Genomic DNA, 60,948 nt, shown 5'->3' with positions numbered 1-60,948 from the left:
AGTTACTTTTACCTCCAATATTCATTGTGACACCATGAAATTTTGCAAATATAAACATTAAATCCCAGACTTTCTCTGTGTCTTGAGGTATAAAAAATAGTTGACTCCGCATACCCTCCTTGCTTGCTTATAATTTGAGGGAAAATTTTATTATTTGAGTAGACTTATATTGAATACATGTCAGGTAAAATGAGGGCTAAGAACTGATTACTTCCTTTGGCAAAAGAAAAGTTTCCCACTAAGAGAAATTATTTACCACAAAGTAAATTTCCTTCATTTTTCTTGACCCTTCAGCAGAAAATGTACTAGAAGAGTCACATTTTCCTTGAGTTAAATACTTGAATAGATACAGAGATGGGGTGTTTTTAAAAAATATGAATACTGGTCTCTTATGTGCACATGTGATGCATCAGGTTTTGGTAAAATAAGAGAACTAAGATGGTACGAAGATATTCTTAACACAGTAAAATAAACTTTTGTAGCACCAGATATAGACTGAGCTTAACAGTTCATCTGTGATAAACCAATTAATAAAGATTTATTAAGGGCCAATTGTAATTTAGGTATTATTTAAAGTATACACTGGAAGAGAGGTTACAAAAATAAATATCTAACCATCTTCTATGAAAACACTATATTTTAAATTTGTTGAATATTGATAAAGTCTAGGATACTCTTTTTCTAATTTTTTTTTTCAGTCCAAAACTGGAAAATTTACTTTTGGCTTTTTCTTGTCTGTAGCAGTATCTCAGCAGAGTCAAAAGCTTGTGTTAAAGTTAGCAGAGAAATTGTTTTCATTTCCATCCTTGTTTCTTTCCAGTTTCTTCCTGCCTCCCTGTTCTCGATATTAATTCATTGTTATAATAGTACTGTTAAGTTAAGCCAAAGGTAGACTTTGAACATTGCTTTTCAGTAATAAGTGATAAGCTCAGAAAAATAAAATAATTTAGAAAAGATAAAATACCCTTGGATTAAATTCTCACTCATAAACATAAATCCAATAAATTTATCAATTAGTCTGTGATCTGTAAGCACCCCCTTCATTCTTTGATGATCTTTTACTGAAAAGACTCTGTGTGTTTTTTTTTGTTTTTTATTTTATTTTCTTGAGCTCACATGAAGTCTTGTTCAATTTAGTCTATTTTTCTCCTCCTCATTAACCCTGACTTTCTCTCTCTCTTTCTGTGGATGGTGGGTCTTTCCATGTATTCTGTATATCATAATGCCTAAACACTTGAATTCAGAATTTATAACAATAAAGCTAATTATTTGCTATTGAATGAAGTTCTGTGTTTTCTAGGATGAAAATTATGAGCTACTGGAAGAAAAGAAAGTCATAGACTCAAATGCAAAATCACAGCATTTAATGGATAATAAAGAAAATCTGAGAAGAAGTCATAGCAGGTTGTAGCCTCTGCATGGTTTTCTTTCAGGTTTGATTCAGAAGAATAAGTTTCTTCAAAGCAAATACCTTTCCACCTAGGATTTAAAACATTCTTTAAACAATAAATAAAAGTGGGAATGGATATATACATAAATATATAGCTATACAAACATATCTATATACACACATATTTAACATGTACATGAATATGTAGAAATATATGCACATACATGTATAATTACCTATCTACCAACTTATGAAACAAAAATGAGAGATTTTTAAAATGAGAGATTTGTAAAAGGAACTAAGTATCTGCACATTCTTTCATGCTATTTTAAAGAAATTAATAAAATCTTAATGACTATCAGAATGCTCATCCAGTGCACGTAGCTATACAAACCTCCTTACGTACCACGGACTTCTCTTCGTTGTATTCAATATTTCATCTTTAGGTTTTAATTACCAGATATGTTTTCAGTGGTCTAGGATGTATACAATTTCCTTACCTTTTTCTGTGTTTTGTTTTGTCTCACAGGGGAACTGAAACACTGCTGATATTATAAGAAATAATGGCATACTCCTCTGGAAAATAAAGAGAAAATTAATCTGATTAGAGCTCCAACTTTCTATAGTCAGATTATGTTGGACAGTTGTAGATACGTTAAGCCTATTCTTTTCAGTAATTTTGCAAGACAATCACTTCTGTTTTCTAAATCCAAAAATATGTTATTAAAATTTAAGGCACTTGATAAGGTAAATATATTCTCTTAGTAAATGACGGAGCCAGAATTCAAACACCTCTTGACAAACTTTGTAGAGCATTCAATAAGGAACTAATAGCATGAATAAGCCAGGGAAAATTTTTGTGGTCTCTATAATATCTTAGTAATTGGTCTGGAACCTAATCTGTTAACATTTCCTGTAACACTTCCGAATAACCCTTTGCAAATTGAAGTTCATAAAGGTAGCATGAAATGGTAAGTCTTGCCATCAACAACAACAAAAAGGACCTGGCACTCAGCATAGTTTGTATTTCAAGTTAAAGGGGAGCTCTTGCACGTTATATCAGAAGGATTCCAGGTGTTGAGAAACTCTGGTAACTGGAAACTGGCCCAGTCAGAAGATACATCATGAAGGAACAAACTCAATGTAGAAAGTAGAACCATTTTTTGTGTAGTCTTTGCAGACTGAAGGCGATTTTGGAAAATTTTGTAGCTCACGGAATCTTAGATATAGATAATCCTGTTCAACAGCTTTAGGGCGTGTTTGTGGCTTGCTTACCTTTTTCGTAATAATCGTACACCATGACTGGGGCGGGCTGAATGTTGGACACAAGGTTGCTTTGCTCAACAGAGAAAGTGAAACTGTTTGCTGTACCAGAAACCTATAAAGACACAAATTACTAATATGTCAGAGAAGATCTGGGGAAAAATCTCTGAGAAAATTACTTCCAGAAGTTCATGATCTGTCCAATTAAATAGACTGAAAGTATCAATATTGTACATCTTACATAAGGACTTAATCTTAAATAATTAGGTAAAATGAAATTGTACAAAAATTTAAGTTCTATTGCTTATATTGAGGTGCAAGAAATTTACCTGAAAGCAGTAATGTAGGCACTTATGTGAGTGGCAATAGCATACACATAGAAAGGATGAGTAGGAGGTGGGGATGCGTGGGGTGGGGGAAAGCGATGGGGGGAAAATGGAGTCAACTGTACTTGAACAACAATAAATGAATGAATGAATAAAAAGGATGACTAAAACTCATGCCACCTTCGTCAGAGTGCAAGTCAAACTATAAAAGATTTATAGAGCTACTCTGTGACCAAACTGTGTGAGAAGCAATGAGGAATGAAAAACAGGGAAATTATGTTTCTAAACTTAAGAATTATCTAGTGAGATAGTCAAGGCATGCATGAAATAACATTAGAGTCAGCCAGGAGAAGATAATCACTAGGATAGAAGACCACCGATAATCTTTATTGCCCAATATTGTTTGAGAAACCATGTCATGTATATCTATAAGGAATAGACTCATTCAATTATCCCCAGAAGAAATAAAGAAAACCATGGAAGAAAAGAATTTTTTGCTCAACTTACATTTTCCAAGTAGAAAAGAACATGGTCATTCTCGACTTTAGCCTTCATCACTTGGCCGTTGTTTTCAAGCTTGGAAGGAATTGACAGGGAAGGATAGGCAATTATATTAAAGAGTACTATTCCAGTACTGAATACTTCATAATTTTCATTTAACCAATTGTTGAGAATGTATTTTATGGAATGTTTCCTTGTGCCATGATGTTTTCATAAGCACAAAGAGGAACTTAAGAAACAGACTACAGACTATGAAAAATAATGCCTGCTAATTGCTATAAGTTAAGAACACCCTCCTTCAATGTTACAGCAAAAATAAAAATGTGAACTCTTGAATAAGTTGGTTTAAATGAAGAATTCCATAGCTTGGGTTTGCTAGCCAGTTATTGCATCTATACACTATTGCTTTTTCTGTGCTGAAAGATTGGGTTTCTATTATTTACCTCCTCAATGGATGACATGACTGGAGCAAATCCTGATAGCATTTTTACATCAACAAGGGCCATATTGGAGTTATTGTGCATTCCAATGTATCTGAAATTTATAAACGAAGCACTAGTTTAGACATCATTTTAGAAAAGTGACTTATGGCAAGGGTGGTGGGTACATACATACTAATTAGCTATACATCTGGAGAAAAGGCATAGCTGAAGAGAAAACACCTGAAAAAAGCCATTCTCAAACATCTCAGAATAGGCACAAATGGAATGATAGAAGATAAGATGAAATAAAGTAACATAAGTTGGAGTAAATAATGAATTATCTGAACTTAATAATTTACCCAAAACTTGCTTTTAAGATTACCTGAAGTCTCAAAGTCAGAACTTACAAACAAAGCTTGTACATCAGTATTACACATATCTATGGTAGGTAGATTAAGATGTACTCAAAATCTAAAGGAAATCTTTGTTTAAAGAGTCAGATGTTGGTAGAGTCATAGAGGAGACATGTCCCTAAGAGATATTCTAGGTTGTGTCCCTAACACTGGGTAGGATTGTGGGGATGTGAAGTTAATTTAGTTCTTATTTTAGTTCTGGTGTTCATGAGACTATCATTGGGAAATCCTAAGAAAATCCTTCATACTAATTTTTCTTAGTGTTTCTTCACATATTAAGTAAGGTTAAAACCCTTTGGCATGTATAGTTTATATTTTAATTTAAAAGAATTATTTTGCTTTTCTATCTGAAAAATAAAAATTTGAATTTTACTCTGTATCATTATGGAATAAGTATTTGCAGATATTTTCCTCTAGGCCCACCTGTGCATGTTTTTAGGTGGAAAAATAGCATCTCCACTAACACTACTTCCATAAAAAAATGGAAGCATTGCTGGGGTTTCAGTGTGGCAGAAGCTTGCGAGTTATATTCGCATGCAGTACGAATTACACTTGTATAATTCTACCTCTGATTTAGTTTAGGTACTAAATTGTGGTGTCTGTACAGAAAGCTATAAAGTGACTGTGTGCTATAGAAATTACACACTAACAAGTAAACTTACATCATAGTTACCATCATTCATATTTTGTTATTTTGCTATGGTTTAAAATAATCCTTTTTTGATATATGACCCTCTCTCTAATGAGAAAGTTGATATTAAAATGGGATACTTACTTGATGGTTACTGTCAGGTCAAAATTACTCTGAAATATATCCGAAGAGTTTTTCTTTACCATTTCCAAGGAAAGGAAAAATCCACATTCCTTCTTAGGCAGTAGCACATTATACCTAAGGGTAGCCTAGAAAAGATAGCAAATCATTTTTAAAAATCCATCCATTTATTTCTGTTGTAAAACCTAAAGGACTTGTTTCTCTTATCTTCATTATTAATGCACAGTATCTTATATTTCTCCTCATCAAGAAATAAGGCTAAATGTAATTATTTAGTTTTCAAAATACACAATCTTTAATAACATAATTTAATAAAAATATCAGAATACTTTCTAACAGTGACATTCCTCAATAAACTTCTCAGTTACCTAGTTATTCTTAAGAGTAAATCCTTCTTCATAAAATAACTTGCATTTTCAGCCAATGAGTAGAACATATCAATGGGAGAAAGAGCACAAATAGTCGTGGAATTATGAAAAACGGTAGAGTAACACTTTACATATAACTGAACAGATAGTCTGACCTTTTTACTGCAAATATTCATCTCCCTCTCAGGTAGGTATTTATTACCTGGACAAATGCACAGCCATGTCCTTCCACATCTACTGTGTATTGTCCATAGGCTTTTGTTAGCTCTGAACGTTGGACCAGTAGGCGGTTGTCCTCATTAACCTGGAAAATCTCACTGGATTCTTCACCGCTGAAGGTGACCGTGTTTTGACCATTAGAGAATGTTAACTTCCTGTAGCGGGTTAAGGCAAGAAGACAGACAGCAGTATCCTGCACAGAATGGTAGAAGCAACGATATGAGCTCTGTTAGGCTGCAATATTTAAATCAGTCCACAGAAACATTCCTAACCAGGTCAATAGAACACCAAGAAGCAATATCCTAAAAATGGGAAAATATATGATTGTGATAGTTGTTGCCATTTAAATTTATTTTCTTTTACTGATCTTGATCAGATTTTATTGTTCTAAAGGACTATATAAAGTATAATCTGCTGTTGAAAATAGTGCCAACTATTTTCTGACTTGATGTTATATGATTAAGCTGCCTTGGACAATGCTTATAGCCAACTGTCTTTGAAGATGGGAAGTCAGACTCTGAAAAGGCTGTTGGGAGAGTCACTAAGAAGGTTTTACTCTGAAACGAAGACAGAAAAAAGAAAGCAAATAAGGAAGTGAAGATTTCCCCCATGGGAGTAAAACTGCATTTCCTTGCATTTAAATGTATTTTTTCTGGTTAAGGAAAGACATAAATCATTGTTTCTCATACCTATTTCTTCTGTTACACATTCATTTCATTTGCTTTTCCTAATGGTCAATACTTCTTTTTGACCATAATATCCAACTTATAATCAAGATTCTGGTGTTTATGACAACAATCTCTTCTAGACTTACATTCTATTTTTACTGTGTAAATGGAGATACAAATCAGGCATAAATTCCTTGAAAAGGGTCCTCATTTTATTTATCTGTAAATAGAGAATTCCAAGTAGAATTCCTGATACACAGAAACTGACCAGTAAATAGTAAGTAAATTGGATTTATAACAGCAAATATCCTTTATCTCCGCAGGCATTTTCTACGATTGTCTTTGCTCTCTAGAGTATTGTAGAGTAGTGCCTTTCGCATTAAACATATTGTTATTAATATCAGACCCACACCAATCACCTGGGTGGAAGAGAAGCCTCCATGGGAATTCATCTGTTGGGCAAGCCACTGCACAATCTTACTAGCGTAGGTGAGGTCAGGAGTGTTTTGGGAAATGATGGCCAATAGTACATAGCAAGTCTCCTCAGCCTCAGCAGAAGGTGCCCAAGGAATAAAGGATGGGGATGCTTCTGTCTGGGGTTTCTTAGCTCTTTCCCAATATATCACATTATCTGAGAATAAGAAAACAAAATTCACACAGTCCTTAAGAAGAGAACTGATTACATGTAAGAATGATGCAAATTTCATTCTTGACCTCTGTTATGGTCTGAAGGGTGTCCGTCAAAATTCATATGTTCAAGCTCTACTGTCCAAAATACAGAATTGACAGTATTTGCAGATAGGGCTTTTGAAAAGGGGATTAAGTTAAAACGAGGCATTAGGAGCCTAACACATTATGATTGGCCTCCTTATTAGAAGAAGAAATTTGGACACACGTAAGAGACACCAGGGATGCACACACACACACACACACACTGTGAATATGGAGGGAGTAGATGGCCATCTACCAAGCAAGAATAAGGCCTCAGAAGAAGCCCCGCCTGCTGACACCTTGACCTTGGAATTCTGTCTTCAAGGACCATGAAAAAATAAAAACAAACTTTGCTGTTTAAGCCATCTAGTCTGTGGTATTTTGTACAGCAACCTTAAGAAACAAATATAGCTTTAAATAGCAACTTCCTAAAGTCAAAGTTGTATGTGATTAAGTTTTACAAGCAGTTTTTATTTTCTATAGTATGGTCACTAAGCCTGATTTCCTTTATTTTGCTCATTTAAGGAGAAACTACAGAAAGGAGAAAGTAGAAGGCAGAAAATAGATAATGTTCTTTCAGGATAAAGGGCCAGTCAGAAATTCCATCAGAGAAATAGAAATATACCAGTGAAGAGAGAGTTCCTCTATGATCGCTAAGTTTCATCACTTTATTCTCAAGGTCATCTCTGTTAGCAAAAGTAAATAAGAATGCTTACTCATTTTTGTAGCAGATTGATCCAGAATCTGGAGTAAGGATTTCACTTGCTTCTCTTTTCCAGCTAATGCAAAAGCATAAGCTAGCACTGCATGATCATAGCCGTTGCTAACACCATTTTCCAAGGCATCCTCCAGGCACAAGAGCCCATGCCGTAGGGCAGGAAACTTGTCATGCAGAAAAATAGCATATTGTAAAATGATACCTGAACGCTTTATAAGCTCACTGAATATTTAGACTAATCATTCTTTGTACCATATATAATGTATCCTTGATGTATACTTTACATACACACCCACTCATATATATAAACATATGTATTATGCTTTATAAATATCAATAAAATTAAATTTAAATGAATTACTAGTATTTGAGAAATAAAATTTAAATAGTCTGAAAATGCCAGTTTCTATGTCTGATCAGTCATATTTTAGTTAGAATAAAATTTCGTAATATGTGGCAAAGAATACAAACTTATTTTTAGACTTAAGATACTTTATTCTAATAATAAAATAGAAGCTTTCTAAAGATGATCTTTGAGATTTTTCTGAAGATGAGTTTTGAGATATGCAATGATTGTGAAATTTCCTAGTATCTTCTTTCAGGAATAGATTATGTAAGCAGATAATTTGACCTCTGGATTGGAAGGCAGCCAAGAAGAATAACACATAGGCGGAAATGTTTACACATTGAATTGGTTAGCAAAACATAATACTAGGTTATGGTTAAACTCAGAGATCGGGTTCTTAATCTGAAATTCAGAGCTGAACTTCAGAAGATCTGTAAATACCTGAAACGGGATAAAAAACTTCTGTGTGTGAGTGCATGTGTGTATATTCTCCCTAGGGACAAACCCAATAGTGTTCATCAAAGGTTTCTATGAAGGAAAAATAGCTTGAGTAACATCAGCTTAAAGAGAGGTAATACATGAAATGTTCTTTAGATGTTTCCCCCAGTGTTAGAATTTCAAATAGTTCCTATTTCACAGTCTATTTAATATGCATTCGAGTGACTGAAATGAAAAGTTGATGGGAATCCTTACGGTAAAACTGAGCCCAGCTTCCAGGAACGCTCCCACAACATATGCAGTGAGTGTAACGTCCTCTCCATCTTCTCCCTGACACACACAAACACAATGAGTCACACAGGAGAGTGGTGTGCAAGAGAATAGCTGTTCTTCTCCAGTGAAATGAGTACAAAAAGAAACACGGAAACAATTACCATTATTCCTTAAAAACCACCTGAGAGCGTGTGATTTTCAAATTAATTGTTAATAACCATACTATCTGAGCAAAAATCCATCAGGATTCAATGTAATAATGAAAAATAGCATAAAATCAGTCTCAGGTATACTTAATGACATATAATTGTATTTATGTTGCCTGATATTAAGTATGAATTCCAAGCAATTCATACAAAGAGTCGTAGTTTACTTTATTTGGTATTAATTTGAAAAAAGCAAACAAAGAATTTCTCATGGGATGGACGAGAAAGTTGTGAATATTCCTCAACACCCCGGGGAAATTATCCTGGGAAGTAACGATGATCAAGGGTCTTGGATTCTCGTGGTGTAGGATTAGAAAAGCATAAGTTATGTGGTTTGCAAACCGTGCATAGAAATATCATGGGGAACTTAAACATGAAATGAACCAGTAGGCACACAAGAGATTCTGATTCAAAAAGTCAGGAATAAGATATAAGGAAATGAATTTTAATGACTCTAGTGATACCGATGCAAATAACGTTCCGATGGCATTTGGGGTCTGCTGCCCTAGCACAAGCTTCTTCAGAAAAAAATATTCCTGAGGAGCTCAGCTTCAAGGTGTAAATAACTGCAGATTTGGGTACTAAAACAAGATGTGGGACCAGTGCAAGTTTTTACTTTTTTCTTGCTTCTTTCTCCCACTCAATTTAAAACGTGCACACGCATGCAGTTGTGGAAAAAGACTGGGTAAGATCAGACAAACTGACATAGTGACCAGTAATGAATCCAATAAAAAGAAATGTGGATGTGTTTTAGGAGAGAACATGAAAAATTCTGATTCTTCACATAACAACAGATGCTATTCTCCATCACGGGCCTCCTGCTGTGAGAAATAATTTTGAAATAATTTAAACACGTTTTTCCACACTAGTAATGATGGAATGCAGGTGAGCAGCAGTCTACAAAAAAAGTAAAACAGGAGGGAGGATGCCTAGTAATTTAGCTACATGTGGACAGGAAAAAGGAAGGAGTGATTATTTCACCTGACCTGTAAGGTCTTCCTACTTTGACTTGGGAAGGTATTGGGAGAGTGCTTCATGGAAACAATGTAAATTACTAGATACTCTCCTTGAACTTTCTTGTCAGCCATGAATAGGAATAATTATGTACTCGAGGCCCCCTCCATTCACATATCTTTTGGCTCCAAACTTATGAATATTCTCTCTCAAGTCCCTTTTCTCTCCCCATCTCCTATTGCTAGTTTATATCCTGAAATAGATTGATTCTATGGAAGGGCTAAAGACAGTAAGGCAAATAATAGATTCATGAGGAGTTATTTTTATCTAGCCGTGTTGCTGTTGATCAACACACCATAGGCCTATAACTGCAACAGACTCAGAAGGGGTAATATACACACAAAATTTTTTTTTCAAGTTCCAGATTAGTTAGGCCGGAAGTAGGGAGGGTAGACAATACAAAAGAGCAAGGAAAGGCTACTTCTGTTAATCTCTCACCTCCCAGGTATTGTTGAAAAGCTTGCCATCATTTCTAAAGCAGCCATTGCTTTCCTGTTTGCTTGAGAGCCAGATCAAGGTCTGTTGCTGAACTTGTTCATCAATGAAAACATATTTCTTCATTGCTTCGAATGTCTTAAAAGTAAGGGCACTGAGCCTGTAATGCGTTCCACCAGTTAGGCGAATGTTGGAGAAGAAAGAAATGATAATGTCAGCTACTCAAAAGATCCATCATTATTGTTTTAATTTGGCTAATGTTGACTGTAGTTAGTATTGATAGTGGCTCTTTCCTCTGGGTCAATAAAAGGTTTTGAACAGCAATATGTGAAAATAAGAGTAGGCAATTTCTAGCCTGTTTATACACAAAAGTCGAGCTATGTAGTTCATTAGATTATCCACATGTGGCCAGAGACTGGGTGTAATTAGATGCTTTGGGTACATCTAGTTTTACTCCCAGAATCTGAATGGGACTCTAAGAAATGCAGATTAAGTTGTGGCATTTTCCATAGAGTCAACAAGCTGTGGGAGTAGAGAGGGTGTCATTTAATTTGCCTTGAGACTCTAGGTATATTGTATTAGAACTGGAATAATCAAATATGTTAGTATTATCTGGTTCGCCTCTGTCAATTCACTTTGAAACCCACTTTACTTTAAAATACCCACTGAACTCAACTTCTTTCATTCTCCCATAAGCCCTCCTCGCATCATCTCTACATTATTTCAAATAAAATGTTCATGTCTTACCGTATGCTTCCTTCCTGATTCCTCTGCCAAAACACACTATATGAGCCATCAGAGTGTTTGAAAGACAGCTGTTTTTGATAGCCTAAAATACAACATTGTAGAAAATTGTTTTTTTAATCAAAGAAATTTAGAAGAACAAATGGTGTAGCACAAGCCTTGTGTTAGACAGATATGAATCACTAGATGATTATTTCAATTTATTTCTGAACCTGAGGTTCTCTATCCACACTGAGAAAAAATAACTACTACCTCATAGAGTTTTAATGACAAATAAGATATTACATGTGGATGAGCCTAGTTTAATAACTGTCATTTACAATATTTCATTAAGGTTCTTTTGTTTCAGTGTTATCTTTCTGAAAAGAAAACCTAAAGAAATCATACCCCTGGACTACTCCTTAACATCATATTTTTACAAGGTTTATATATCTTTTCCTACATACAAATCCAATCACTTCATTGCAATGAAACACAATTGAAAGATAAATACAGAAGTTGATAAATAAACCATTTCTAGCTACTATTAATAGCAACAACAAATAAGGTAGCTTGGCAAAATATTAGGTACTAAAAAGTCTGAATTCATAATTTGAAAGGTCACAGTTTTATATTGTGGCACTAAATGACACACAGGTATTGAAGTCTAAAAAATTCTGAAAATACCAAAACCAAAAACCAAACACATAGTTCAAACTCAGAGCACCTCGGGGAAGATCCACTTTTTGCCCATTGAGACTGCTTCATAGTATCAGGTTTTTGACATCTTGGGATTAGTAACAATTGATTGCACCTACTACAGGCAGAAATTACTTAAACCTTCTCACCGTTTGATAAGAAAAGGAGAGCCTTAGCTTTAACTTCCTCTGTCAATTGTTTAGTAGATTTCAGGTAGTCAAGGACATAGGTATCAGACGCTAGTAGGGCAATATTCTGCTCTCCACATCCAAAGGGCATCTGGAGAAGATTCTCCAGATTCTGCATTGCAAGTCCTAGAATATCGCCTAAAAATAGGAAAAGCAGAAAGCTACCGTTACTTAAAGTTGGTATCTGAGCATTAATAGCTATAGTCTAAAGAGGCATAGTAGAAGTAGAAAATATTTAAAATTGAGTCTAAAAGGTGGAAACAAGGAAAATTTTCTTGAAGTAATTCTAAAGAGGAGACAGACATGAAGGGTGGAGTTAAAAGAGTTTCTGGTATGAAAAGTATTTTTGAAAAAATCTCATTACCAGAGAAAAGAAAGTTTAAAAAAATGTGTTTGTTTCCTTTTTTGTTGTTTGAGAACCTGACCCTATGAATTGTAAACTGTATTCTATCCCTTTCCCCAAAAGTGTTGATGTTAATGATAAAGAAATTTAAATTTTGAAAAACAAGTTTCTCCTATTACTGAGGAAATTTCCAGCATTTGTAACAAGCAAAGATTATTCTGACTCTCCAAAGGGGAATTTAATATTTTATATTAATAAACTATAATAGAACTCTTTGTTTTCTAAACACCAGTTATCATCCACTAGAACAAATGTTCCCTAGGGACACAGATTTGAAAATGGTGCTGTAATTCTTTAGATTCCTACATGGAAACAAGTTTAGAGGGTAATCCTCAACAACAATTATCTTCAACTGATAGTAAGTATAGAAAAATTTCTCCGTCATGTTATTTTAACGTATTTTTAAAGAGAACCTCAATCAAGATTTTCAAATCAACATGAAACACAAAGTTTATCCTACTTACCCACAACAGTGAAAAAGGCCTTGGCTGATCCTTCCACCATGTTGTTTGGCAAATCCAAAACCACAGGCACGGAGGCTTTGGTGTCTGGAAAGAAAATATCAACAAAATAAATAATGTGGTGGCTTCTTTTTATAAGCAATAGCAGAAGACTTGTGGAACAAATGTAGTACATAATTTATTCCATTATTTTATTTTACAAGTTGCTTGTTAGAAGAGGTAAATTGTGGTTTTGATTAGTTTAGAATAGCAATACATTCGGAAATGATATATGTATTTTTATGTTAGATAATGGCTCCTATTCCCCATTAGTTTAGTGCTTATGCTACTTGATGTATAAAAATGTCAAAAACTATTGGCTGTGATGTATAAAATAGCACACACAATACATAAATCTTGGAGAGGCCTTTTAGGCATTAAAATCATATTATCAACCAGATAAAACAACACTGTGATGGACATTTAGCAGGCAACTGAAGGGCAGTGATTATTTCATCCCAAAGTACAAAAGCAAAGTTTACATCATGTGTAATTTGGGCATAATCCCAATTTCCCACTGTCCAACAGCGTATCACAATCATGTGACCAAAGAATCCTAAAAGAGACAAGATAGGAAAAACAGGTTGAGGCAGACCAATGAGATGGGTGAACTAAAAAAAAATACTGCTTATATTTTAGTAGTATTTCATAGTAGTATTTAGTATTTTTAACTATTTAGTAGTTAAAACACTTAACTACTATTTTAACTTAGTAGTTAAAAGCCTGTAACTGCTATAGTTTTTCTTGACTAAAATTATACCATAAAAATAGGACATGAAATAAAATAATCCTCCATGAGGTATTTTGAATAAATATCTGAGGTACTCAGTGTGGCAAGCATTGATACATTTTCTTTAGGACTAAGCTGACCACCTAAAAGATCCTCTTACCTTTTGTACAGATAAGAAAACTTTGAGTCATTTCTTTTTCAATACCTTCAGGCTGTCAAAGAGTAAACAAAAACAAATACAAAAATAATGAGTCTGGATCATCTTTCCATGAAAGAAAGGTAACAAGCTTCATCTTACATAGTATGACTGGACATGTTTGTCTTTGGGAGAAGATCCATTCATTGTCCCCTTCTTTTTATATCGGGAAGTTACTGTACATTAACAACGTCCACTGAAGGCCCCGTGCTCCCATTGTTTGGGCAGAGATAACTTCAATGTCATTTTGGGACACTTTCAACTCCTCCGGTACTGCCTAGCATCTCCAGTACACAAAGTGTTCTGCAGAGTGGGAACATGCCGACAGGTGAGGGTAATGGAAGCCACATAGGACTGTAGGACAAGTCGGTTTGTCTTGGATTTGAGTCAGTTAAAAAGGTGAAGGGAAAAAGAAGAAGCATACATAAAACATCATGAGTCAGAAGCAAACAAAAAGTCATCAAGCCTGTTTTAAATGATACAACAGGCTTGATTCATTTTTACTATTCATTTTTACTATTCTGGGTCAAGTATTAGTTAAGAAAAGGATGAATTTTATAGCTGTTTGAAATAATTTCAGATGACATGTCTTATATCAAAAGTAACTGTGGGCAATTAAGTACTTCAAAGAGAATGTCTTTTAATATCTAACCCAGTAGATGCTGTCTCTTTCTTGTCTGGAAGAGCTTGGTAGTTGTGCATGTACATACCTCCACCAACAAACTTCTGACCGCAGCATCTTTCCAGTTTAGATTCTGCTGCTCAGTTGCTCCTTTCGGGCAAGCACTAGTCTGTTTGGACTCAGCAACTACAGTGATATTCACTTTACCTGGAAAACATTTCCAAACATAAGTTAAAGTGACTATTGGCTGCTTCTGTAATGGGAAATAATAAATAGCCTGTAAACCACATTTTGAATTGGATGCATTGAATTTTATCATATTTATGCTTAGACCAAAATATCTCCCTCTTTCACCTGACAGGAAATAATTTGCTATATTCTGTTTTCACCTGTTTCAAGATTCCTCATGTTAAATAAATGATTCATTTACCTAATTAGGACATAAGAAATTTTAAAGAAAAATAATAGTTCTGTAAAGCCAACTGAGAAGATTACTTGATTGAGCTTACAAGGTATATATGACAATATAGGGATGCAATATCAGATAACCAGGGCTTCTAACTTATCCCAAGATCAAATAAACAAAAATAGTAAAATGTGACATTGTGGAAAGGGTACTGGATTTAAATCAAGTGCTAAAAAGAAATCTATTGTTTTATTCCCTGTGATATCACCGTTCATGAAATAAAACTAATCTTTCAATACTGTGTTGAATAGAAATAGACACTTCTACAAGGAGAACATACAGATGGCCCAGAGACATATGAAAAGATACTCAGCATCACTAGCCATCAGAGAGATGCAAATTAAAACCACAATGAGATACAATTTTGCACCGGTCAGAATGGCCAACATAAACAAATCAACAAACAGCAAGTGCTGGCAAGGTTGTGGAGAAAAGGGAACCTAGGTACACTGTTGGTGGGAATGCAGACTGGTGCAACCACTGTGGGAAACAGTATGGAATTTCCTCAGAAAACTAAAAATGGAACTGCCTTTTGACCCAGTGATTCCACTGCTGAGATTATACCTTAAGAATCCTGAAACACCAATTCAAAGAACCTATGCATCCCAATGTTCATATCAGCACAATTTATAATAGCCAAGTGCTGGAAGCAACCTAAGTGCCAAGTAGTGAAGGAGTGGATTAAAAAACTGTGGTACATTTACACAATGAAATACTATGCAGCAGAAAGAAAGAAGGAACTCCTATCCTTCGCCACAGCATGGATGGAACTGGAGAGCATTATGCTAAGTGAGATAAGGCAGGTGGTGAAAGACAAATACCATATGATCTCACCTGTAAGTAGAGTGTAATCAACAAAACAAAAAAGCAAGCAAAATATAACCAGAGATACTGAAATAAAGAACAAATGGACAGTGACTGGGGTAGGGGAAGGAGATAATGGGGGAAGAAAGGGAAGGGTCATCAGGGAACATGTGTAAAGGACCCATGGACAAAGCCAAAGAGGGGAAAGATTGAGGGTGGGAGAGGCAGGGGATTTACCTTCATGTCTTGGTGATTGTAAATAATGCTGCAATGAACATAGGGGTGCTTATGTTCTTTTGAATTAGTGTTTTGGGTTCCTTCGGATATACTCCCGGAAGTGGGATTGCTGGGTCAAAAGGCAGATTCATTTTTAATTTTTTGAGGTATCTCCATACTGCTTTCCACAGTGGTGCACCAATCTGCATTCCCACCAACAGTACAAAAAGGTTCCCCTTTCTCCACATCCTCTCCAGCACTTGTTATTTGTTGATTTATTGATTGCCATTGTGGCAGGTGTGAAATAATATATCATTGTGGTTTTAATTTGCATTTTCCTGATGATTAGTGATGTTGAGCATCTTTTTGTATCTCTATTGGCCATCTGTATGTCCTCTTTGGAGAGGTGTCTATTCAGGTTCTTTGTCCATTTTTTAGTTGGATTGTTTGCTTTTGTGGTTTTGATTTTGTAAGTTCTTTATAAATTTTGGATAGTAACCCCTTGTCAGATGTATTGACGAATATGTTCCTCCATCCCATGGGTTGTCTTTTATTTTATTGATGGTTTCTTTCGGTGTGCAAACACTTTTCAGTTTGACATAGCCCCACTTGTTTTTGTTTTTTTTCCTTTTGTTTCCCTTGCCTGGGGAGATATATCAGATAAAATATTGCTATGAGCAATGTCCTAGAGTTTGCTGCCTATGTTTTCTTCTAGGATTTTTATGGTTTGGGGTCTAACATTGAAGTCTTTGATCCATTTTGAATTTATTCTTGTGTGTGGTGTACGAAGGTGGTCTAGTTTCATCTATCTGCACATATCTGTCCAATTTTCCTATCATTATTTATTGATTAAACTGTTTTTAGCCCATTGTATGTGGTTACTTCCTCTGTCAAATATTGACTATAAAGGTGTGGGTTTACTTCTGGGCTCTCTATTCTGTTCCATTGATCTATATGTCTGTTTTTACACCAGTACCATGCTGTTTTGATTACTATGGCCTTATTGTATAGTTTGATATTAGGTAGCGTGATTCCTCCAACTTTGTTGTTTCTCAGGAACACTATTGCTATATGGGAACTTATGTTGTTCCAAAGAAATTTTTGAAATATTTGTTCTAGTTAGATGAAATACATCATTAGAATCTTGAAATGCTTTTCCTGCATCTATTGATATGATCATGTGATTTTTATCTTTTATTCCCGGAACAAATCTTACTTGATCATGGTGTATGTTTTCTTTTTGATGTATTGCTATATTCAGCATGCTACTATTTTGTTGAGGATTTTAACATCTATGTTCATCAGAGATACTGGCCAATAATTTTCTTTTGATTTTAAAGTGTCTTTATCTGGTTTTTGAATTAGGATAACGCTGGCCTTATAAAATGAGCTTGGGACCCTTCCCTCCTTTTGAATTTTTTTGAAATAGTGTGAGAAGGAGAGGTGTGTGTCTTTGTCAGACTGTTTGGTAAAATTCACCTGTGAAGCCATCAGGTCCAGGACTTTTGTATGTTGGGAGTATTTTGATTACTGCTTCAATTTCACTAGGTGTAATCTGTCTATTCAGATTCTCTGATTCTTCCTGATTAAGTTTTGGAAGATTGTATGTTTCTAGGAATTTATCCATTTTTTCGAGGTTGTCAGTTTTTTGTCATATAGTTGTTCATTATATATATTTTCACAATCCTTTGTATTTCTTTGGTATAAGTTGTTATTTCTCTTCTTTCATTTCTGATTTTATTTATTTGGATCCTCTCTCTTTTTTTCTTGATGAGTCTGGTTAAAGGTTCATCAATCATATTTATCTTTTCAAAGAACAAGCTCTTGGATTCCTTGATCTTTTCTATCATTTTTAAAGATTCTATTTGATTTATTTTTGCTCTGATCTTTATTATTTCCTTACTTCTGCTCACTTTGGGCTTCGTTTGTTGTTCTTTTTCAAGTTCCTTTAAGTGTAAAGTTAGATTGTTTATTTGAGCAGCTGCTGCTTCTTCTTCTTCTTCTTCTTCTTCTTCTTCTTCTTCTTCTTCTTCTTTTGAGAATGGCCTATAATGCTATGAATTTCCCTCTTCAGATTGCTTTCACTATGTCTCATAAAGTTTGGGTTGTTGTACCCTTATTTTTATGTGTTTCAAGGTATCTTTTGATTTTTTCCCTTGATTCTCATTGTTAACTCATTCATTGCTTAGTAATTGATTTTTGAAGACCTTGTGTAGTTAGAATAATAAGAAATTAAAATCTAATAGGAAAAGTAGTCTTAGACAGATAAATATCATGGGTGAACTAAAATGATCTCATGAAAATTCTCTTTGTTGGTGATGGAAGGAAATTTGACTTTAGTGGTGAACACACAATACAATATATAGATGATATATTATAGACTTGTATATCTGAAACCTATACACTTTAACCAATGTCACCCAATAAATTAAAAAAACAAAAATACAATAAATATGGGGTATGAAATAAAGAAAATTTTAATGACACTTAACTTTTTAATTTAGTGATAGTGAGCATCATGCATGGAGCTCATCTATCTTCTTCATTTTCTAGACTTTTTAAAACTTTTTGCTTTCCTTATATTTTTAAGAAGTATGTACAAATATATATATTTATATTGCAGGTAATACACACACTGAGATATGCTTCTCAGTGTTTGATCTCCATCTCAGTGTTTTTTTGGTATCTCATGATAAATTTAATAAATTTGCAAATCCTGGCAAATTTATTGTGATTAAGGAGTGATTTTTGTGTGGGTGAAATGGGTTCATGAATGATAGGTGAAGGAACAAGTGAGAATTAAATTGGTCAGCGTTAATGAAAATAGGGCCTTCATTTGGGGTAATATATATAGACTTGATAGTTCATACAAATTAGCATTTATACTGTATTTTGATCACATTATGTTTTTCTATAAATGAAGGGTGGTTTTGCTTTACATAAGCATTACCAACCAGAAATTAGATTGTAATAATAATATTTTTATGAGAATTTTTAAAAAAGTAGAATTAAACATGTGACAAGGAAAATTGCACAGAGAATTTAAGGAAAATGAATAGAGGCAATAAAAATGGGCTGGTTTTCTATGAGAGATTGGCATAGATAGCTGCTTACCTAATTTCTTAGGTGTAAGAGTCCAGACATATGTTTTCCTTTCTCCAGCTTGAATAATATCACTGCCATTGTTTTTAGGGGTGCGGATATTTGCCTCAAAATTCTGAGATTCCTCCAATTGAACAGAAATCTAAAAAGAAACTCATGGTAACGAGGGCAGCACTGCAAACACTTTGCTGTTACTATTCCTCCTCCAATCTTGAGAAGATTCTGCTCTACCTAATTTAAGGTAGCTGAGATAAAAGGTACCAAATGACTCCTCTCATGCAAAGATAAATATGGTAGAACGCATGTTATGAATTGACATTCTCAAAGCGGCATTTAAATCATTGCTGTGAATTAAAGCAATTGCTTTTGTTTGAGGATTATGGCAACAAGTCTTATTACTTCATAGTACAATTTTGCATTTGAGAATGAAAATAATATGTCGATCTTCAAGGAAAATATTAAGGACGTTTTTTGTCCTTATTAGATTTTGTCTCCAAAGGCAACAACTTACCTCTGCGCATGTATTCAGGTAGCTGAAGACATTGACAATCACATCAGATTGTTCATTTTGGACAACTGAAAAGGGGAGGGTCATTTCAACAAAGAAAGACTGTGAGACTTCCAGAGCAGTTGTTGATGAAATGCCAAATCCAGAATCACCATTCACACAGAAGCCATTTGCCTCCCACTGAGTTATAGTGTCAGGGATAGTGAATGAAAGTTTTGCTGAGCCTGAGGAACTACAAGGACAGATTATTGGTAAAATCAGGGTTATTTTTGTTTAAACCAGGATACTAAATTCAATCCAGAGCAAGCAAAATAAAGTATTAACTGAAAGTTAAAAATGAGTTATATTGTTTAGATAGGCAATAGATAAAAGCCTTGAAATTTAACCTTAAAAAGACCACATTCTTTTACACACATTATTTTTTAAAAAGTAAGGTGTGTTACATCTGTCTGCATGAAATTAATGAGAAACAATGCTGTAGAAAAATTAAAATAAAATCTGTGGTCAGCACACATAAATGAGTGTTATATTACATATTTTTACAAATATGGTACTGCTTTATATACCCAGAAATAAAGTTTAAATAAATAATAACAAAAATAAAATAGAAATAAAGACACATTGGATAGAAAACTGTTGAACGCTCACTCGACACTGACGAGGTCCCATATCCATGTCTCTGGAAAGTTTGTTCTTACTGTTTCTGTTACAGCCCATTCTACAGAGTAAAACTTCTCCATGACTTCACCAGGTAAAAGAAAAGAGAGATGGAAGAATAAAAATACATGTTTCAATGACACGGACCTGTAAGCTATGCCTTTAAACATATATGCTTAGTGTGAAGCACTATAAGAAATTGCTCCTAGTGCTCATTGCCAATACACGTACATCTCAATGTAGGCATCAGCATTTTGATGCTCAAATCTCTCCCAGACAAATAGTCAGCCTGCATTGTTCCCCCACACCTACGTTTAGAAAAAGTGATGTCTGTTCACTGAATTGAGTTTCTCATCTAACATCCTGGTGTCAGCCAGAAACCAGTTTGGTGCCTGCTGATTCCACTACGCTAACGTGACTTTTACTAAAGCTTCTAATGACATTAATATTGCTAATTCTAAAGAACTCCTTTTTCTTGCTTGGCCTCCAGGTTATTTGACATTCTTAATCACTGTGTCTTTTTCAAGAGTCGCTCTTGTTAACTTCTATAATACCAGCTCTTCCTAGTTGTCTTCTCACCTCTTTGCTATTCTCTTTTGAGGACATAATCTCCTCATCTTTGACTTGTTCCTAAGAGCTCTGTTTCAGGCCCTCTTTCTCTTACTGTGCTGTCTCTGCCTTGATATCCTTAGACTTGGCTTTATTATAATATATATGCTGAGGTTTCCTAGTCTGTGTCTCCCACCTGGACCTCTCTTCTGAGCTCCATGCTGTACATACAGCACCCTTGTGCAATTTTCTTTTTGGATGCTTTACAGGCAAAAAGTTAACTAATTATATCTTCCCCTGCTAGTCTGCAGTATTTTCTACCTCCATGACAGGTGCCAGAATCTACCCACTTACCCAAAGTGGAACTTTAACAACTGTTCTTGACTTCCTCACCCACATTCTGCATTTCTTATCATAACCAACCAAACGAAAGCAGCATTTTTATTACTAGTCCAAGCACCATTGTTTCTCAACTCAATTAGTAGCTTCATAACATTTCGTACAGTCTTAGACAGTACAAGTCCCAAACCCTTTTCCTAAAGAGCATAGCTATCTTTTGAAAACATATATTAGATTGTCTACTTAAAACTTGTCAGCAGTGAATTACTGCATTAGAATGAATTATGAATTCTCTAAATATCCTACAAGTCTTCATGAGCTGTCTGTTTATCCCTTTTGCTTTAGTTATCTTTACACTTGCCTTTGAACCATACTGTCTGCCATTCTGAAGTACTTTAACTTCTTGCCTTATTTTTCATAAAACTTTTCCCTCTTGAAATTCCCTTCTAACTCGTTTTGTTGTGTATTACCATTCACATTTCAGGTCTAAGTATAAATGTAAGAAGAACATAATACGCCATTGAGAAATTTAGGCCATTTCTATTGATCTTATTTCCATTTAATGCACTCTTTCCAGGTTTTTGAAATTATGTTTCACTGTAAAGCTTCCCTGATAAACTAAACATTCCAGGAGAGCAGAAATTAAGCCATTGCATTTACAATACATAACTAAATCCCTGACCTCAATAAATGTTTGTTGAGTGAATAAATAAATGAATAACTGAAGAAAGAGATCAAATGAATGGCTTTGGGTTTCAGTACATCTTAGTTAAAGATATTAAAAAGTTTAGATGTGTCTGACAAACTCAAAATAGGATTTGATCTAGTAGCAGAAAAGTTGATAGCTTCAACGTCTTCAGCAGGACTTCAAAGTGGTTTCAAATTCTGGACTCTTGAACTCATGGAATCTGCCCTTGCAGAAGGTTGTGAGGCCTTTCCTTTTTCTCAAGTGGTGTTTCTGGTACCCATCTTCAGGATCAGCCCCACTTAAGTTACTAGACTCATCTCAATGGTAGGTCAGAAGGACTTAAGGGGTGTTATTCAAGCATTCTTAGATCTGAAATATAGCTTTGATTTGGATTATATTCTGGTGACTTGTTTCATTTTGTTTCCGTGATGAAATTTCTGTATTGGAAATCTACCTAATTACCTAGCTTATCTAAGACTGTGACTGAGCTTTGTGCTTACAGTGGGAAATGGACTAGTATTTGAATGCACTGCTCTGATGCCAGCTGTGTGGCTGCCTGGGAATCAACATATCCTCTGCCTTGAACTCTGTGAATTATGGTCTATACATAATAAGGGGATAATGATCCCCTGAAGACACCTTATTCTCCTGTATTATACTCCCTTATAATGACTGTCCTTCCATATCATAATATATAACCTGCTCATATACACTTCTGATATTGTGTTCTACAAATCGAAATAAACTTCCTTTCATATCTGAAGACAATTCTTCCTTTTAGCCCAAACCATTCTCATTCTGCTTTATTCTGCTTTATTTTGCAGGATGGCTAGTTGCAACTAAAAACATGGCATAATTTACATGTAAAATTCCTATTTTTTTATAGTTTCATCTCAAGTACACCTTTGGCCATTGCCCAGACTCAAGCTTCTAGATTACTCACATGCCCTTTCATATGGAGCACTGTACATTGGTGAGTACCCTCTCTCTAGATACAGTGGCGAAGGGAATGGCTCCCACTCCATTGCACATATTTCTGGTTTCCGATAATGGAGATTGGTAAAGACTTTCAGACCCATGGCCTTCAAAGAAACAAACAACAAAAGAAAAGTTGCGCATTCCTTTCATGCAAGACCTCAAGAGGGTCTATTATCTACATTATAATGATAAATGTACATGTTTCCTCTGCTAACAAAGGTCTGGGATTTTAGAAGTCAAATCACCTGTGTCTGATGTATTGAAAATTTTTAATTTGGAGGAAAAATAATAATCAGTCTGATGTATCTAGCACTCATTATGTGCTAGCATTTTGTTAAATGTATTACATCATTTTCCATTTAAGTCTAAGGAAAAATACTATTTAAATAGGCACTATCACTATCCTAATTTACATCAAGCACACATATAGTCTCTCACACACATCCACAATGCACAGTCTGCAGTTTGGAGAGCTAGAACTTAAACAAAAGTCTATGTAATTCCATGCTCCTTTTCTTCTATACCCATGACTTCGACTGTAAAGAACTTCCATGGAGGTCTCAGCATATCTAATTGATAGCCCTGGTTTGGATAGAGCCCTGACTATATTACAGCTTCTTGATTCAACTATTTCTGTATGAGATTTATTACAATAAATTGAAGGCTGTCTCATTACTTCAAACATGAGGTTTTTATAATTTCAGCCACCACTTAATTTATTTTCAACCAAAGAATCAACACAAATTAATATCTCCTAAGACAGTTTCTGAGTGCTCTTTAAGCAAATTACTGACACCTATCTCAAATAATAGGGAAAAACTGCATAAATAATAAAACAGATATACATTATGAGTACTAAAGTTAAAATTGAACTAAGATAAATTTTAAAAAATTTAATTGCTCTTACCTTGACAATATCATAGGTGTCTCCATCCCCATCGATGCTCACAGGTATATAATACAAACCATTGTAAAACATATCCTTCTGAGGAATGCAAGGGTCTGGCTTGCCGTCGTCAAGGTTGAGACCGTGATAGAAATAACCATGAAGTTCTATATTTGGAAGCAGGTTGTACACCTGTGAGAAAATCACATGGCTCTCGATGTTAAGCACTCCCTTTACTTTTACAAAATTGGTGAATTTGTGCCATAATCATTTATTGTTTTTTTTTTAAGTAAAGCTATAATACTGGATCCAACATTTTTGTGTCAACTCATTCTTCCAGAAGAGGAAAACTTCGTTTTAGGTGGTCAATAATATGTTTTCATTTTCAACTAAATTTTTCAGCTTTGATGCAGGATTCAGATATCACGTAAGAAAAAGAAGCCTGAAGATCCATGGCTTAGGACAAGGCCTAGTGTACAGAGAATTCATTGCAATTATGATGCCAGAACTCCCAAATCAGGAGAAAAATTGTAGCTGCCTGGTTCTAAATCTGCTTGCACATCATTTAAAAGAAAACATGATAACAAAGGGAAGAAGTAATAAAATCCAGGACTTGTGTTTTTAACATTACTAGGGTACAGATAATACTGTGACCTTCTAATTACTTGATTGTACAGAAATAACACCAAATTCTAACAGAGCTTCTACTGCTGCTAAAGAGTCTAAGGTATGGAAAGCTGGAGAGGAAGACTTAAGAGACTACCTGAAGAAGAGTAGCCTAGAGAAATTAGAAGAAACACACACCAAATCAACTCCAGATAAGAGAATGTACAACATTAAGTGTGAAAAAATGAGTCATAGTCCTCAGACTCCACAGGAAACAGGAAATTGGCTTGAAATGAATGGGCCCGAAAGTGGCAAATTCCAAAGGCTGATGGGAAATCATCAGAGCATTCAAGAAGGTGTGGTGTCTCTTGGGAACAGGGCGCTTTTTCTACAACACACAGGTGCTATAGACGTAATGTTGTCTTCTCAAAATTCCTATGTTGAAATCCTAATGCCCAGCGTGATGGTATTAGGAGGTGGGACCTTTAGGAGGTAATAAGGTCATGAAGGCAGAACCCTCAAGAATGAGATTAATACCCTTATAAAAGATGCTTGAGAAAGTTCCCTGTTCCTTCCACCAGGGCAGAAGAAGTCTGCAATCGGCGAGACACTGTACCTGATTGTGTAGGCATGCTGATCTCAGGCTTCTGGCCTCCAGAATCGGGAGAAATAAATTTCTGTTATTTATAAGCTACCTAGTCTCTGGTAGCCCAAATGTTACAGAAGGCCAAATGGATTAAGACAATAGGTATAACTTTAATAATAAAAATTAAAAAAATATTAGATTAAGAAAATATTAGATTTTAAACATTTTTAGTTTAATAAATTTTAAACTAAAAATTAAAAAATTTATTAGTTTTGAATATAATCATAAATTTCAAAAACAAACAAAATTGAAACAGACTGATAGATACAGAGAAGAGATTTGCCAGAGGGGAGGGGCGTTGGGGGACTGGGTGGAAAAGGTGAAGGGATTAAGAAGTACAGATTGGTAGTTGTAAAATGGTCATTGGGATGTAAAGTACAGCTTAGGAAACACAGTCAATAATATTGTAATAACTATGCGTGGTGCCAGGTGGGTACTGGGAATGAGAGGGGCCCACTTGGTAAAGCATGTGGTCGTTTGAGCACCTGACACTAAACCCAAATAATATGAAATGTAGAGTGCAATTGGAAAATCAAATTTTAAAAAATTTCCATATTTATGTGTGCTTGTGTTAAAAGAAAGGGAAATATTCAAGTTATTAACTGAAGAAACTTGGTGTGAAATTCCAGGATTGCTAGTTTGAAGATGAGTTCATAGATAATAACTTTAGACTATGTCCAAGCATATCTTTCAACACAGAGATTTGACTCTAGATTTCCACACACACAAGATTATATCTATGATTGTTTTTCAAAATCACATTGTTGTATGATCCCTAACCTGTTATAATTATCCACAGAATTCTGTATTGTTGTGAGTACGGGGTCAGCCAAGAGAAGTAAGTATATAATACACGAAGGAACAAAGGAAGAGGATATTCGATATTTTCAACATGTTCCATCTCAGAAATGTGACCTAAAGTGTTTGATTTATAAAAGTCCAAATAAAAATGGGAAAAATGTGGAAATCAGAGAGCTTACACTTTCAGCTGAGAGCTCTTGCTCTGGTTTCAGTAACAGAACGCTTTTATCCACAGCCCGGAGTGCGCAGAAGGAGTCAGGGGCAGCTCGAAGATATAGGCTAGTCCTGGAGCCAGGGCGTCCCTGCTCCTTAGAGAACTTTATGGCAACCTGAAGGAGAGGAAGAAAGGAATGAGAGTAGGATAACTTCATGTAAATGCTCAATCTTTTCCAAATACATATGTGTAGATTTCTGTGCCTATATTTCTCTCCTGCTTACCGTCACCCTCACCTCTCTTCACAGGGCCATTCCCCCATCATCTCAGGATTGGCACTGCGGTCAAAAATTATTCATTCTGTTTGCTGGCTCTCTCATCCCCCTAAAGATTAGTTCTCACAAACATTTGTTGTGAGAATACTGTGTAAAGTTTATAGTACTGAGATGACAGGGAGAAAACTGCTCACCCCTTTCACTCAGGACCAGCAAGAAACATAAGAAAAAAGCACCTTATTTTTAAAGCACTTGTCAACCTGGAATTTGACAGTGTCAGCCACAATTTCCCCGCTGGGGTGGAGGGTGTAGACAAGCATGACAGCCATGGGAGCCAGATCAGCACTGACGTTGATAGGCAATGAGAAGTTTCCATTCCAGGCTGTGTAAACAGGAGATGTCGTCAACAGATACAATGCCACAAGTTTCCTGGCTCATTGGGTACACTTAGATAAAAGAGAATGGCTAATGGATAGAAAAAGCAAATAGGGCTTCATTATAAATGCAAATGAATTAACTAATGGTAATTATATATACAAATATGAATATCGCATAATTTAGGCAACAACGATATTTGGGTTTTGGGCATCATTTTTCCGTAATGGATTGACAAGCTGGCAATGATAGAAACAGGTTGAAATATCCTTCATCAAAATATTCAGTAAGTTACCTTGGGCCACGCTAAATATTGCCTTCCATTCGCAAGTCATAATGTTAAGTGCTCTTCTAACCTAACCTCTTGACTCTATTACTATAACATTTTCTTAAAAATAAGGAAAAATGAAGGTAGAATACATATTAAAAAATAAATGCATTGTATAAACCTTTGTTTCTGATTTCCTTTTGTCCACTGAGGAAGATAGCACCTTTTGCCATCATCTGTGCAGAAAAAAGGAAACACAAATGTGAAATCACATTATTTAAAATATCATATCATTATTAAATAATTAATAATCTAGTGATAATTCTACTCTGCCAGATAGGGTATTTTCCATGAACACATATGAAAAATGGACTCTGCACAACTTGGAAAAGAACAGAGAAAGTTGCTACAATTGATTGCGACTCTATCATGTGCTGGAAACTTGTTGAAAAGTAGTATGCGATGCCTTGTGTAAGGGGGCGCATGAAACTCTGAAATCGGTTAGGCTGCCTGGCTTTGAGTTAAGCCAAGTCAATCTCACTCCTTTGCCTCTGTTCTCTTATTTGTAAAATGGAACTATCCGGAAGGTGGAATAATGGGTTAACTCATGTAAAGCCCTCATAACACTGCCTGACACATAATACTTACCTTTGGAGATGTCTTATTATTTTTAATTACAAATATACAGCGCAGGAAACTAAGGCTTAGAGAGTTTAAACAATCTGTCCAGTAGCTTGCTTGAAGGCAAGGAGAGGGTGGAGGATTTTAATTACAAGTCTCAATTTCCAAGTCTGTAGCTTTTCACCTTTCAATATGCCTTTTAGAGACAAAGTGAATAAATATGGGGCAGAACCAAAAGGGTTAATTTCTTTTATTATTTATCAGAATCAGCCTTCTACTTTAGTCTCTGGTATCTGTGTAATGTGACTCTCATGAAGGAATGTAATTATTTACTTTATGTGAGTTATAATTAAATACTTAAATTGGCAGACTCTGAAGAGTAAGTTTTCCAGCCTCAGGGAAACTGAAATTGCCTTGGACCTTTTATGTGTTTGTTTGTTTATTTGTTTCTGTGTTTGTTTTCAATGGTTCCAATAGCATTCACCAGCAAAGCGCGATTGGCCCACCTGGACTGGCACGCATGACTGATGTACAAGCTCTAAACTACTGTGCTTAGCAGACAGACAAGATCCAAGGATCCACCAGCTGAGACTTACCAAATAAAAGAAGTTTATGTTTGAATTGCCCCTATATGCATCACTGTTCAGGGAGTAATGCACACTAACAATCTTTTGTTGATTGCATCTAAGTGGCTTTGGTTCAGGAACAATCTTCAGGAAGCTGTTGGTTCGGGAGTAAAAGCGTGGGACTGAGATATGGGCACCCATGTACTCAGGTGTCAACCAGCCCGGTCCATGGCAGCTCTTGGGGTGAATGTATGTGGCCTGATAAGATAAAAGAAAACAAAGGATCTTAGAGATAAAAAGACGTTTCAAGGACAGTAATTATTACAGAATGAAAGGCTTCTTATCCTTTCAAAGGAGGGAGAAAACTTAGCTTCTGGCTGACTTGAAACATTATTGGAAATTAAAATAATAAAAGCACTCTCCTCTTTTTGTGTACAAAACATCACCATAATTGTATGTCTAATTCATTAGGCCTACAATGAATTGTTTATTTTTACTTTGTAATTGAACTCACAGAATAGCTTTAGGCCCTGTTGCCTTTCAGCTACATTTAAACACCGATAAATTATTTAATTGTAAAATTCTGTCTAAGAAGCAGAAAAAGAGAAATGATAGTATCAAAACTCCTAATCTATGCATAAAATGAGCAAGGAAGTCAAAACATTTTGATGAGCTATTTCTAGTTTCACAGAGGAAAGTAGGTTGTTAGAGAATTTATAACAATTATAATAGGCTATTGTTACCTTATCTTCTTAAGTATTCTCATATATTATCGAATGAACAAGCAATTATACAAAATACTCTAATTTTAAAACTTTGTTGAAATACATTCTCAATACAAGTTATCTTGGAAGACATTCCTAATGTTCAACATTCCTAACATTTGAACCCTCTGTGGGACTGCATCCCTTTGATGGCTTACTTTCAGGCGGAACTCCGGATCAAATACACCTGAGGTGTCGATGGATAACTGAGCTTCCCCATTCTCGTCTGTGGTGTAATCTCCTATGAGTTTGTCGTTGAGCTCCAACTGCAATAACTTGTTCACCATCGGGACATTATTAGGACCAGAAAATTTAAGCTGTGTAAAAAAAAAGAAGCATTAAATTTTAAAATTCAGAATGTCACATTTCTACTGAGAAGGAATTATTTGTTCATAAATGTAATCATTTATTTGTAAGGTTCTTAAATTCTAACACACAGGTCTTCTACTAAATAAACAGATACTATGGAAACAGCTATAATTTTATGTATCACTTTCTTTTAGCCTAGGACTTTTTCTAGTGTATCAGATGCAGTAATGTCACAAATGTGTTATGACAGTGGGAAAAATGTCCAGAGAATTTTGAAGGGCAATCCATTATCCAAGAAAATGAAATGAGGACGTGTATTTTTCTACTGAAACCTACTGTGCCAAAGTAAGGGATTCCTCTTCTGTAGAAAGGGTCCATGTGCTCAAAGTTCACACTCCCAAGAAACTGAGTGATAGGAATAGAAGCCTTTTCACTGATCTGCATACCTGTAAGAAATGCAAAACGGTGTCAGAGAAGATGAATCATTTGATGTGCAATCTTGTAAATTTCTCACCGTAACTTTGGCACTTGGAAATGCTCCCAGCTGTATTAAATCATAAGCTGACAAAGCTCGGATAGTAAAGGGTCTGATAGTTATTACTTGAAGCTTTTGGACCACATGGTCTCTGTCACAACTTCTCAACTTTGTTGTTTTTTTAAGCAAGGTAAACAAATGTGGTCCTGTTCCAAGTTGAGTGCAGCATTTACATAACAACTTTATTTTAAATATTATTAGGAAAATCTTATGCAAAAGCAATCCTCAAACTGACCTATTAGCAAATGTACTCCACTTTACTATACTGAGCAACGATTGACCTGTAGTTGGTGAGTATCGCCAAACTACAAATTTCTTCCCACTAGGCTGCATCTGTCCTCGGGTTGCCCATAAAACACGACCATTACCTGTCCCAATTTCTGTAGCAGTTACAGTGATATGAAATAACATGAAAAATCCAGTACGGTAGAGTTGAAAGACTCTTGTATTTACAACTTGAGAAACACAACCATTTCTCAACTGAAAAATAAAGAGAAGGTACAATGAAAAAGTTAGGGATTCAAAAGTCTTTAAAGATTATGGCATTTTAGCACAGGTATATTTCTCCCTTCACACCCCGTGGCTCTGTCTCACGTACTTGGTGAAACGACCACAGAATTACAAAAGACTGAGGGAGGAGAGTTCTCATCAGCAAATAAAGTAAAGAGATATTGTATATTTTACAGATTGCAGGGTTATTCTCCTAGAAACATTGTAGATGGAAACAAATTAAAATATAAAAACAGAACTGAATGATATTTTAAAGATAAATTAAAATCACCCCGAGAGGCACTAATAACAGATGGAGTAGAATCAATCCTCAAATGTATAACACGAAAACATGATTGAATGTCAACTAGTCATTAAAAATAAGGAAAAAATCTATGGTTAATCTTTCATTGGTGGCATCAGTAATTAGAGAAATACAGACTTAGTGATATTTGAAATAAAAATATTTATTAATTTCAAATTTAAACTGTTAGAAGAATATAGCAATTCATTTGATCCTGAAAACTTCCATATGAACTAGATGCTGTGGTCACTTGCAGGATATGGGTGAAAAAACTGAACCACGGGGAGGTTATACAATCTATCCAAAGTTAGACAGTTAGAAGGTTTTAGAACTAATCAATCATTCCAATTTCAGAGTACGTCCTCCTCTGAGCCATCAACTATAATATCAACAGCAACAGAAAAGGCAATTTTACTACTTATCTAATGACAATTATCTGATATTACAATCAAATTAAAAAGAAATGATAAAAATACTCAAAAGAATCTTAACTGCTTTGAAATTAAGAAAAAAATATTTTCCAGTAATACTGAGTCAGACAGAAGATGTAAGCTAAATCAACACGAATCTAGTGTCAAGGAAAAATTGCTTTGTATCAAAATCTATGGTGTTTACTTATGGATGAGGAAAATGTAGAACAATGTGTTTTTAACAAAAAGAAGCAACTCAGATTTTTAAAACCCAGCAAGATAAACTAAACTTTTATGGAAAAGAATTAATAAAAAAATTAAAATATATTATTTCAGGACACAAAAGTAATGTTAGAAAGAAAATAATAAAAGGTCAGAGTAAGACCAATAAAATAAACTTTTTAGGAGCATGATTTAAAATAAAGAGAACAACGTTGTATAAGATTAGGTGCTAACACAAATAAATATTCATCTGGAAGAAAGCTAAATTTCTTATTTCAGAACACAATCAAAAACTGCTTTATGTTGATTAGAGAAAATTTTAAAATCCTAAGAATATACTTAGCTATATGTATAGCACGGTGATAGGTGAAACCATTTTCTGAAGCTGAGAATCCAGAAACATTAAGAACTTTGTATTTCAAATACACCATAATCAAAGTCAATATTTAAAGAACGGACTTGAAAAACAGTGTTTGCTTAGGGGCTAAAGGACAATATTTAAAATGAAAGTTTATTTTTCACAGAAATAAGAAAAGCAAGAATAATTAAGAGTTCTCAAAAACAAATACAAACTGATAACAAAAAATATAAAAAGATGCTCAAATTCACTAGTAATGCATATTTAAAAAAATAAATGTGTCTATCAAAATGCAAAAAATTTAAAGCAATATATATTATATATATATAAGCAATATATATATAAATGGAAACACTTTTAATTGGACAAACAATCCAATTTAAAAATGGGGAGGGTCTATTTTTGTCTTCCTCGTGTTGAGTCATTTGAGTTCTTTATACATTTTGGAAATGAAACCCTCGTCTGAGTTATCATTGGCAAATATGTTTTCCCATATGGTTGGTTCCCTTTCCATTTTGCTGATGTCCTCCCTAGCCGTGCAGAAGCTTTTTAATTTGATGGAGTCCCATTGTTCATTCCTTCCTCTATATCCCCTGCCCTAGGACATATATTGGTGAAAATGTTGCTACTTCAAGGAGGACATACAGAGGGCCCAGAGACATGTGAAAGAATGTTCAACATCACTAGCCATCAGAGAGATGAACAGTGGAACCACAATGAGATACCACTTCATACAAGTCAGAATGGCCATTGTGAACAGATCAGCAAACAACAAGTGCTGGTGAGGAGGAGGAGAAAAGGGAACCTTAGTGCACTGTTGGTGGGAATGCAGACTGCTGTGGCCACTGTGGAAAGCAGTATGGAATTTCCTTAGAGAACTAGAGATGGAACTGCCTTTTGATCCAGTGGCCCCACTCCTGGGTGTATAACCTAAGAACCCTGAAACACCAATTCAAAAGAACCTCTGCACCCCAATGTTCGTGGAAGTGCTGTTTGTAGTGGCCAGGTGCTGGACGCAGTCTAAGTGCCCATCAGTACATGAGTGGATTAAAAAACTGTGATACATTCACACAATGGAATTCTAGGCAGCAGAAAGGAAGAAGGGGCTCCTACCCTTTGTGACAGCACAGGTGGAACTGGAGAGCATTATGCTAAGTGAAATAAGCCAGGTGGCAAAAGATAAATACCATATGATCTCACCTATAGTGGAAACTAATCAACAAAACAAACCAGCAAGCAAGATATAACCAGAGACAGTGAAATTAGTAACAAACTGACAGTGACCAGAGGGGACAGAGGGTGAGGGAGGGGGATAACAGGGGGAAAGAAGGGGAAGGTTCTAGTCAAGAAACATGTGTAAAGTGCCCGTGGACATGGACAACAGGGTAGGGATTGACTGTGGGAGCAGGGGAGGGAGTGGGGCAGGGGTAGAGCAATGGGGGGAAAATTGGGACAGCGGACTTGAACAACAATAAAAAAGATAAGTTTTTGTCCACCTTTACCAAATATTGATATTTACTTAAAGGTTGTGCATCAAATTTGATGAGTAACTTCAGGACAATCAGATTTATAATATAAACTGTGCAGTGTATAAAAACTCCACTTTTGGAGTCCGAAGATGATCTTCAGAGAGATGGGCAGGGTTTTTCACCGATGGTTAGAATGCTACAGACTGAGAAATCAAATGGTGGCTCAGAGGTGAACTTTATCAAATTGACTCAGACAATGATTTGTCAACTTTTGGAAAGTAAAACAGAAAAATGAGTTAATTTCCTATGAGTGAGTTAAACTTCACAATAATAGATTTTTTCTTACTTGTGTTAATAATAAATGTAGTAGTCCAAAGAAAAAGTCAACTTTAAATCTAAAGTAGTAAACATAGATACCCTGGATGGCAGAGAAGTTTGCAAATGACCTTTTTTTCATAAGGATAATTCTAGGTTCCGTGGGGAATATGATAACAGATTCATTTATGTAAAGGGTAACTAATGATTCCCCAAAGAAAGATCAGGCAGGTCACCTAGACAGAATATAAAACAAGAAAGCCAATAAGATCTTTCAATTCTAAAAATGTATTGATCTATAGGTGGGCAACAAATTACACAGCCTAGAGATAAGAGACTATTGTTAAACATTGTATTTTCTTCCTCATTCTTTACCTTATCTAACCGCAACCTTCATTATAGACAAAATTAAAATAGTGTTGTATCCCCTTTATAAATGAAATCAAAGGAAGAATAATAATGAAAATGAACAAGACCTTTTTTAGAATAAAGATTATGATCTGTACCTGTACAGTAAATTGTTCGCATATTTCATTGTTGTCTTTCTCACAATTCCCAGAGGAAAAATATTTTCTGCACGCCCGGATTTGGGCTTTCCCTTGCACGGGCTGGCCAAAGGTGTATCTGGTAAGAGAAGGTGTGTTGGTAATTATACATGAACAAAATCAGGGTAATATTTTACAGCCTTCTTCAGAATTTGTATATGAAATCTCTAACCTCTGAGTACCCCAATGACCCAATTCCATTAGGAATCTTCACGTATTGGTGATATCATCCCCACAGAATGAGTAAATTCGGCATTTGATCAGTTAGCAGAATTCAATTGCTTTTTAAAAATCAAATTCAAGGTAATATAGACTCTAAAATTTCAGTGACTATGATTTAATGATTGAATTGAGCTTTTAAAATTGTATTTTAATCTTATAAAAAATAAAAATTGTTTGCAACATGTTTTTCTTTAGCAGAAAATATATGTAAAATAAATATGCTTTGATCAAAAGTACAGTGTCTTTATGAGGTGGGGTTAAATGAATATTTCATGTTTTTTCTAAAACATAAAAAATGTGAGTTTTTTAAAAGTTTAATCAAAGACTAATACAATTGATTTGAGGGATTTTTTTTTTTGTTAGTTGAAGATTTGGTCTACTAAGATTCAGGAAAACAGATAACAAATGTGAAATTAGTATGTAGAAAAACTCGATATAATTAAATTATCAGTTATAATACTTTTCTCTAATTGTTGGACACTGGTATATATCTGGTGTTCATGTACATTATCTTATTTATTTTTTCTGGTAACTGGGAGATGTAGGTATATTATCCCATTTTACAGGTTAGTAAACTGAGGTCAAGTAACTCACTTCTCCACACTGTAATTGATGGAATTAGAATTTAAACTTAGATCTTCCCCAGTCCAAGTCCATGTTCTTTCTATTCCACTAATTCATTTCTCTCTATATATAAAAATTCGTAATATTTCTGAGATTTTGATTCAACCCAAATCATTAAACTCCTCTGTCAGCTCTAAACACCAATTAGGTATGAAAGAGATGTAAGACTAGGTTATACCTGAAATATCTTATTTCTTCTTACGGTCTTTTATTCATAAAATAAAACTTTTATTGTAGTATTATCTATAGGTTAACACATGCCTGTGAAATATGTAGCTTAAATTTTCACATAGTTCAAAATAAACATTCTCTCTTTGTTTTTGACTTAAAAACTTTTGTTAAGCTTTAATTCAGTTTATTAATATGTCTGCCTGTCAGCAAGTTTTCTTCTTTCTTAAAAGTGTAAGTCATCTCTGAAGTCGTTTGCTAAAATAATCTAATTTGCCATTGTTTTCTCTAGCTGCTCCAAGCTAAGTCCCGGGGAATACTAAACAAGCAATGCACAGGCACAGTGTCGTACAACTTGAAGTAGGCAACTGATTGACTCACTGATGTGACTTCTAGACATACCGCTTCTGTTCATCATATTCTCATAGCCTGCCCAGAAATAACCTTGTAGCACACACAGCCCCTGTCTCAATTGCCTGGTCCTATTGCAGGGTATTATTAATGCTGTATGGAAATACTATTTAATATCAAATTGAAGTAGAATATAACATTAAAGAAGTTTCAAAAAGTCCCAACTCCATATCAGTATTTAGCTTAGCAAGTCTTTTATGAAGGTGATGCTTCCTAAACATTTTGGTTCCTCTGGTATGTGTTTTTAGTATAGTGTTGAGCAGATAAATTATAGACGTTAATTCCATTGACAATCCTGGCTTTGTGTATGGTTTTCAAGTGAAGCCAGCTTAGGATCTTGGATTTCTTCAAACTTATATTGATTATCCTATTATTTTTTAACACAGATAATCTACAATCTCTCAAATATTACATTTATTAAATTCTGACATATATGTTCAGCTACTCTTCTTGAAACTCAAAAAAAAATTATGATTATTTTCCTAGAGTCCAAAGAACATTTTAAATACTGTAAAAAAGCTAGAAAGTGTTTTTCAAGATTCTCTGTGGCATCTGTGAGCACTACCCCATCTGTTCATTAGACAGCCCTTTACCCAGTGTATCTCTGATATACTACTGAAAATACCGAAGGCAAATAATTTGTATTCATCAATTAAACAGTGTTTTAAAATGTGGCAAATATTAATATTTTTAATTGCTTACATAAGTTACAACAGAGGTTTTGATTAAGAGAGTAGTTCTGGAGTCAAATAGCATAGATCTAAATCCAAATTCCGTCATCAAAAAGCTCCATTAATGTTAAGTTATTTTAATTTTCTGTGTCTTACTATCTTTCTATATAAAATGAAAGTGATAATAGCTCCTATCTAATAGCATTGTGGTATAGAATATAATAAATAGAATAAATAGAATATAATAAATGCATACTTAGCACAGTATTTGACACTCAATAAATATTAGCTATTTTAAATTATTTTTTAGAAATTTGAGAAAAGGGGTAACACTTTTTAAGAAGGTAAATTGCATTAGAAATAATTTCCCAAAAAGAAAATAAAAATTTCTCGACTCATATAAGAATTTTTTTTTACATTAAGAGGATTCAAATGAACTCAGCTAAGCTGATAAAATGCCTTTTTTTTACCAAGACATTTGCAAAAGTTTCTTTTCTCTTCTGTTTTGGTAATGAAAACATCTAAGGCAATGATGCTTGGTGAGCAACGTGATAATCGAAGGACTAAAAGAATGTTACGCATTTTGTTTTGGTAATTCCAATTCTGGAAATCTTTCTTAAGTAATTTTTAAATAAAAAACTACTTCTTATACACTTATACACAAAGACATATACTATATTATTATTTATTACTAGAAAAACAAAATGGAACAGCTTACATGTTATAGAATAAAAGAATGGTTAAGTAAATTTGGAACGGCCATACAGACACATTTGTGTAGGAAGGAACTGGAATTCATGAAAAGACTGGCATACTATAGGACATGTTTGCTTAATTATAGCAGGTAGAAAATTATGAATGCAATTGTGGAAACTTCATAAAAGACTAGAGGAAAATAAATCCCAGTACCAATTGTGTGAGTAGAATTAATATATAGGCAATTTCTTATGTTTTTCTTTGTATTTTGAAAATATCTTACAATGACAATCCATTTCTTATCTGATGATTTTAACATAAGCATATAAATAATTAAAGTTACATTGTTAACTTCATTTCACATTCTCTCTGAGCCTTGTATTGATTGACCTGTGGAGTCAAATCTCCCACATAAATACGTACTTAGCACAGGCATCCACTGGGAATTCTTCATCGGAAATAGCTACTGTTTGTGGTACATTGACCTTTACTTCAAATTTAGGCAACACTGGAAGCAAAGGGAAATGCAGTTCAGCCCCCACAATCGCTGGAGAGCAAAACATCACAATTGTGAAACTAAGTACGCTTCTGTGCACAATATTTTTCTCTGTATACATCTGTATAGACCATTCTTCAATTGCCTCAAATTGTGTGTGGCACTAGTAAGTGATGGTGTCTCATTAATAATAAATTATTCCCCTTTCCTTTCTCTTCTTTATTCTCATAACTTTACATTTTATTTGTTGTAATCCTTTAGATTTTTCCTGGAAGATTGTGTGGATTCTATCAAATGAGATATTTTTTAGGAAGAAAAAGCAGGGGCCAGAAACAGGATACTGGAAAGAAGTGAGCAACAAGAAAGATGACAAAGCAGGAAAGGCCAAGAAAGGAAGAAGGCAGAACACCAAATCCAGCTCCTCCTGCAATTCCTAATTCTAACCTAAACGTTACTTTGTTGTTACTTCGTTTATGCAGAGCAACTATAAGTATCAGATACCATATCTATTCACAGTAAATTGGTGCATCAGCGTCTTTCCTGATGTCTTTTCCACAACAATGGAGTAATCGCCGAACATTGGTTCTGAAATCAGTTGGAATGAGAGTTGGGTAATATTTTGAAAAGAAGTCACATTTTTCCATTGAAAAATCCCATTGTTTTGAGGATCCTAGAAAATAAAGAAGATATTAAAACAGAAGCCATACGAGAGTATTATCCTTTCCTTCATGTGGGTACTTTGTGGGGTTAAGGAAAGTAAAGAAAGTTCTAACCTTCTATGGAACTGATAACTCAGATTGTAAAAATAACATAATTTCCTTAGATGTTCAGGGTCAATCTTATAGTCTATCTCTCTTAAGTCCAAAAAAGAGAAAAAGCATAATTCTAATTCTAAAACTTAAGTTACTGCATTTGCCACAAAGCTTTTACTAGAAGTGGCAGCCCTCTAGTTAGATCTTCATCTAATGTGTTACATTGTGTACATAAAGATTTATCTGAATTTATAACTATGCAAATGAAAATTGGACACAAATCACTATTTATCTGAATATTTAAACTGATGGGAATGAAAAACTGATCTCTTACCTGAAGTGTGATTAAAGGATACTGAAAGAGGGAAAAAAAATGCAAGTTAATATTATAATAGTGCATTGCTTTTGGGCCACATATTTGCATTTATAAAGGCTATTTGAAGTAATTTAAGTATTGAGACTTAGCCCTCATGTTCCCAGAGGGCAAAGTTTCTACTGCTATAGGTAAACCCATGTTTTACTGTTAACATGCAACCCATGCTTTCCCTCCGTAATGAAAAGTCTTAAAAAAGTATAAATTAAGTCATGATGAAGAAAAATTTTATGTTTAAATGTCAGGTCTACCAATGAAACTACACCTATATAGTTCTCCATGTTATATCTATTTTCATACTTATGAAAAGCTTCCTGACAACACTTTACATAGCAATAAATTTGTTTAATTTGATTACATTTTAATTGTACTGTTAGAAATTATTGAACTCACCAAATCCTCAACAGGTTTGAAGTTGGTATTCAGTGTCACAATGCGAACTTGAACTAAAAGCAAACAGAGAGAGGGACAATTTTTTTCTTATTACTTCTCTCCCAAGTATGCTTGCTTACAAATAGACATGGAAATTAATTGCTTTGCTATGATAGAATGCTGTCCTCCCCTCTCCCCTAGCTCTGATTTGATCCTTTGAGATTTCAATTTCATTTAGAAAGATGTCTTATTGCACATTTGTAATTTCTCACATTGAGGATGCTGGTTGTTACCAAAGCTGGTACTAGCTGCTGCTGCCACCACTGGAATTGGTGGCAGAGTTAGTCATAGAAGGACAAAGGTAAAATATTTATGGTAGGAGTTAGACATAATTTTTCTGGAAGTATGTGTTGATGCTAGTAAACATTACAGTATATAAATTTTAGCAGAATTCTAGAAAACCATTCTAGCTTCTTTTGTACACATACCTGTCATCATAGCACTTTAATAAGTCCAGAGAAAGAATGTAATACAGCAAAAAATCTTGCTACATAATTCTGTTTTAATTAACTTCTTTCCAATAAAGCATAAACTTATATAATATTTAAAACACAATGTATAGATGCTTTCATTTAACCCTCCACTTTACAAATGAGAAAACTAAAAATCTCTAATATCAGAATTTGATTGACAGAAGCCAATAATTTATTAAAAGAGTCAAGACAAAAAAACATATCTTTCTGAACCCTTGTTTGGTGTTTGTTTCTGCTACATTCTATCTAAAAAATAAAGAAAATTGTAAGGTTCTGCTTTGGTTTTCAGGTTTATGATTACTTCTACTGATATGACGATAATAATAGTAATAAAATGTCATTTATGGAGCCTTTATTATGTGCTAGGTACTGTTCTACACTGACTATTCTCACAATATTTGTATAAGGGAGATACTTTAATTATCTTTATTCTACAGATAAAAACTTTGAGTGTAAATAGAGATTTAATTAGCTTACCCAACTAGTAAATCATGGAGCAATAATTCAAGCCAAATAATTTTGCTCCATATCCCGTGGGATGTAAACCTGTCACTAAAGTTTGTACAAAGTAATAGCGGCCCGCAAAATTTTAAGAAGCAAAACATTCAATTACTGGATTTGGAGGGAATTATTTTATAATTGACTCAGTCAACCAGTAAAAAATCTAGAAATACATGATCCCATAACATTAAGAATAAATTTAAGACTAAAATTCCTGTGTTTGGATTGCTCTAAATTTGAAGATTGGGTTCCCAAGTCAATGATACAAAGGAAACATGAATATTGACTCACCCTTCTCTCCAGGTTTGTAGATGGGTTTATCTGTCTGCACAAAGGTTACTGTCTCCTCCGAAGTGAGTGCTACAGACCTCCTCTCAAAGATGTTAACAGTGTCTCCCTTAGCCACCAATGTCACAAAGGCTAACTGTTTAGAGGACTTTTGAGAAACCTGTTTATGTTAGAGAACAGAGATTGGGACAATTATTTTTAGGTATTAAGAATGTGAACAGCATCTTTATTTAGTTTCTCAGCCTGGGAGAGCCTTAAAAACCCCTAAGGCCTATTTCTCAAGGAGAGCCATGGTGATTACTTGTTACAGTTTCTTTATCTAGCATGACAATAGTTTCTAATAAACTTTTTATGTCTCCTTTCTATTTTTCTGTTGACCTAAGTTCCAATTATGCTGCCCTACATTCTGTTTTCTCATATTTTTGAACAGTTCTCTAAAAAAAAGCAGTAATTATGTCCTATAATCACCTTCTATAATAGAAAAATGGTAATATTTCACACTTTTTTTTTTGCCTACGTTAATTTTCATTTTACTTTTTGCCTCTCAGAAATTCTCTAGTTTTATTCTCTAACTTCCATAATTCATCTGAAATCAATGTTTGCTATTTTAATAATTTTAAATAATAATTTCATCTTTGCACCTAAAGTTCTGAAATAGTAAATTCAGTACCTCACCTTGAAATCTGCACAAGCGTAGAAGCTCCTCTCATCCACATACTGGTCAAAAATAGTGGTATTGACTTCATTGTACTCTAGGACAATACTCAAGGATACAGACTCATTAAGATTTAAAAGGTGGACACAGGCCTTTTCTGTAGAGTGACTCTGAATCACAGAGGGGACCCATAGAACATATTGCCTATGCAAAGAAAGTAACCAACAGTCTCAACAAGTACAAGAGAAATCCAAAACATGCATAAAAAACAATGTTAGCTTATTAAAATAGTCCTGAAACATATACATTTTTCATTATGTTAAACTCTGAGTATGCAGAGAGAAATATCTTAAGAAAAATATGTCAATTCCCTTCATACACTTGTTTAAAATTTATAAAGCAAACCAGCATTCAGTCTCAGAAGTGGTAAAATACCAAATTTTATGCAGAACATATTGTATAGAGTCACTTTGCTAGTACTTTAATATGAATAAAGAGCATAATATTCCCTTACAGTTCTGAAGCCACAACAACAGTAAAATGAAGCCAAAAGGTGCTCAGAAAAATGATGGGCAACATTTTATCCCAATGCCTGAACAATAAAGAACTCAAAATAAATATTCTTTCCGTCTCTTTGTCTCTTTTTCTCTTATTAGAAGTCAGCTGCCTCAACTCTCCACTGTCCTTCCACCCTTCTCCTCCGCGTCTGTCTGTGTGGTGTTGCTTTTATAGCCACACAATGAGAGATCAATTACTTTCTTGGGGCAATTATGAGAACCATCAGTCACCCTTAAGTCACCTTTCCCATTATTGCTCAAGGGTTGTTACTTGATACAGGACTTCCTTCTTAAATTCACTGATGCTGCTCTGTTTTTGGAATTAGCAGCACAGGTGGACAGGAAGACAGAGAAACAAAGAAAATAGTTGTGCGACGCTTAGGAGTTCATTAATTTAATTTAGTATCCCACTCACAGGGCTGATGGCAGTATCAATAGCATCCTTTTTTTTTTTATTAATCAGCACTTGAAAGAAAACTGCCCCTCTGATGAGCTGTGGCTATTCCAGTGCCCGAAAGGTCAATTTTCCAGAAGATAAGTGGTGTATCTGATGTTGCCAAAATCCAGAGGCAAACAGGTATCTCAATACTGGCTCATTTTACAAATAATTGAAACTCGTAAGTTATTTTTCGTAATTTCATAATACAGAATACAACATTTAAAATGTTGATACGCATTCAACATTCACTATAATTTTCTATTTTTTCATTTCAAGAGCCTTTGGCCTTTTTAAAAATTGATGTTTAAGTACAGTTGTCTCCATTTTCCCTCCACGGCTCCCCCAACTCCAGTCATCCCCACCTCCCACCCTCAATCCTACCCCCCTTTGGTTTTGTCCATGTGTCTTTTATACATGTTCCTTGACAACCTACTATAATTTTCTTGTAAGGCTTTTCCTTTTATTTTTTAAACAATATTCAGTATCCCTTTATACTCTACATATAAGAAGAAAGAAAATGTGATAAATATGTGTGCGTGTATACATAGATACTAGTCACTTTTGGAAAAAAATAATTTGCCATAATTTTGATTGAAAAACATTTCTATAAGGTAAATGAGCCATACTAAAGAAAACAGCAACCTCCTGACAGAGTCCCCAGTATGATAATTCTCCCATTTGCTGTGCTTTCTTTAACATCCTTTCTGTTTCAAATGTAGATAGAGCTAATGCCTCTGGCGTGAAGAATATCACATTGGGTAACAAAAGACAGAAACTGGTGTGGGTCTTTTAGAAAGAGGCTTGCAACACTGGGACAACAAATGCAAAGGGAAGAACAACGTGGCCAATTCTAATAGATGAAGGATGTAATGGAAGGTAAAGCACAGGCAACCGTGAGACCAAGGGGATGTGACAACAAGGGTTCCTTGTTGACCACATTTCATATTCCAAGGCAGAACTGTGCTCGTGACCACTCTGACCATATTTTTCTTTCAGTTGAATTAAAACATTGCCCCTTTCCTGTACCTGTTTAGGAGTCTTGTTTTTTCAGTGTTTGACCTGCCCTACCAATTTTAAGATTTGCTTTCTTTCCACTGGGTCATCGAACTGTTCATCTTTGGTTTTGACCAATACTTTTTACTAAGTCCCTTAGGCTTGTTATTAGAACAACTCTCTACGCTCCACTCTCCATGCCCATCAGATAAATTAAATCACTAGCTTCCAAAACAATGAAAGCTCACAACTTTCACTCATCAGCATTCAAGACACGCAGCACTACAGTGTAGATTGTCTATAAATTAAGGCAACCAATTCTTTATTCCAATGCTGACAAAACTAAAGTCATAAAACTTCTTTAAAATAGTTTAATTTTCACAAATGTGATTTTTTTCTGAGTAAATGACTCAATTTATCTAATCTGGTTAACATGGCCCTGAGGTCAATGGGCTCTTATTTCAGAAAATTCAGATATGAATCCAACAAGGTATATAGAATACTTGCTATTTATTAGCAACAGTGCTAGCTTCTAGAGACAACAGTTGAATAAGACACGATGAATAAGACACAGTTCTCTAAAAGAGCTTCCTTCTGGTAGAGAAGCGAAGAAAGGAAAAGGGAAAGGGAGGGAGGAAGAATGGGAAGTGGGGAAGAGATGGAGAATGACCATAAAGCAAGGGGGAACTGTTGAAGAGGGAGGGTGTTTGCTGAGTACTTGATAAATAGCAGGCAATGTGCTAGGTACTCATATTGACAGTATCTCATTTAATCTTTAGAAAATAGAATTTTAAATTTATTATTTATTCTTATTTTATAGATAAGAAAAATATAGTATCAGAAAAAGTGATTAATTTTCATAGGGTTCCTCAGACAGTAAGTGATTGGGAAGACTCTCCTTTAACAATTATAAATTAAGTGAGATTGAAGAATATTTCCACAAGTAGTAATACAATGGGACATGGATTAATGTACTATGTTCTAAATGCTCAGTATGTTTCTACTGAAGAAGAGGATATATAATAGAAAACAGATATTACATCATCACCACTTACCAGATCAATGCTTTTTAGGTTTTCAGTGTTTCCTGTACAGAAATACTTCTTTGTCACACATTCATTCAGTACATATTTATTGATTGCTTACTGTCTGTTGGAATTATTGTAGATGGTTGTAGTGAAGAGGTGAATATAAGTTGTTGGACTTATTCTATCAATAAAAATAGACACTTAAAACAAATGCACGATTAATTATTTCACTCCAATTAAGGCAAGTTACAGAGGAAAATGAACTGTAAGGCATCATGAGAATGTACACTGGGGAGGACTTAGCATTGGACCAGGTTCTGATGATAAACAGATGAAGAAGACCATTTATTTTCTTAGATTAGTTCACTGTCCGCCCAGCAAAAAATGTAAACATAAATTGCAATGCCATGTGATACAAAGACTGTCCTATTGAAACCATGAGCAATGCCGAATGGAATCACATTAAAAAGATATATGGGAAAATTAGAAAAGAACTTAATAAGGAGGTTTTGAGTTGGAAATACTAACTTGATTATGATTTTTTTCAGGTAGAGTAGAAAGTGAAAAAATTTTACTACAGTTACAGCTTTTGAAGAAAATTATGACTATAAGTAAATATTGTGTGTATTTTTAAAATAGTAGGTTTAGTTTTGGTGAAGAAAAGAGTGTGATATGAAATTACATTAAATAAGCCTACAGATAAAGGGTTGTAAGTGGCTTGTAAAATACGCCGCTCTTGCATTAGAAGTTTGAATGCTATTTTGAAGAGTAATGAATATAATAATTCTGTACTTCATAGAAAACAGAAATGAGTGAGAGTTAAATAGTTGTTAAAGAAGAATGAGTCTGCTCAAAGACGACCCTAGGTTACTGAGGTGAGGGCTTGAACAACGGCTGTATTAAACAACATATTTGTACTCCAATTGTTAGAACTGGAGGTGGTTTTGATATGGGGATGAAGAGAGAGAGTAAGGTCGACACTGGTCAGGAATGCTGCTGCAATTAGACGAGAGAGAAAAGACAAAATGAACGTATAGATGAAGCGAAGACTAGCGTTTGGCACGTTGAGTGTGAGGTTACCGCACTACAACAGAGATGCGATAACCAGCAGACAGTTAAAATAATAAATGTGGTGCTCCGAGAAAAGGTGATCTGGGTAAAGGTTTAGGATTCAACATACCATATATATAATATTTGATATCATAGATATTGCTAAAATGATACAGAAAAACCATTTACAAAGGGAAAGAAGATAGCCAAAGGCAGGAGAAAGGCTGGGGAAGATCTGGCTGGCTACTCTGCTACTCGAGCTTGGTGCTCCTCATCGGACATGGGATAATATTGGTTTACCTTCCCAGCACTGCGGAGCTGATTTTGAGGCAAAACCTTGAAATGTTACTATTTATTTAATCTGTATTTTTTCCATTGCCATTAATTCCCATATACACCCTTCTCTGCCAGCAATTACCACATTCTTGTCCATGTCCATAAGTCCTTTTTCCTTTTTACTCAGTCCCTCAACCCCTTAAGCTCCCCCTCCTTAGCTGTCGTCCTGCTCTCCATCTACGACTCTGTCCCCATTTTCCTCGCTAGTTCAGTTTGTTCATTAGATTCCACGTACGAGTGAAATCACATGGTATTTGTCTTTCACTGACTGGCTTATTTCATTTAGCACAAGGTTCTGCAGGTCCATCCGTGCTATCGCAAAGGGTAAGATTTTCTTTTCTTTATGGCCGAGGAGTATTCCATTGTGTAAATGTCCATAGTTGTCTCGCTCATCTGTTGATGGACACCTGGGCTGCTTTCATATCTTGGTGATTTTAAGTACCACTGCAATCAACATAGGGGTGCTGGTATTCTTTTGAATTAGTGTTTTGGGTTCTTTCGGATATATTCCCAATAATGGGATTGCGGAGTCAAAAGGCAGATCTATTTTTAATTTTTGAGGTATCTCCATACTGCTTTCCACAGTGGCTGCACCAATCTGCATTCCCACTAACAGTGCAAAGGGTTCCCCTTCCTCCGCATCCTTGCTGGCACTTGTTATTTGTTGATTTATTGATGACGGCCATTCTGACAGGCGTGAGATAGTATCTCATTGTGGTTTTAACTTGCATTTCTCTGATGATTAGTGACATTAGCATCTTTTCATATATCTATTGGAAATGTTATTTAGGCATTGCATGTTTTACAAATTCTTGAAGCAACAGGGGAAGCTTTTCCTGATTTTCCCAACTGCATAAATAATGATAGCTCATTTTAAGTGTCAGAAATTTAAAATCTATTTCACAATTCCTGAGAACATCTTGAACTTCTAGTTCACCTTTATGAAATGTTTAAGCAAACACTACAAATAAGAGTGTTGCCCAAGACCAGTAATGTATAGGCTCTCAACTATGTTGTCAGCTAAACTAAACTATTCAGTTCCTGATGTTGCAATCCATTAACAGGGAAATCACCTTTTCCTTACAAAGGAACAACCTGCTTGGCAAGTGAAATTGCCCCTCTTGTTCTCAGATGTTTATTTCCTGCAACACTGATGAACTGTTATTAGAATTGCTAAGAAATTTCTAATCGTACAAGACCCACCTGCAGCTGAGTAACACCCCCCCTCCAAAAAAAAGGAATGGGGGAGAAACAGATGGGTAATGAACAGCCAAGTGAGTACGTACATTGTGACTGGGTTTCTAGAATCACTTGTTTTTCAAATGGGCAAAGTTCAACACTGTTAAGAATAGGATTTTACCCTAGGTCACTTAGGGTCAGTTTTTATAATTCCTTTTGCCTAAGGGTTCACCACCAATCTTAAATACTATTGCTTCACTTAAACAAACAGACAGACAAAGGACAAATGGAATGTTACCAGATGTTACCAGCCACGTGGCACTTGAGACATCTTGAGTTTTATAATTTTTTCTTTACTGGAGAAAATATTTAAAGCTTGGGATGAATGATGGATGAGGTAGGAAAAGGATGTGCAATAATGATAAAAATATAATGTAGCATTCATAATTATGTAATCCATCACTGAAACCAACATCTCCCTGGATATTTCTGTCACAATCCTTGGAGAAACATGGCCTTTGAAAACACCTGGACGTCAACTAATGTTATCCATTCAATATAGAGACTTATTCATTGGCTTAATAATATTTTGCTAATTGTTTTAGTTTTTGTGATTGGGTAGAAATAAACATAATATATATAGTTTATTTTCTTCATGAATATGGTAATATAGTTGGTGAGATAAGCACAAAATGAACTCCAGGCCATGTAAATGCAATAATAGAGAAAGATACATTTTAGAAAGTCTTCCGTCTGGAGAATGGCAGGATGAAAGGGGATTGTACCAAGAAGATGTCACTTGATAATGTTCAAGGTTTTAATTTTATTATTATATAAAACTCAGAGGCCTTAATCAAAAGCTATACTCCATGCCTAGGACTATTATTACACCATAACTTGAATAGGTTGAATGATGCAGCAATAAATAAAACCTGGAAGAGGTTATTAAGTTGTGGGGCAAAAAAAAAGTTTAATTTGGAAACTGGACATTAAGTATGGGTGACGAGGTATCGTCTGATGGTGGGACAAAGGTGTGATGGGCACCATAATGCAAAGGTACTTAAGACCAAAGAATGATGCAGGCAACGTCGTAGAATATAACAGAATGTATTATGGGGTAATTTACTAACGACACTGTAGGGGCAGAGCCGACAGATGGCCCAGCAATCTGTGCAGATTCTTCTCTGCTCACAATTCCTGTTACAGCACTTTATTTTTGTATAGTATGCCTCAGGTACTAATGATTGACAAGACAAAGGGACAAAGAATGCTGAACCTCCTGGTCATCTTCTTGTGGATGATTGTTTATCATCAATACTATCACCTGTTCGATACTGATCTCAGTTGTCATACCATTCTGGTCTTCACTAGCAAAAATATATATGGCTACATTGTAAGGAAAACAGATAATCATCAACTAGAAGGCTTTGGTATGTTTGCTAAGGACAGTGAGATTGGTAAAGCTCACGGAATGGAAACTTGAGGACATCTGGGAGGCGGAGATGGAGCTGGTTTCTGTTCACAGCCACATTTATAAAAGATAGGATTTTCTCCTTCTCCCCAGAATAAAAGGGGGTAAAAGTTAGCTAATCTGGGATTCTGTATCCTCTGAAGCAATGGAACTCTCCCTCCTTCTATCATCAACTCCTAGACTGATGAAACTAAGATGGCACTTTATGAGGAACAAGGGAGGTGCTGGAGGTTGTATCCTTATTTGCTTACATAGTTTTTCCTTTGGGTGCTGAATGAACAGATCCTAACAAAAAAGTGAAGTAACCGTAACTGAGAGGGTACAGCCTACTTCACTGCAACCATCTGAGCAATCCTCAGACAACCTGGGGTCGCCCTGCTGGTCCGGACACCTAGCTCTCCGTGATTACAACTTTGAGAGTTAAAAGAATATTTCTACATGTGACTCTTACCATATTATGTTACATAACTTTACACACCACTTTTTCTGCCACTTCCTAATATCACAGCCGTGCAGTGATGATGCAGTTAATGGAAATACATTGTGTTGACATGGCCTGAGCTGTATTTTCAAAAGCACTTTCTCACAGCTTATTTTGCCTGAGGCCAATCCAAATTTCCTCCTAACTCCGACTTTGTGCCTCTGATGATAAATATCAGGTATGTTCATCTGAATTGCTGTTATGATGCTCATGGAACAGATATGACATAATTCAATAATCTGGCTCAGTTGCCATTCTATAATAAATCCATTCATAAGGGATCACGAACTTTCAGGGATACCTCAGGGCATGTTACCAAATTGCTAACTGTGGAGTTTATCATTTCCCTTTTGTTTTGGACTCCTGTCAATGCCTACTACCTAAGTATTGCTTAAAAAAGCCTCCAGGTAATTAACTCAGTAAAATGTGAAAAGCAGGATAATTTGTTTAAAAGAGTTTGTCCTTTATTTAACAAGTAATTACTGGACATTCACTATCTGCCAAACCTTTAAAAAGGCACTAGGAATTCAACAATTAATTAACAACGTATGTGTGATTCCCTCTCTAAGAGACTTTACAACCTAAGGGGGTAAACATTTTCAAAACCAGTCGTAATACAGTGCGGCGCCCTGATAGGAGCAGTGCCGGGTGGGAGGTGAGCACATAGAGAGGCGCCTATCACAGACTTGAGCAGCAGGCATGCTACCTCCTTGAAAGTGTAATAACGTCGTTGGAGTAAATAGTAGGTCCCAAATGAAGTTAAAAAATGTACCAGAACTTAGAAATAAGAAAGAGGTCATCAAGGACAAGGATTCAGAGTGGCCAGAGAAGCTGGAATGCAGAGCAAGCGATTAGGATGCAGTGCCACTTGAGGCAGCAAGCAAACTAAAGTGCCGGCTCAAGAGGCCGTTTTGTTTTATTTTGTCCAAATGGCAACTGTGATCCCTTAAAGTGTTTTCAAGGTGGAGTGACAGAAACAGTTCTTTGATTGGGAAGTGGATTCCAGAAAGTTCTGAGGCGGGTATCATTCAAATTAGCAAACTAAAATATTCAGAACATTTAGAATGAACTTGGGTATTTACATCTATCCATCTATCCAGCGTCTACACAGCATGTGAGATTCCCATTTTTCCTTTTTGAGGAAATGTTTGGTGAGTTGTTTCAGATATCTGATTAGGTAGCAATGGACTTATACCTGGAGAAAATGTTTATCAGAAAAAAAGATTTAAAGGGAACTATTAGGAAAGCAACATTTATTGAACGTTCACTACATGCCAGCCGCTGTGACAAGTACTTTCACGTACATTTTCTCCTGCAAATTTACCTTGGAAAAAGAGAGGTAATGAGAAATGCACTGGATTAAATGGCAAACAACTCAGACCCACGTGGCTTCGAATATGGGTCAAAGTCCCTAGCAGGAGTCAGAATCCCAGGAAACAAGGCAGTGTTGTCCTTCCTACAAAATGTTGCCCTGACCCGCAACTAAACTGCTGTCTTGTCAACACAGGAGTTTCTCTGCTCCTTTGATCTCCTAGATCAGGGTTTCTCAATATCGGCACTATTGACGTTGGGGGCTGGATAATTCTTTGTCGTGGGGACTCTCCTGTGCATTGCAGGGTGTTTAGCGGAATCTTTAACCTGTACTCAAGATATTAGTAGCGCCTACCCCAGCTGCGACTACCAAAAATATCTCCCGACATTGCCAAATGTCCTGGGGGGCAAACTTATCCCCAGTTGAGAACAAGAGCAATGCTTCTCATCGATGATGTGAGCGTATCTGAGAATAAGATATTGGTGTTGACAAAGTTTGCTTTAATCCTTGGGGAAATAAAGAAACCTGACAACAAATTCGGTTCTTCATTCTGAGTTTACCTTCTTCCTCCCTTCATGTTTGGTGTCAATGTCCTTTCTTTCACAGAGTAATGGTAGAAATAAACGATTGCACTTTTTAGTTTTTAATTCCTTACTTGGCATAATAAAAAACCAGCCATCTTTTGTCAATTTTCTAATTTTTATTTTCGTGTTATTTTTTATTGTTTTTCAATTACAGTTGTCCCCGTTTTACCCCCATTACTCTCCTTTGCCCTACCCACCCCCACCTCCTACATTCAGCCCTCCCCCCTCATTGTCTTTGTCCACGGGTCCTTTATACACCTGTTCCATTTGTATTATTTATTTTTGTGTTATTTTATTGATGTGTGAAATCCAAAATATCTTCTATAGAGAAAATTTAATGACTACTTCATTAAAAGAGAAATATCCTTACAGCATCTGGGAAGAATATATCTGGGTTAATTCTGACTAAATAAGAAAGTTTGTTTTAGAACACTATGCATTCAATTTTATGCCCCTTCTGAAGAACCTCTTTCTGTCACTTATAAGTTTATTCTGATAATAATGAAAGTGCCAACTAATCTGGGGCATATGCGTTTTAATATAAAGTGAGTATATACTAGAAAATACTTCAAGGCCAAAAGGAAAGTCTCGTTAGTAGTAGAATTTCGAGGTACAAGCAATTGAGGAGCAATGAAGGGCAGGGAGTCTAGCTTAAAGCATACTAATTTTGCTGCCAAAATTAATCCTCGAAAGTGACATAATTTCCACAGAAATAAAAAAAATCAGTACACATGCATATGGAGGAAGGAAAATGAATAAAATGTTTTAATAATACTTAAAGTTCATTTGTTTGCAGGTTACAAGTGCTCTTTTTGAATTTTCAATGGAGATTTGAAACAACACTCATAAAGCATGATACTTTTTTAAGATGACAATATGTTCCAGGGCATTACAGAAGACGGGATGATACAACTCTTCTGTGTGAAGTAAGGGCAGTGACTGGGTTTCCAACTCCTGTGGGTAAATCCATTCCCCAAGATCTATGCTGTTGCAGAGTTTTTGACAAAGCACCAAAATACCGTTTCTGGCTAGTCTGTAACATCACATGTTTCCATATCCCCAAGGCTTCTGTTTGATTATTTACCCTTCCCTTTCTATTTCTTTCATGCAAAGACCTGCTATGCCCTGCATTGCCAACGTGGGAAGTTGTTGTATGCTCACCAGGGAATATCTGGACCAGAGAGAACTGACATTATGCTGAGAGCTCTCCTGAAATCTCCCCACAGCCCTGGAGTGATTTCATAAGTTTAGTCTGGACAGACTTCAATGTAACAGCAACTGTTGGGGCAAATGTGTGAAAAGAAAAAAAATCTCATCTTCCAGTTGGATGCAGACAAGAACCAAAGCAGGTCAATTTACTTTATTCATTTTTATTTAACAATAAATTCACTGAGCACTTTGAATTTTCTATAACTGATGTAAATATTCTATTGACATTAATTTTAATATATATTCTATAAATAAAATTTTGGTGAACCCTTTCAATGAAAGTTCTAGAATTCACTGTTTTCTAATTTGATGTTTCGTGTTTCTAGGTCAGTGTTTTCTAAATGAAAGTGGACGGGTTTCCTTGGCTAAATTTTTTATGTTAACTTCCATCTATGTTGCTGTGTTTTTTAAAAAGTACATTTTCATGAGAATTGTAAAAGAAGTTTTTTATTTCTATGGTACAAATTTCAAAGTGAATATTGGTGACTTAGTTAATCTATATTTCACGGATCATCCCTGGAAACTACCATCTAGAGCCACTTGAAGCCAGAATAACGTCTAGTAATATTTCATTTGTACAAACTGACCTCAGTCTGGATGGTGTAAAACCTTTCTACTCAGATCGTGGGCCCTCGATCAGCAGTATCGACTGCTTGGTAGAACTTCAGCATCAGATCCCCTCCCAGATCTATTGAATCAGAATCTGCATTTTACCAATATTCCTAGGTAATTTGTACACGTAAAAAAAGACCAGATTGATAATTAAGCCATTTGCCCTTTTCTTCTGGTTTACGACTGATTAGCAAAACAACCTACTTCAGATTCCTAGACTTTGTTCCCGTTATAAAACAAGCATTAAGAACAAGATAGTCTCTAAATTTACCTTAACTTCTGAAACTCACTGCCAAATATGTAGCACTTTTTAAATATATTTCAAGAAGCCAAATATACTCTAAATGTTTTGTTCTTTAAAATTTAAGTAATTTAAGAAATAATTTGACCTGTTTTGAAAATAATGGAAGTTTGAAATAATTCACCACTTAATGAATTCAAATATTTTATATTACTTAACCTCTCCTTACCTTAATATGTATACTTGTCATTCTTTTCTTTCTTCAGACCTGTATGTTTTAAGTTATTCATAGCATTTTTGTCTTTTGATGATATCAGGTGGTTGCATAGATTATGTCTGGCAACGCCCACACGAAAGGGCACTAGGCACATTGCATGAAAAAAACTCTAAGCTTTGCATCTACTTCAGTTGGCTGAAACTTTTCAAATTATTATTAGCATTTTATCTTCAATGCTGGTGCTGTAGAATATGCACATTTTGCTTTAGGGGAGAAATGAAATATATTGAAATATATCCACTCAGCCAGTGTGTATCGTGCTCAGTCTTCTCTATGGACGGAAACCGGTTGTTCACAAGGATTTTCCAGGCAAGCGCACAATGCCCGAAGTCTTACTGTGAGCACACAGTGTGTGATGATTGACGTATGAAATAAATGAACATTTTATTGAGTTAAAACTCTTAGAGAAGGTAGGTCTGCTCAGTTGTGGAGACTTAGCCACCATGCCTTCCTGTTCTCTACGGCTCCTATCCTTTCTCACTATAGTATTCCTTGGAATTACAAAGAAGTATGTACATGTGTTCCAAGACACTCTCTAGAGAAAATGTTAACAACTTATATTAAAACCAGCTTCCTTCATTACATACCTAGAACCTGGAAATGCCAGAATTTCTTCTCTTCCTCTCATGAGATGAAGAGGAATCCTGGAAACTTTAAGTATGATGTACATGCTTCAAGACATGCTTCAACAACCATAAATCTTGATGGTTCACACCCTTATCAGCTTTAAGTCTTTCTCAAACGTTAACTCTTCACCCTGGAGAACCTGCCCCCCTTTGTCATTCACCTGGCTTACGTGAGTTGATGACGTTAACTGCTGACCCTCCCTGGGGGCATCAAGGTCTTTCTCATTGAGGACAACCTTACTGATTAATAAGCAGGTCACCATTGAGGGCCCTGAGGGGACCTGTTGGGCATGAAACTCCTTCTTGGGAAAGACTTTCTGGACTCCCTGCCCAAGGGCTACTTCCTGACTACGTTCTACCAGAATGTGGACGCCAATGATGAGATTTGGGTCTACCTGCTCTAGAGGGACTGGGCACCCGAATCGGGAATCCAACCCATGTTGCTGACTACCAAATGCCTGCTTATCTACCCTAACCTTGAGTCTGCCCTTCACCAGGGAGCGAGTTGTCTGCATTGGAAAACTGCTGGGAATGCCTCTCCCCAAGGTATGGCTGAATTCCGGGATCCACGAGGGCCAGTGTGTAAGGCAGCCTCCTCCACCCTCCCCGTGGCCTCTTGGTGCCTGGGAGGAGCTGAGGGCACCATGGACAAGAAGCATGCTGGCAAGCGCGAGAAGAAGGGGGGCCAAGAAAAAGAGGAGAGGCAATGCCGCAGTGGCTCTACTGGGCTCCTCTTTCTTCCCACCCCAGCCCGACCGGACTCCTAACTCTGTTTCTAAGTTATTTAACTATGGCTGGAGTGGGAGCGCATGTGTCAGCACTGGGACCTGGATTTGTTTCTCTAAATAAAGTTGGAAAAGCAAACATGAAGTAAGGTTTTGTCTTCCTTCCTTATCTTAAATTGCATTGTTTGGGTGTGTGCCCTGTTCTCCTTCTTTGTTTTATTTTTCTAAAGGCATTTATCCCCTTAAGACAAAGTATGTATACTAATAATATATACCTATATGGTATTTATAATATATTAGTATACATTAAAATATATTAAATGTCTGTTAAATATAAAATATATAACAATTTCTCACTAAAATGAGGGCAAAGATTTTGTATTCCTAACACCTAAAAAAATGCCCGGTACCAAATATGTGTTCAATTAGTTTTTATTAAGTGAATAAATTTAGGGGTTCATCTTGTACTTTCCCTGCCTCAGCCCCAGAATTCCCATGTCTTGCCTCAGTGGTTTTGCTTTTTAGACTTTTCATATCTTCTTCATTGTTTATATTTCTATAACAATTTTAGAATCATCTTATCTCCAGGATAACAGACAATCTGTTGTCAGTTTTATTGTGGTGCATTAGATCAAAGAACACTGATATCTTTATAAAATGTTGAGTTTTCCCATTTAATACATTCCCATGTCTGTGTCTTCTTTCAAATCTCTTTTGTGTCCTTCAGGGATATTTTAATGTCTTCTTCACACAATTTTAATACTTTAAGTTTATTCTGATTTATTTTTTATCACTAAAATGGTATCTTCTATTATATATAAGGGATATATTTAATTTTTCACATGAGGACTATTGATAGCTGAATATTTATTTCATATTTTACTAACTTGTTTTATAGAAACATTTCAAAGTATTCTTTTGAGTTTTTCAAGAGTACAATAATATTGTCTGCAAATAATGAGAGTTTTAGATACATACTATTTACTTTCATTTAGGAAAAAAATTGTTCAGATCGCAATTGCAGAGGAGAAAATTCAGATTTCGATGATGTACATGAATTTGTCCCTTTCCATTCACTCATGAATTCTTCATATTTATTGAGTTCCTGCTGTATGCCAGGCACTGGGAATTATTATTTTCAAAGCAAAGAAAAGAAAGAAGCTGGGTTTTGTTCATGCTTTAGAGAAAAAAATGCATTATTCATTGGAAATTAAGACTTGTTAGTATTAACTGACTAGAAAAGGAAGAAAATTCTGTAGTATAAACTCCTATATTGTTTCTTATATTTGATATGTAATGTATTTAATGGGTTTAGTGTTGCACAGCATGCTACATTTCGTAAATGCATCCATGAGTACAGACATGAGAAAGGGATCCACTGTGTCTAAACTGATAAATAAAATATGCATAAACTAGATTAAGTAACTATAGTTTGTTATGCTTTTAACATTAAAAAATAAGACATGTAAATCATGACTAACAGTTATACTGATATAATGAAAATGTGTATAGTTTCACATATCTGTGTGAATTCATTAGAAAATATTGCTAGTTACAAGGTATTATAGAGAGCTGGGATATATTATGTTTAAAGTGTGGGCTGTGGAATCTGACAGGGTTCAAATCTAGGCTTTGTTAAATAACAAAATTCAACTGAGTAAATTTGAACATCTAATTGGCTTTATTAAGCCATTCGTGAATTTGGCAGCAAATAGAAGGGCACTGGAAAGTATTGAACAACAGGGAAAGTTTTAGAGGAAGAAGAGTGTGGGAAGGAATACATTACCAAAAAGAAAACAAAGGATTGTTTTTAGACCTGGACGTCTTCTTTTGGGTGGAGGGGTGGGCAAACCAAGTGTTCTATCACGCAGATTGCCTCTTCTTAAGGGCAATGGAGAGGGCCCGAGTAACTTTATCTCATTGGTGTCGAGTGGAAAATTCCACACTGGTTAAGGTTATATTTCTGCGAAAGGTTGAAACTATAACTAAATCAGGTATTAAATCTAGTTTTGGCATTGTAACAGGGTGGTCAGGCCAGATGCTGGGGAGTGGGGAAGACCCCAATCCGGGGGAAACTGATCGGGGAAAACGTGTTTGACAAATAGGCTGCACTCCCCCCCAGGGTCAGAACCGCCCAGGCTGCAGATTAAAACTGCCTGAGGCAGGTGGAGTCTGCCTGAGGCAACTGTAAACAAAACCAGCCAGCATGTTCCCTGGCAACCTAGCAGTGCAGCAGGGACCTAGCGGGGGAGGAGCTATGGGAAAAGGCTGTTGATCACAGCAGCAGTAAACATCATGTGAGGCCCCCGTCAGCCGGGCAGCTAGTGACCAAGCTAGAGTTTGAATTTGTACTGAGGCTGCTTGCTCCTGAAAAGGTCAAAATACACGTAGATGGTGGCAGTCAGCAAGCCGCATCAGGGGCTGGATGCCCCATCCTGGGGCCAAGACACTTGTGTGCCTGGGCACAGCTGGGAAGCGTCTGTTCCCTTCTGCAAAATGGTGGCTGGAACAGAGACAAAGACAGTTACGACAAACATGACCAACACTGGCTCACATTGGTTGATAAACTGGACACTCCCACAACAATGGGGTTCTGGAAGGGGACTTTAAAACAACACGCACAGAAGCCTCTCTCTCTTGCTTGCCTTGTGCGCCCGGTTAGGGTGTGTGCTCGCTGAGCGGCGCCCGCAAGGCTGGCGTAGGCTGGGCCCACTTGGAGCTTAGGCCTCGCACAGTGGGAAGCCTACGCACAGGTGGAATCCCATGCTGGGATGTGTGCCTCGCTGGGCACCAGCTCTTGGGATACTACAACACTGTGCACGGTCATGAACTCCTTCCATTCTCTTGCCCTGAGAGCAGCGCACAGAGGCTGGAAGCAACACAGGAAAGCATGAGCTGGGAATGTTCCTCCGCACCAGGGGTGCAGGCAGCCTCGGGCACCAGGGTCCCACGGACGGAGCCTCTCCTGCATGACCATCTGGAGTGATCTGGAAGTGATCTGACCCCAGACCGAGGAGAGAGAGAAAGAGAACTGTGTGAGGCCATGGTGACGCTAAAACCCGCAAGGGTGCACCAGAGAGAGAAAGCCTGCGCATGGAGACCCGTTTGTGTAGCCGTCTTGAACTTCAAAAGGACAGATAAGCAATAATGGGAAACTTCTGGGCATGGATTTGGATTTCAGTCTCTCTGGGAAAAAGGGAATTCCTGTGCTTTGCAGAAGAGGTTGTCTAGGAGCAGGAATGCTCTCAGGTCCCCCAAATTGGGTGCGCTGTTAATAAAAACCTCTTTATTCCCCCCAAATCTTCGTGTTATGCTTGTACATGGCAGCAGGTGGCTGGATCCCACGCTGCCTGGTTACAATTCCATGGATTTTTAGCACAAGTGATATAGTTTTGAGCCTGTGGCTTCTTTTTTACAGCTCTTGCTTTTACAGACTGATTAATACTGAATATGTTGAAACCTCCTAGAAACTACTTTCTCATCTTCAAAATGAAAAAAAAATAACTACCAAACTACAGTGTTTTTATGAGGATGAAATGTGTTTTTACAAGGATTAAAAATGTTTAGAACAATTCTTGGCACTTAGTAAAAAATAACTATGAAGACACATAAGGTGAAATAGACATTGGGAGTAAGCAGAGTAAAATTCTTTGATCTAGCCTCACGTTTGCTTTTGTAGAATATGGCCATTGTAAAGTACATAATCTCTGTGATTCTTCCCATGTTTACACAGCTTATCTCTTTGGTTAGATTATATTCCAAGCCACAGAGAGAATCAGTTACTTGGTTCCAAAGCAGTGATTTGCATTGTTCCAGGAAGGAGGATCTGTTGTTTGCTATGTGTTGGACTCTGCCCAATTGGCCTGGAATTGTTTAAAATTAGTACAACAATATTTGATTAATATAGTCCAACACAAACATGGGGAAATGTCTTCCCCATCAACTCCATCCATCTGGGCTAAAGCGAAAATCCAAGTATAACTGAGCTCTTACAAAGCCAGGCATTTTCATTTATAAATTTAAGATTGTATAAATAAGAAAGCACTTGTTTGGGATTAGAAAATATTCTAAAGTCAACAAATCACTAAGGTCTTTGTTGGAAGCCTTTAAAGATCTAAATGGTGTATGCTTCCCTTTGTTCATTGACCTGTGACATTTTCAAGGTATTATAAAAAAGTAAAGAGAGGAACTACTAAACTATTATTTCACATCAAACAATGAGAAATAAATCAATATTTTTATTGTAATTTTTTTTAATTCTAGAAAGCCCTGAAAAAAAATAATGTACTTAAACCCCCCCCCCATAAAACATGGCCTACTTTTGAAGAAATAGCATAACTATACAAATTAATCCCTTTCAGAACCAAACTTATGCTGGTCCAGCTAAGCAAGTCACTCTGCATTATGGGAGAATTCATTTACTTTTTCAAAGTTTTATATTATTACATCCATAACATTGAGAACATCACATGTGATTTCACTCCACATCTATCCACACTTTCAAATACATTTCAATCCATTTTCCTTCTTTCTTTTTATGTAAAATGATTGTGTTCTTTCTGCATTTCAGGGCAATTCTTCCATGACTTGTATTTTAGATCCCATTCTGTCCGTGTCTTTGACCTTACTTTTTAAACAGCTGGTCCATGTCTGAAACAAGTAACATTTTGAATTACCTAGTTCTTGCCTCATCACATGTGTAGGAAGACCTAATCTTGGGAATGCCGCTGCAATATGCAGTTGAACAAAAAAATGTCAGTTAAACGTAGTGAAAGTATTTCCTTTTCCAATATTTAAGTAAAAAAAAAAATCACGTTTACTGTCTCCTATATTGCAATACCCAAGGCTATTGATTTTAGCCTACTTAATGAATAGTATCAAGATTAAACCTAAGGCTGGTGGGGCTGAGCAGCAAGAAATGACCTTGGACAGAGTCAGTGTCACTGATGAAGGTGAAGATTATAAACAAGTAAAGGATGTATTTTTGAAGTTGTGGGGAATTGGCACTCTTGGCTTTTACATATACATAGCTTTAGAATAACACAAATTATCTAGTTAAAACTTGCTTTCTTTTTCAAGCCCCACTTTATATAACAGTCTAAACTCAACAAAATTCTGTAACAAAAGCGAGCGAGCTTTTTATAAACAAGTTTGCCCTACTTCAGAGCTAGTGGACTCCTTTCAGTTTCTCAAGTAGATAGGTCTTTCTCACAACAAGGCTTTTACCCATGAGTTTTAACATATTTTCATAATGTATCTGGATTTAAAATATATTATTGTAGGCCAATATTATCTCTTATTGGAAAAAATGGTTTTTTTGGCAAGCCTATTACCACTTAAGAACACTAATATTTATAAATCTCAGAGGACTAGGTCCTTTACTATGCTTCGACCATAAGAATTTGTCTCTCCTATTCTTTTCAGATTACATTAAATTAAAAAATATTGGAGAGAGTCAGATGTGTTCCAAGGACCCACCAAAATGCTTGAAGCACAAGGATGAATACAAAATGATTCTAGCCCAGATTAGCTTGAAAATATGTGCCATTGTGCTCCTCGTAACTGCAGTTATATAATTTTCTTGTGTTATTTTTGCAATTCCCATTATACAGAGTGGGGCAAAAGTAGGTTTATGGTTGTGAGTGTGCAAAACACAGAGTATTATTTTATAAAACTCTTGTATTATTCTGTATTAATTATTGTATTATTTTCCATACAAACAACTGTAAACTCACTTTTACCCCACCCTGTACAATTGAAGTTCAGATCTCTAAGCCCAGTGCTGGCTTAATGGATGTTATTTTAATCAAAATGAATTATATATATTAAATAAATTTCTCTGAACTTTTTCTTGTACACATGCTCCTCAGCCCAAGTCAACAAATTACCCTACCCCCCCGAATGAACTATATCTAGAAGTGATCGATCCACTGCATTGTGGTACACGGCAGGTTCTATAGGATCATCTTGGTTTCATGTATCCTACCGCCCTCAATGTGTATTAGTAAATCTATTCTTCTTGAGAGTTTTTATGTGTTACACCAGAGGGATGGACATGTGAGTCCCCAAATGGCCAGATAACAGCTTCCAATTCAGTGGAATTCTTAATCATATTAATGAAAATACATCTCTTTCCTGGGTTCTAAAACATCTAAAATCATAAAGGCCCATTGTCTGAGAAGGGAAAATAAGTATTTTACAATAGCCATTGCCAAATCCACACCTTGACTCCCAGAGTCATATATTTCTATCTCTGCAAGAGGGAAGAATAGGTACTTGCAGATAACTCATTCTTAAACCTCCTTGCAACAATCCCCCATAATGTCTTGTTCTAAATTTATAATCATTCTGCAACAAATTTGTTAAGGCCAATAACATGGTGTGAATCTTTACCTCAGGCTATTTAATGGTCTTTTTTTTTAATACTTTGGTAACTACCCAAAATATGGCTTTCATTTCCAAAGAAATAAGTTAGAGAACTCCATTTCTGGATTACTGTGAAGCCAGGGAGCAGACAAGTGATGTAGTTTCAACCAATTACATGCTTTGTTGTGAGACCTGAAATCAGAAGTGAGTGAAGGCAGTGGAGGAAAGTGTGAATATGGGTAGCAATTTCTAGTTCCTTGAGGATAAAATAAACAGAATGCTTTTGTACTTCTAGTTCAATGTGTTTATTCCACAACTCTAGGGGTCAAAGGTGGGGATTCTGATCATTGATAGTTACACCAATCAAACCACACAATTGGGAACTGGGCAAACAACCAGGAGATGGATCTGGGTTCCCTGAGGTCTACTATGAAGCCAACTGGCATCAAAATTCCAGTTCTTGATAGTCATAATCCTTTTCTCTCAGGTATTATTAGCATGACAGTATACAATATTTTGTAAAATATGTTTGTATCTTTCCTTTCCAGATCTCATGTGCTTTATAAAGCATTCAGGTTGTATATCTTTGGAAAAGCTAGGAGGAAGATCATAGGTAAGGATTATCTACACAACTGAGGTAGAAACCAATGGAAGTTATGTAAATATTTATGGATAAAAATTCAGCTGTCCATATCACACATTGGTGGAAAAGATAACTAAATAATCTCCTCTTCACCATTGGTGAAACACCCGTTGAGAGCCAGCATTTGGGGACCACAATTCTACTGCTTAATATGTAGTACTGGGCTGAATACTTCTAAAGGTTCTAGGAGAATTAAAAAGAAATAACAAGCCCAGAATGCTAACCCCTCTCATCCAGACTTCTGTAACAGAATTGATTCCTAAATTCTTGATGGATGTAATGAATTAC

The 60,948-nt window shown here is 35.7% G+C and overlaps 1 protein-coding gene across 1 annotated transcript; it reads right to left on the bottom strand.

Moving 5' to 3' along the window:
- Positions 1 to 1,350: 1,350 nt before the first annotated feature.
- Positions 1,351 to 41,218, bottom strand: LOC112321965 (ovostatin homolog 2). The gene is made up of 36 exons (XM_024579575.4): positions 41,046 to 41,218; positions 40,552 to 40,735; positions 39,880 to 40,036; positions 38,576 to 38,628; positions 38,144 to 38,164; positions 37,559 to 37,727; positions 36,985 to 37,069; positions 33,731 to 33,848; positions 30,026 to 30,137; positions 29,459 to 29,568; positions 28,972 to 29,130; positions 28,080 to 28,307; positions 27,044 to 27,098; positions 26,456 to 26,601; positions 25,970 to 26,119; positions 23,759 to 23,929; positions 22,817 to 22,955; positions 20,289 to 20,382; positions 19,644 to 19,872; positions 19,145 to 19,274; positions 14,633 to 14,751; positions 13,887 to 13,938; positions 12,961 to 13,044; positions 12,055 to 12,231; positions 11,231 to 11,312; positions 10,487 to 10,643; positions 8,811 to 8,885; positions 7,770 to 7,935; positions 6,762 to 6,973; positions 5,658 to 5,867; positions 5,091 to 5,215; positions 3,924 to 4,014; positions 3,487 to 3,555; positions 2,666 to 2,768; positions 1,891 to 1,966; positions 1,351 to 1,479 (listed from the first exon to the last, which is right to left on the bottom strand). The coding sequence occupies exons 1-35, from the start codon at positions 41,108 to 41,110 to the stop codon at positions 1,914 to 1,916; spliced, it is 4,350 nt and encodes a 1,449-aa protein (XP_024435343.2). The 5' UTR covers positions 41,111 to 41,218; the 3' UTR covers positions 1,351 to 1,479; positions 1,891 to 1,913.
- Positions 41,219 to 60,948: the final 19,730 nt, after the last annotated feature.

This window comes from Desmodus rotundus, chromosome 3 (genome assembly GCF_022682495.2).
Source record: "Desmodus rotundus isolate HL8 chromosome 3, HLdesRot8A.1, whole genome shotgun sequence".
NCBI lineage: Eukaryota > Metazoa > Chordata > Mammalia > Chiroptera > Phyllostomidae > Desmodus > Desmodus rotundus.
Note: the sequence above shows the minus strand (reverse complement) of the source record. Positions and strands in the feature narration are given on the sequence as shown.

What these genes read in the sequence shown, in the direction of transcription:
- LOC112321965 (XM_024579575.4), bottom strand. Translation starts at nt 41,110, where the DNA reads ATGTTGCCCATCATTTTTCTGAGCACCTTTTGGCTTCATTTTACTGTT. An exon ending in TGCTACAGAAATTGGGACAG is followed by an intron (nt 29,569 to 30,025) that starts GTAATGGTCGTG and finishes CATTTCTTACAG; the next exon opens with GTATGCAGATCAGTGAAAAG. An exon ending in ACACCTATGATATTGTCAAG is followed by an intron (nt 22,956 to 23,758) that starts GTAAGAGCAATT and finishes GTTTCTTTGAAG; the next exon opens with GCCATGGGTCTGAAAGTCTT.